This window comes from Artemia sp. Qi Xiang Cuo, unplaced genomic scaffold, assembly GCF_049724085.1.
Source record: "Artemia sp. Qi Xiang Cuo unplaced genomic scaffold, ASM4972408v1 HiC_scaffold_2954, whole genome shotgun sequence".
In the NCBI taxonomy this organism is placed as follows: Eukaryota; Metazoa; Arthropoda; class Branchiopoda; order Anostraca; family Artemiidae; genus Artemia; species Artemia sp. Qi Xiang Cuo.
This window is the reverse complement of record NW_028300808.1, coordinates 1670195-1742283: the sequence shown is the minus strand read 5'-3', so window position 1 is coordinate 1742283 and position 72089 is coordinate 1670195. Positions and strand designations below refer to the sequence as shown.

General features: G+C 33.8%; 1 protein-coding gene across 1 annotated transcript; it reads left to right on the top strand.

Annotated features, from left to right (window-relative positions):
• The first annotated feature begins 33165 nt into the window (after window positions 1–33165).
• Window positions 33166–69670, top strand: LOC148938365 (facilitated trehalose transporter Tret1-like). The gene is made up of 4 exons (XM_089107844.1): window positions 33166–33286; window positions 64534–64666; window positions 66567–66781; window positions 69419–69670. Exons 1-4 carry the CDS (start codon window positions 33239–33241, stop codon window positions 69668–69670), a joined length of 648 nt encoding a protein of 215 aa, XP_088963970.1. The 5' UTR covers window positions 33166–33238.
• Window positions 69671–72089: the final 2419 nt, after the last annotated feature.

Sequence of the window (72089 nt, the reverse complement as noted above, 5' to 3'; positions counted from 1 at the left end):
TCATAATTTTCTAAATGAGGTTAGCCTGCCAACATCTCGGTGTGTACATAATGATCATACAACTCACTTTTGCCCTCGTTTAAATAAAATATCTTTAAAACAATTGAAACCTTAATAGAGTCCCTACCCCCCCCCCCACAACTGAATCTTGTTTTCTAAGAGTGCACGAATTTTTTCTACATATACATGGACAATGTCTATAGGGTCAAATATAAAACTCCCCCCCCCCTATATGTGTATTAAATGGATCCCCAAAGGTTGCACTATAGACGACAATTGTATTTAATTTTGAATTTATTTGATAGAATTCTAGAAGTGCTATAATTTGTGAATTGTTACCCTCCCCCTCTTGTATTTTATCCCCCCTCCACCCCCACTCTGTTCAACAATAGGGTTGTGAGAATTTATCGAAGTCATTTCATTTGTTTGAACTGGAACTATGTTCATGTAATCAGAGGGGGAAGGATTCTCAGTTAATTCATTGACAAAATCACATAAAATTTGCAAAGTATTTGAACTTAGCAATGGTAAGTCCCCCTCTGAACTAGCTACATTACCTTGCAAAACTGTGCTAGGTTTTACATTGAAATAATTACTTAGAAAATCGTTAATATTAGAAGGTATTTCAATAGAGTTAAGAATACCATGCCATTCGTTAATAGGTGACGTTTTATTGTCCTGAAAGGCTAGAAACTCAATAGGTGTATCAATGGGTTCTTCTTCTTCTTCTTCAACTGATTAGGGGGAGACAAAGAATATGGAACTAATGTAATCTATATAAAAAAGAGCTTATTTTAAAGTATCTAAATCACCCAATTTTTAAAATTGGATTATTATTTACGTATTATTTGAAACACGCTTAGTAGTAGTAGTAGCAGTAGTAGTAGTAGTTGCTTTTCGTTAATTCACTGCTCTAACTACTCTATATATCCTGAAAGTTCCAATTTTCAACTTAATATAAGATATTTACAATCTAATACATGACAGTAGGTTTTGATTTTGTTCAAACACCCCCCCCCCCAATTTTTTTTTTAATATTAATACTCTTGATCTGTTTTGGAAAAAAAACCGGTGTCTTTACGTGGTTTGAAATGGATAGCATATCCATTTCAGGCCAAAACACATGGACTTGATACATAACTCATTCCGATAGAAACTTGTTTTTATGATATTTATAGAAGCAGGTACAAGCATTCGTTAATAAAGTAGTTTATATCGCAAAAGATTTTCCTACTTACCATGGGAAATTATTACCGGGATATAGTGCCTTTTTTGGCTTCGCTAACCTAATTCAAAGAGAATTTAGCAGGCTCAATGCGTGCAATAATTAAACAATTCAAAGGGAGAACTTTATATTTTATCAGGTTGAAAAAATAGCGAAAAATTTCTTTTAATGTCTCTGACTTGCTTTTACTGTGCTGAAAAAAGGCGAAAAGAAAGGCCTAAAAAAGTTGAAAGAAGTAGTTAGATATTTCTTTAACCAGGTAGAAACTAGAGGCAAAAAAGCTTACATCTCTAAATTCTGGCTGCAATTGAGTGCCAAACGGTCCGGGGAATGCATGTCGGAGAATGGACGTGGCGGTGACGTCACGCTCTTTTGCAACTGGGCAAGCAGTGTCAGTGGGATATGCAGATGCGTCAGTGATGTCACTGGCTTGCACAGATGAGCCAGCAGGGTTCACCATGGTGTGAGCAGCCAACAACTTTCTCTTTAATTTTCTACCAGGCTGCATTGGTGTCCGATCGGATTGGACTTGAGCAGGCAGCACTGGTCTGGAACGGAAACGGGTGGCTTTGGATAGGTCAGCCATCTCCAGCTGTTGCATGGGAATAGCGTCATTACGCCTCACCCTCTTTTCAGGAGGAGGAGGGAATTTCTCTTAATTGTCCTTAAAAAAAAGAAAATAATTAGTATAAAATAACGACTCCTTGTTTGAGAAGAAAATTAGTACCCCCTTCTACAGAATTTATTTTAAGGTATAATTTTGTCTAGAAAGCATATGCCATTGTCCTAAAGAAGCCCCTCCCCCTTTTTCAGCAAAGAAAAAAGTAAAATTTGCGAGAAATATACTGCGACAGTCAGTAGCTCCTATTTTTACCATTTAGATAAAAAATTAAATACACTCCGTGTTTGAAATAAATCCGAAAAGCATAGAAATCTTATTTTTACCATTTAGAAATAAACTAGCATTATTCCTCTAGGGTCAAAGGTTTATATAATTTAAAATGACCTGCGCTTCAATAAACCTTCTCATAGCAGGTATGTGTTTTTTTCTTAACCCCCCCCCCCATATAAACACTGAGAACTCAAAATGGAAAACAATTACTATATGAAAATATTTATTATAACTAACACCCATCCCCTCTTGCAATTCAAAGGATTTACTCTATAAACATATATCGCTAATTTGACTGGAAAAAAGTATCTTTTTCAGCGAAACCTTTGCTAAGCTACTATCCTAATTCATGAGAATTAGCATGTCGGATGTGCACTTGACGGGTGCCAATAATTACCCCTATTTAAATCATTACGGAAATGTTTGCGGCTTAATGCCCTAAGGGGATCAGTATATTAACGAATACTGCTCTCAGCAGTATAGAAACTATACTCTTAGAGTGGAAGAAATGCCATGTCATGTATATCTGACAAGGTCTTTGTGCTCGAGGATTGTGTAAAAGTACCCCCCCCCCCCCCACGGCCACTATCGAATTTCAGACCGGGTTGAATGTGTAGACTATCGCAACTAACTCGGTCTGGATAAATTAACCTAACCTAACCTGATAAATTAAATTAAATGCTCAAATAGTACAACCTAACCAAACCTAACCTGCAGCAGCAGTGGCTATTGTATAAAGTTTTTCCGCAGTGACCCCGGGGGTGGGGGGGTCCCACCCTGGGCCATCCTTCAGCCCACGGCTCCCGCCCGCAACCAACCTTCGGCCCGCAGTCCGGCCCGTGGCTCCGGAGGGTGGAGGGTCCTTAGGGGGGGTATCTTTTGAATGTTGTCAATTGTCAGATTTCTCATATTTTCTTAGTGTTCAGCTGTGCTATTGTTCGTGTTGTAAGTTTTTTTTTCGTCAATAAGTGAAAAATTTTGTTCTTCATGCTATTGTTGTACAAATAGTGTAGGCTACTGCTGTTCGTGCTGTATTTTAAGTTGTACAAAATGTGATGTCAATAAATGAAAAATGTTGTTGTTGATGTTGTTGAGCAAATAGTGTGTACTATTATTGTTCTTGCTGTAAAAAAAGTGTTTTTTTTTCAATAAATGAAATATGTTGTTGTTGTACAATAGTGCCGTTGTTTATAAATGAATGTACTATTGTTGTTCTTGCTGTACAAAAAAGTGTTTTTGTCAATTAATGAAAAATGCTATTGTTGTACAATAGTGCTGTTGTTAATAAATATTGTTGTTCTTGCGGTACAAAAATATATTTTTGTTAATAAATGAAAGAAATATAGTTGCTAATGTTCTTGTTGAAAAAATAGTGTGTACCATTGTTGCTGTACAGAAAAGTGTTGATGTTAATAAATGAAAGAAATATTGTTTTTGTTATTCTTGTACTAGATAGATCTATGGGAAAATTATTATTTATTCATTAGACAAGTGTGGTTTACTCTTAGTTGTAGTCCGACTGTTGTCAACAGAAATATGTATCCATTTAAAACACCATTCAGATCGTTTCTATGTGGTCCATCAATGTCTGGGGAAACGACGCTTTTAGCTAAAATAATTAAAAATTGTAATAAAATGTTTTTGGAAAAACCAAAGAAAATTTATTATTGCTATAGTATTTGGCAGGAATCCTACGATCAAATAAAAGCTATTGCCACATACATGCCAATACAATTCATACAGGGACTTGATGTTTTCAATAGTATTGAAACAAACTCATGGCTGATTATTGATGATTTGGCTGAATCAATTGCACAGTTCTCATAGGAAATGCTACAACTGCTTACCGTTCTTTCTCATCAGGAACACCTTTCCATTACCCTAGTTCAACACAATCTGTTTCATCAGAGAAAATGTATGAGAATTCTTGCTTTGAATTACACCATCTACATTACCTACCGAGTTGTTTGTGATTCTAGCTCGCTAATAACTCTCAATAAGCAAATATATCCAGGCACCCCCAAATTTCTGCTGTTAGCGTACAGCCATGCGACAAATAAGCCCTACGGGTACATTTTGCTAGATCATAATCAGAATACACCCGAGGATCTACGTGTAGTCAAAGATATTTTTGACAAAGAAATTACAGTATATCTTCCGGTGAACAGTAGAAAAAGCAATTAGTTGCCATCATGAAACTAAAGAAACTACACGAACAACGGCATTTATTTTCCGTTTTAGGCACTTCAAAACCTCCACTCAGGAAGGCCATACTCAAATATAGTGTTGACAATCATTTCATTAATCTAATATCTGAACTTTGTTTAAATTTAACTGAGGGCAATGTACACTTGCCAGATGGTGTTAGACAACAGACAAAGCAACATCGTTCCACTGTACTTGCCTTGGCTTGCAAAAACAAAGGAAAAATTTTTAAAAGTAAACGTCTCCTTAGATTGGGTGGTAACTTTTTCAAACTTTTACCACCAATAATTACAGGACTTGTAAACAGTTTTATCTGGATGGCTAAACCCTATAGATTCACGCCATTTGAAATTTTCCTCTCACCCATGGAACATTTTGAAGACAATCTAAGCAATTTCATTAATGACGAAAATATTGCCGAGGATAAAAAGCTAGTTTTACTTCAAGATGCATTGCGACGTGTGGACAAACAAAGACCATATCGTGAGAGACCCACCGTCGCCGTCACAGATCCCCTTAAACAGGAAAAATCTCCTGAAGATTCAGCAGTGCAATCAAAAGAGAAGGAATTGAATTCCATAGTGACATCAATTGGAAACCTATTGCCAGTGACCTATCGAGAACAGAGTAAAAGAGTATTAACATATCTCATGTTGGAAAGTGGTGGTGATCATGTTCAGGTCGATAGCACAGGAAAATGTATTATAATTCAGGGAAAAAGTTATAATCTAGTTGATTTAATTTACTATATAGTGACGAATCGTAAAGGACTTTTATCATTTGACAATAATCTATACACTTTTCTAAATGCATCAAACTTCCCCAAAAGTCTTTTTGGCAATAAGAAAATTCTAAAGAAACTAAGAGAATATAGTCCTCCAACAACACCAACACCATTTAAAAACGAAGAAGATTTTAATTCAATCTTGGAAAATACAAGCAGTAGCAGCAGCAATGACTTTATAACACCAACAACGGCAAGACAAAAGCAAAGACGTATCGATTCTAGCTCCAGTGTGAAAAAGGGGAGTGGACATTAAACTACGTGTTTGCGTTCAAAATTAATGAAGTTTTGAAACATGTCTATGAAAATATTGGTGATGCGGGAAGTCTAATTTCCCCCATAACACTTTCTAAAGTTGCCTCTGACATAGATGGTAGCACATTAAAAAAAAGCAAAAGAGTATCTAGAAAATGAACCGAGTTAAACGCTGCATCGGAATCGCAGGCTTCGTGGTAAACAATATCGACACACTAAAGCCTTTTTCCCCCTGCATATAATGCAAACTGATCTTTTAACTTTAGACGCGATTCAACGGCGTCACAATACACCCTACAAATACATTCTAGAGGCAATCAGTGTCTTTAGTCGCTATGCCTATTCCATTCCATTGCAATCAGAGAGAGAGGTGTTGAAGTTTCTCATGCTTTAGAAAGTATTCTTGAACAGTATTGCTATAGAAAAATTCAATCGGATCGCGGTAGCAAAATTGTTAATCCTCATGTGCAAAAGGTTCTATTGAAATATAATACAACGCTCTATCATCGTCAAAGCCCGATAAAGGCTGCCTTGACTGAACGATGGATAAGAGCGATTCGTCTATTAATTTCAAGATATTGTACACTGAAAAATACTGTTGCTTTTATTCATGATTTAGATAAAATCATGCAAATATATAACCAAAGACCACATCGATCCCTGTCCAATGTTAGCCCTCAGGAAGTTCATTACAGTGGAAATACATTTGATGCTTTTCTACAGCATTATTTCAGTGAAAAAAAAAATTGTGAAGATGAAATTCAATGTTGGTAATACTGTTCGAATTAATAGAACCACCAATATTTTTGAAAAAGGGAATTATTTATGGAGCACTGAACTTTTTAAAGTATCCAAAATCCTAGACACTACACCCACGACGTATGAACTGCGAGACAGCAAAGATTATGAGATTCTCGGCGTTTTTTATGAGTACGAACTACAAAAAGTTAGAAACACTAGTAAAGTTTATCAAATTGAAAAGATTTTAAAGAGTCGTACTCAGAGTGGCAAGAGACAGTTGCTTGTTCACTGGCTAGGATAAAACTCTGATTTTGATTCTTGGGATGCAGTTGAAGACATTAACAATGCCCAATGATTTCTATGTGAAATTCATGTCCAATGTTTCTGAACCTCTCTACGATGATTTGAATAGAACAAGTGATTTTTGGACGAAACTCTTTCCTATCATCAAATTCGACGATGAAAAGTATGAAGTGGCTCTTTTCGACTGTATTCTCAAAAATACATATGATATCCTTAAAAAAGATCGCCAATATGAAAATAAAATTTGACCCTATGGTTGTCCGCTACCCCAGGTGATCAAGAACAAATTAAAAGATCAATTGGATGAATTATCCATATATTGAATTATCCTGTGAAGAACTCACCTGTATAAATGATTTATGTCGTTCTATCAATAAAAGAATTTCCGCTCATAAAAAAGGAGCCTTTCATTTCAACTATTCAAAGGAAGAGGGCATGATCTACATTAGTTCACCTATTTTCGATGAAAAGATTATTCTCAATGATAATGTAAAAGATGTTTGTGGCTTTAAGCTCAATATAATCAAAGGTAAAAGTGCTGGAAACACTAATTTTATATTTGCTGACTACCCGCCTGCCTTCACCACGGACACATTTATATTTCCCTACGCTTCATTTGTTGAAACATCCCGGGTCGGCAATATCAATGTCCCCCTCCTACGAGTTCTTGAATGAAAAACCAATCAAGAACATATTCATCATTACAATATAAAGCATCTTCAGTATATCCCCGTAAACACTTCCTATTTAGAACTCTGTCAGTTAACACTAAGAAGTGAATTAGGTGATCCCCTAGCATTAACAAAAGGATTGGCTGTGATTAAATGCCATTTTCGACCCATCGTTGTCGGTGTTAAAAAAAACAACAACAAGATGTCTAATAGAAAAGTGGTATTCATTTGTCCTGATATTGACTGCTATGTTAATACTCTTGGCCCAAGACAACTGGGCAATGGAATTGACTATTACAAGGGCCGTTCGTCAATATCTGGCTATGGTCTTGGCAGTTGGTTTGCTAAGCTGTTTTGCTCTGCACTACCTTTGGCTAGAAAATATATTGTACTGGCTGCGACAGATTTTGCATCCTCTACACTATATGATTGTGGCTCTGGCAAGGATTTAAAAAAAGTGCTTCGGAAAATCTAGGGTCCAGTGCGCGAACCCTTGGCAAACAATTGAAATTTTATCAAAATGTAAAAGGTTAAAAAGGTCGAGAAACAGTGCACCACTCATCAGTCTCTTCAGGACAGAAACGAAAGACATCACCCCTGTTAAAGAAAACAACGAAAAAGACGACACATAAAGTAAACAGTAGAACAAGAAGCCTCAGGAAGAGAATTTTTATATCCAAAGTAGATTTCTTTTCCTAAGATGGCATATCTACCGCATAAGGATTCCCAACCTTCAATCGCTTCATCTTTAAATTCATTCAATGCAGAAAATGTTGATGTGAGTGTAAAACATGGATACTTTGAACAATTTTATCTACAACAACCCCTCTCCGATAATAACCGCTTTCAAATTTATTCCAATGAAGACTACTTTATGAACATGTCTTCAACATTTATAGATTTACGAATGAAAGTCCGGAAATCCAATAATACATTGTAAATTCTTGCTGATGGAATATCCTATGAAAATTCTATATTACATAATTTATTTCGTCAAATCAGTGTCTACATAAATGGCGCGCTGGTGAGCAGAAGCAACAATCTTTCGAATTAAACAAGCTATATGCAATTCATGCTGATGACACCCAAGTCATGCAAGGAATTGAGAGTCACCTCCAATGGATATGAATATATTACAGATACTAATAGAAGAGATGCACTTAAAAATGCTACAACTGGTGAATTACATCTAGTTGGAAAAATATATCATGATATATTTAATCTAACCCAATGGCTACCACCAAATATTAAAGTGGATATAAAATTGACACTTGCTCCATCCAATTCCATTTTACGAAACGAACTTGCTGCCAATCCTGATGTAACTCTCTCCCTCACCTCGGCAATACTACATGTACGCAAACAGCAGGTTATGAGCTCTGTTGCTTTGGCAGTGGAAAAACTGAGAGCAAGTGGAAAGAATATTAAACTACTTGTTCCTCATACAATCACCAATCAACGTAATATGGCCACAGGCTCACGCACCTTCACTGACTCATCCTTAATCAATGGCGAAATTCCATCAAAATTAGCATTGGGATTTGTAAAGAGCGCTAGTGCAATAGGATCGTGGACAGGATGCCCACATAAATTTGAAATGTTTGGGCTTTCATCTCTTGTCTGCAAAGTAAATGGAATCCCACTCTTCAATCTTTCTTTTGATAAATCCTATAGGACATTGTATAAGTTGACCATGCAAACCCTAGACCATGATTCACAACTATTTGAAAATGGTATAACCGATGACATGTTTTCTAAGACACATGGTATCATTGTATTGGATTTGGCTTGCAACTAGGATATGAGTATAGTACGAACAGGGAGTGTGCGTTTAGCGTGTAAATTTGCCGACCTGTTAGCTGAGAGTATTGCACTAATCTCACTAAATCAATTTGAAACCTATTGGGAAATCACTCCCGAAGGCAGTTTTCTACTAGACCTTGCACATTGAACACCAGTCAAATAATCAATGTTTTTAATATGGACCCCTACATGTCCAAATACAGATCCTATTGTCTGCCCTCAGACTTTCTTGGAAAAATTCAAAGCGCCAACAATACCCTAATCATTGTTAATAGCAGTCCGTCGACTGTGAATACTGGCCATTGGTTGTGTATCTTTCAAACAATGAAGACAATTACATTTTTTTATCCTCTCGGGCTACCCTATACATTTTAAACTCCACAAATCAGCAACTATACTGAGAGCAGTGGGAAAACTATTATTCAAAATCGGAAGAGAGTGCAGGATCTGACGACTAAAAGTTGTGGTTTCTATGCGCTACTATATTTTGTGTCCAGATGTCGTGGCTATACTTACAAGCAGTTTCTCAACATTTATGTAGACAATCCCCCTCTGAACGATGTTATTGTGGAAAATATCCTCTCAGACTTGTATAATATTGATTTTAGTGCACTACGAGTAAAGTGCTTAAAAAATGTACGTGAATTTGTTTATTCATAAAAGAAATGTATATATACAACAATGTCTTTAATCTTCATTTTAGATTTCTTCTTCTTCGGTGTATAGGCAACTTTCGTGAACCACTAATTCTGGTAGAACATTTGAATTGACTGTATATTGATCTTGATTGGCTGTAAAATCAGGGTCACATTTTCTACAGTATAATGTAACTTCACTCTTGTCGTATCTCTTTGTGTAGTCAATGGTGCTATTTGCATTCATACTGTGAAATTCACGTGTTTCAATCTGTCTATTTGAAGCAATATCACATACAGTGTTTTCAAATGGTGAATCACATTCGGTAACTGCCAAATAAAAATCACTAGGCTTATAGTCATAAAAGGCAGCGTCGTCACAACGATGACGTAGAAACCAAATTGTCTTGTTACCCCAATATTTGAATTGCAGACATGATTCTTCCTCCCAGAATAACTTAAAACCACGACGGTACCGGTCTTGTAGAGATAAACTAAAATTATGTTTGGGGTTCTTTCCAATCATACTTGGATAAGTATTCTCCCACGGATCACATTTGTCATAGTGGCAATTGGAACATAGATGTCCTCTAGGATGAGAGTCACAAATCTCTTCAAGACATGAATTACATCCTTTAATTTGTACTGCATATCCTCTATATGATTTACAAGAATTACATAATTTGCACTTTTCATTATAGTCATCAATAATTGTACAATTCTCACATGATGACCAATTGCCAAGAGTGTACATACATAATGGACATGTATAGAACATTTTTTTTAGTTTCCGATGTCAACTCTCTCACAGCTAAAAAGAAACTGATCCTCGTTTGATAAATTTCAGTGAGGAATGGGAGAGGAGTTACTCTATGACGTTACCTCTTTCGAAGGGGGAGCCATCTACATTGAATCTATGGCAATGTTTTCAAAAGTATATTCACAATATTATTCTGCTTTGTTCCAATTATCAATAAATTAAGTATAAGCATTTCAGTCACATCGTAAAAGCTTCATACAATAGTCCAATGGGGGGGAATCAGTTTTTATTATATTGTAAAGTGACTCCTGTGAGAATATCTTCCTTTGAAGGGATAACTCGAGACAAAAGTCATCCAGAATCAAATGTTTTTTCCATAATCACAAGATTCAATCTAATTCTCAAATTCATTCATTTTTCAATCCTATCACTCTCACTGCTGACTCTAGACTAACCATGATTCGTTCTACCTCAAGAATATTCTAACAATAGGGTGACATTTTCGATTTCGAAACAATTTATTGTATAATTGCAGCAATAATACATATTACACATGTACAATTAGCAATATAGCTTATTGTCTTCGATATGCTTCACTATTGCTTTTAAAGCACCTTGAAGTCTATTCACATGTGCTATATCAACTTTTGCAGCGAAGCATAATTGCTCCTCCATTTTAAATTTGCTCAAAGATAACACATTACTTGCATATACTTCATCCCATTCCAAACAAAGTCGTGATCCTCTCGTGATTTTCATCGCAATGTTTGGGGCTCTTGTATCATTGCTACCAACTCCACTATCAACTTTTAATAGTGTAAACATTCCACTCATTATTACAAATATATCCTAATGAGTAAAGTCAAACTGTTCTCACTCCTTGAATTCTATTCTCACACTAATAACAACTATAGCAAAAATCCTTCCTTATATTCTCTGCGATCTTGCCCTGTTAGTGGATCAATACTACTACTACTACTGCCACTACTACTACTACTACTACTACTACTACTACTGCTGCTACTACTGATACTACCACTACTACTACCACTGCAACCACTACAGCTTCTGTTTCTGTAGCGAGTACTATCGAGGCTGAGGATTTTGAAGTAAATTTTTTTGGAAATATTGTGGGGAAAGTTGAAAGGCCATTACAACAAATTTAATGTACTAGCTTACAATTTATTTCGTTTCAATTTATTTCGCTCCCTCCCCATCCCTGCTTTTGGTTCCGCCTGAGATTCCGCTTTTCAGCTATGGAGCAAAAAGATCGCTGAAGACTTTTCCATATATTCGGTTTTTCCCTTTTGACTGCTGTCCAAGGAGGAATTTTATCTTTAGATCCAAATTTTAGTTTCTACCAGTGCTTCATTATAGTGAGAAGTCCCGACACATTTATTTCAGATTTCTTCAACTAAAGCCTTTATAATTCAACATATAAGTTTTTTTTTAGCAATTCAGAGCTCTTATTTTGAATTTCAGAAACAAAAGCCGTTTCATTTTTTCAAATCTTCTCTTTTTCATATTTTAGTATTCTAAAATGTTTAGTTTCATATATCTGCAAATAAAACCTTTTAAATTCAACAAATTTCAAATTTTAACAATTTAGAAGTCTTATTTCTTAAATGTCGACAAGAAAAAAGATTCTTATTTTATTAATCTCAACTTTCTTAGAAATTTTGGGACTCCAAGACTTTTAATTTCTATTTCTGCAACTAAAGCATTTTTAATTCAGCAAGTTCCTATCTTAAGCGATTTAGAGTTCTTATTTTTACAAAACATTAGTACTTTAAGAGTTCACAATCTTTATAAATAATTCAACAGTTCTTAGGCCAGTTTTCGCAATTTTACAATTCAAATTCTTCAAATTTTAAATTTTTTTTACAGATTTACCATTTTACCATCTCTACAACTTTCAATTCATATATTTTTCGCAACTTACAAAATCTCCACTTTAAAAAAAAATCCCAAAATTGTTAGATCCAATTTACAAAATTTTTTTCATTAATCATAACCATTTTTACACTTCTAATATATTTATATTTTGACAACTCAGTGCCTTCGCAGTTTCAGGAATCTCAAGCTTTATCAAAATTTCAGAGCCCTTACACCTAATTTTTGTAATTTGGCTACTCATAGCCTTCAGTTTTCTAGAATCTCGACAAATTACATATTTAAAACTTGAAAGACTAATAATTATTATATTTGGATAGCGCACTGCCTTCACATTTTCAAGAAACTCAAGTGTTTTTTTAAAATTTCTACATTTCCAATATTAATTTTCACTATTTTACAGTCCAAATCCTTAAAATTTCCTGAATTTCAGTTTTTTCTAACCTTCTCAAATCATAAGCTTATATTTTACACCTTAGCAACTAAAAACCTTTATTTTACGAGAAATATTAGAAATTTCAGATTTTCACACATCTAACGCTTATAATTATTTTATTTTGATACCTTTATACTTTCAAGAATACCAATTTCTTCTATACTTCCACAGTTCTTAGACTTAAATTCAAAATCTAATTTTAATTAAAATTTAATTTATGCTCAAACCCTTCAAATTTAAAGAATCTTAATAGATTTCACATTCTCACACTTCAAATACTTTCAATTTTACATTTCGACAACACAATACTTTCACTTAATCTCAACAGTTTGGAACTCCTACAACTTTTAGATATATTTTTAAAGTTCGAAGTTTTCGAAGTTTCTATGACAACACTCTAAAGAATCTTAATAGATTTCACATTCTCACACTTCAAATACTTTCAATTTTACATTTCGACAACACAATACTTTCACTTAATCTCAACAGTTTGGAACTCCTACAACTTTTAGATATATTTTTAAATCTTGAAGTTTTCGAAATTTCTATGACAACACTCTCTATAAGAACCTTATATGCACCCAGGGCCTAACTTACAACCCTTGCCCCGAGGCGTGTGGGGGGGGGGTATCATCCTCAAAGACATAATATCCAGAACTTTCAACTACGTTGAAAAAAATTGATATCTAACAATTTTGATTGGATGTGTGCGGGGAAATGGTGGGCGTGAGAGGGGGGTTAGCTGCCCTCCAATCAGTTTCGACTAGCCTATTAAAAAGGGTACTAGCCCTTAAAACCATTACCTTGAAGGCTGTTAGGGGGGGGGGGACTTGGTTGTCATCCTCAAAAACCAAATTTCCAGAATTTTCATCTACGTTGAACAAAATGGCTGTCTCAAAATTTTGATTGGATGTGTTTGGGGATATGGTGGGCGTGAGAGGAAGGTTAGCTGCCCTTCAATTACTGTCTACTATTAAAAAGGGCACTAGCCCTTTCAATTTCCAATCGAAGAAGCCCTTTTTGAAGTTTCTATGACAGCGCTTTCTATATAAACTTTATATAACCCCTGGGCATAACTCACCTTGCCCTGAGGGGTTGGGGGGCGGGGGGGGTTGTCATCCTAAAGATCATAATTTCCAGAACTTTCAACTACGTTGCAGAAAATGCCTATCTCAAAATTTTAATTGGATGGGTTTGGGGAAATGGTTGGCGTGAGAGGGGGTTAGTTGCTCTCCAATCACTTTTCACTATTAAAAAGGGCACTAGCCATTTCAATTTCCAATAACACTTTCTATAAAACCTTATAAGTAGAAAGCTATCTTATAGTCCGAGGGGGACTCCTTATTTAGGCATAGAGTCCCTACGGAGAACACCTGTGATGTCAGTCCCATGCCCACACCAAATATGGGCATGGAATCCCCAGGGAGAATGATTGCATAATTGATTGGGAACTAAATTTCCAAGGTCAATTTATTTGTTGTTGTTGTTTGGCCAAGTGCACGCTAGGGTCGAATGTTAAGATCCAGGAATAGGAAACAGGATCACGTGTCTCCTTCTAAGCCAATCAGAGGGCTGGTTACATATTAGCGGGAGTTTCTTGGATGTCAACAAGAGTTCACATCAACAATTGCTGGATTATTGAGTCTAACGGGGACAGGGTCAATAACACCTCTTCCAAAGTCGATTTATTTGTTGTTGTTGTTTGTCCAAGTGCACGCTCGGGGCGAATGTTAAGATCCAGGAATAGGAAGCAGGATCACGTGTTTCCTTCTTAACCAATCAGAGACTCGCTTACATATTCTTCTAGACCAATCAGAGGCTCGCTTACATATTAGTGGCGGAGGATTGCAGAGAATATAAGGAAAGGGTTTTTGCTTTAGTATTTATTAGATTGTGAATAGAATACGAAGGAGTGAGAACAGTTTGACTTTACTCATTTGGATATATATTTGTGATGTCGATGAGTGGAATGTTTACCCTATTAGAAGTTAATAGTGGCGTTGATGGCAATAATACAAGAGCACCAAATATTGCGATGGAAATCACAAGAGGATCACGAGTTTGTCTGGAATGGGATGAAGTATATGCAAGATATATGATATCCTTGAGCAAATTCAATATGGAGGATCACTTATTTTTCACCGCTAAAGTTGATATAGCACATGTGAATAGACTTCAATGTGCTTTAAGTGCGTTAGTGAAACATATCGAAGACAATAAACTGTATCGCTAATTGTACATGCATAGTATTATAGTTGTTGTAATTATTCAATAAAATTGTTTCGAAATCGAAAATGTTCCCTTTATTTTTGTTAGAATGTTAGAGCTAACGAATCAGGGTCAGTCTAGAGTCAACAATCATAGTGAAAGGATTGAAAAATGAATAAATTTGAGAAAGAGAGAATTAGATCAAATCTAGTATTTATGGAAAAACATTTGATTTTGGACGACGATTTTCTCGAGTTATCTCTTCAACTCAGGATATTCTCTCGTCAGGGAACACTTGTGAATATAATGAGAACTGATTCTCCCCCATTGGACTATTGTATGAAACTATTAAAATCTGACTCAAATGCTTATAGTCAATTTATTGATATATTAATTGGAACAAAGCAAAATCATATCGTGGATATACTTTTGAAAACATTGCCAATGGATTCAATGTAGATGGCTCCACTATTCAAAAGAGGTGACATCACAGAGATACTCCTCTCCCCATTCCCCTCACTGAATTTATCGACGATAATCAGTTACGATAATAGGACGATCAGTTTCGTTTTAGTTGTGAGAGAGTTGACATCGGAAACCAAAAAAATGTTCTATACATGTCCATTGTGCATGTACACTCTTGGCAGTTGGACTCAATGTGAGAATTGTACAATTATTGTTAAATATAGTGAAAATTGTAAATTATGTAATCCTTGTAAATTACATAGAGGCTATGCAGTACAAATTAAAGTATGTAATTCATGTCTTGAAGATATTTGTGACTTTCACCCTAGAGGACATCTGTGCTCCAACTGTAACTATGATTAATGTGATCAGTGGGAGGATGCTTACCCCGCCATAATTGGAAAGAATTCCAAACGTGATTTTAGTTTATTTCTACGAGATTGGAATCGTCGTAGTTTTAAATTATTTTGGGAGGAAGAATCAGGTCTGCGTTTCAAATGTTGTGGTAACAAGACAATTTGGTTTCTACGTCATCGTTGTGACAACACTGCCTACTATGACTATAAACCAAGTGATTTTTATTTGGCAGTTACCGAGTGTGATTTACCACTTGAAAACACTGTATGTGATAATGCTTCAAATAGACAGATTGAAACTCGTGAATTTCAAAAAATGAATGTAAATAGTATCTTTGACTATACAAAGAGATATGACAAGAGTGAAGTTACATTGTATTGTAGAAAATGTGACCCTGACTTTGCAGTCAATCAAGATCAATATACAGTGAATCCAAATGATTTACCAACATTAGTGGTTCAAGACAGTTGCCTATACATTGAAGAAGAAACTAAAGTGAAGATTTAAAGACATTGTTGTATGTATATATATATACATTTTATTAATAAACAAATTCACAAACATTTCTTAAGCATTTTACTCTTAGGATACTGAAATCAATACTGTACAGGTCTGAGAGGATATTTTCCACTAGAAAGTCGTTCAGACGTGTATTGTCGCCATAAATATGGAGAAACTGCTTGTAAGTATAGCCGCGACATCGGAACACAAAATATAGTAGTGCATGGAAGCTACAGCTTTTAGTCGTTAGATCCTGCACCCTCTTCCGATTTTGAATAATAGTTTTCCCACTGCTCTCAATATAGTTACTGATGTGAGGTGTGTAAAATGTATAGGGTAGATCAAGAGGATCAAAAAATTCAATCGTCTTCATTGTTTGAAAGATGCACAGCCAATGACCCGTCAGCACAGTCGATGGACTGCTATTAACAATGATCAAAGTATTGTTCACACTTTGAATTTTTCCAAGAAAGTCCGAGGTTAGACAATAGGATTTGTACTGGGACATGTATGACATGTATGGATTCATATTAAATAAATTGATTATTTGAATGGTGTTCATGGGGCCAAGTCTAGTAGAACACTGCCTTCGGGAGTGATTTCCCAATAGGTTTCATATTGATTTAGTGAGATTAGTGCAATACTCTCAGCCAATGGGTCGGCAAATGTACACTCTAAACGCAAACTCCCCGTACGTACTATACTCATATCCTGTGTGCCAGACAAATCCAGAACAATGATACCATTTGTTTTAAAAAACATTTCTTCGGTTATACCATTTTCAAATAGTTGAGAGTCATGATCAAGGGTTTGCATTGTCAACTCATACAATTTTCTATAGGATTTATCAAAAGAAAGATTGTAGAGTGGGATGCCGTTTACTTTGCACACACGAGATGAAAGTCCAAACATCTCGAATTTATGTGAGCATCCAGTCCACGATCCTATTGCACTGGCGCTTTTTACAAATGCCAATGCGAGTTTTGACGGAATTTCGCCATTGACAAAGGATGAATCGGTGAAGGTGTGTGAGCCCACGGCAATATGACGTTGATTGGTGATTGTATGAGGAACAAGTAGTTTAATATTATTTCCATTGGCTCTCAGTTTTTCCACTGCCAAAGCAACAGAACTCATGACCTGTTGTTTGGGTACATGAAGTATTGCTGAGGTGAGGGAGAGACTTACAGCAGGATTGGCAGCAAATTCTTTTCTGAATATGAAATTGGATGGTGCAAGCGTCAGTTTTATATCCACTTTAACATTGGGCGGCAGCCATTGGGGTATATTAAATATTTCATGATATATTTTTCCAAGTAGATGTAATTCACTAGTTGTAGCATTTTTAAGTGCATCTGTACTATCAGTATTAGTAATATATTCATATCCATTGGAGGTGCCTCTCAATTCCTTGCATGAATTGGGTGTCAACAAAATGAATTTTATATAGATTGCATAATTTGAGAGATTATTGCTTGTACTCACCAGTATACCATTGATGTAGACAAAGATTTGACGAAATAAACTATGTAATATACACTTTTCATAGGATATTCCATCGGCTTAAATTTGCAGTGTATTATAGGATTTCCGGACTTTCATTTGTAAATCTATAAATTTTGAAGACATGTCCATAAAGTAGTCTTCATTGGAATAAATTTGAAAGTGTATAGTATCAGAGAGGGGTTGTTGAAGATGAAATTGTTCATAGAATCCATGCTTGACACTCACATCATCATTTTCAGTATTGAATAGATTCAATGAGGCGGTGATTGAAGGTCGAGAATCCTTATGCGGTAGGTAGGACATCTTAGGAAAAGAAATCTAGTTTTGATCTAACAATTCTCTTCCTGGAGCTTCTTCTTCTGTTTACACTACGTGTCGGCTTTTTCCTTCTTTTCTTTGAAAAGAGGGATGATGTCTTTCGTTTCCAACCTGAGTGGAGACTGATGAGTGATGCATTGTTTCTAGACCTTTTTAAACCTTTACCATTTTGTTTTAATCTCTCGCCAAGGGTTCACGCACTGGATCTTAGATTTTCCGTAGCTCTTTTTTTTCAATCCTTGCCAAAACCCCAATTGTATAGTGTAGAAGACGCAAAATATGTTACAGCTGATACAATATATTTTCTAGCCAGTGGTAGTGAAGAGCGAAAAAGCTTAGCAAACCAGCTGCCAAGACCAGAGCCAGACATTGTAGTACGAACCTTGTAGTAGTCCATTCAATTGCCCTGTTGTCTTGGGCCAAGAGTATTAACATAGCAGTCAATATCAGGACAAGTGAATACCACTTTTCTATTAGACATCTTGTTGTTGAACGATGGGACGAAAATTGCATGTAATCATAGCCAAACCTTTTGAAATTGCTATGGGATCACATAATTCAGTTCTTAGTGTTAACTGACAGAGTTCCAAATAGGAAGTGTTTACGGGAATATACTGCAGTTGCTTTATATTGTAGTGGTGAATATGTTCTCGATTGGTTTTTCGTTCAAGAACTCGTAGGAGGGGAACATTTGAGTTACCTACCCGAGATCTTTCCACAAATGAGGCGTAGACAAATATACAAGTGTCCGTGGAGAAGGCAGGCGGGTAGTCAGCAAAAATGAAATTAGTGTTTCCGGCACTTTTACCGTTGATTATATTGAGTTTAAAGCCAAGAACATCCTTTAGGTTATCATTTAGAATAACCTTTTCGCTGGCAATAGGTGAGCTACTGTAGATCTTACCCTCCTCCTTTGAATAGTTTAAATGAAAAGCTTCTTTTTTACGAGCAGAAATTCTTTTATTGTTAGAACGACATAAATCATTCATACAGGTGAACTCCTCGTAGGGTAATTCAATATATGGATAATTCTTTCAATTGATGTTTTGAATTTTTTCTTGATCACTTGAGGGTGGTCGTGGCCAATCATAGGGTCTAATTTTTATTTCATATTTACGATCTTTTCTCAGGATGTCATAGGTATTTTTGAGAATACAGTCGACAAGAGCCACTTCATACTTGCCGTCGAATTTGATGGTGGGGGAGAGTTTCGTCCAAAAATCACTTGTTCTATTCAAGTCATTGTAGAGAGGATCAGAAACATTGGACATGAAAGTCACATAGAAATCATTGGGCATTGCTGATGTCTTCAGCACTGACACAAGAATCAAAATTTGAGCTGTATCCTAGCCAGCGAACAAGCAACTGTCTCTTGCCCCTACGAGTGCGACTCTTTAATATCTTTTCAATTTGATAAATTTCACTAGTGTTTCTAACTTTATGCAATTCATATTCTTAAAAACCACCGAGAATCTCATCATCTTTGGTGTCTCGCAGTCGATATGTCGTGGGTTCGGTGTCCAGGATTTTGGACACTTTAAAAAGTTCGGTGCTCCATAAATAATCCTCCTTTTCAAAAATATTGTTGGTTCTATTGATTTGAACAGTATCACCAACATTGAATTTCTTCTTTACATTTTTTTTTCTTTTTCATCATTGGAGTATTGAATTAGGAAAGCATCAAATGTATTTTTGCTGCAATGAACTTCCCGGGGGCATGAGTTGGACAGAGATCGATGAGGTCAATCGTTATATATCCACATGATCTTATCTAAATCATGAATAAAAGCAGATGTGTTTTTCAATGTAGAACATCTTGAAATTAATAGACGAATCGTTCTTATTAATCGTTCAGCCAATGCAGCCTTTATCGGGCTGTGAGTATGATAAAGTGATGTATTATATTTCAATAGAACCTTTTGTACGTGGGGATTAACAAATACGCTACCAGAATCTAATTCAATTTTTCTATAGCAATCTTCTTCATGGATACTTATAATGGCCTGAGCAATTTCAACACATTTCTTAGTCCATAATAGATTAGCATAGGCATAACGACCAGAGACACTGATTGCCACCAGAATATATTTGTTGGGTGCATTGTGACGCCGTTGAATTGTGTCTAAAGTTAAAAGATCCGTTTGCATTATATGCAGAGGGAAAAAGGCTTTAGTTTGACGATATTGTTTAATGCGAAGCCTGTGATTTCGATGCAGTGTGTAACTCGATTCATTCTCTAGATACTCTTCTGCATTTTTCAATTTGGTGCCGGAGACACCTTTAGAAAGCGTTGTGGGGGAACTTAAACTTCCCGCTTCACCAATATTTGCAAATGCACCTTTCAGAACTGCATCCATTTTGAGCGCAAGCACGTAGTGTAATGTCCACTCCCCTTTTGCACACTGGAGGGTGAATCAATTCGTCTTCGCTTTTGACTAGCAGCCACAGGTGTTGTAAAATCAGTGGCGCTGCTAGTATTTTCAAATATTGAATCTTCTTCTTCTTTTTCAAATGGTGTTGGTGTTGGTATTGGAGGAGGACTATATTCTCTTAGTTTCTTTAGAATTTGCTTATTGCCAATAAGACTTTTTGGGAAGTTTGATACACTTAGAAAGGTGTATAGATTATTACCAAATGATAAAAGTCCTTTACGATTCGTTACCATATCACAAATTAAATCAACTAGATTATAAATTTTTCCCTGAATTATAATTCGTTTCCCTGTGCTGTCGACTTGAACTTAATCACCAGTTTCCAACATGAGATATGATAAAACTCTTTTACTCTGTTCTCGATAGGTCAGTGGCAATAGGTTTCCAATATTCGAAACAATTGACGTCTTTAAATATGGTTTCTGATTGAACTGCAGGACCCTATGTATTTTGATGATCTTGAAACAATTGCTCACCATCCAGTGCAAAAGCACATGGTGAACAACGATATTCTCCTTAGGGTCCAAATCAGCAATCAGTTTTTGTTTAGAGGGAGTCCAGTGCATCCCCATATCCTCGACCAGTGATCGATTGTAGGGGCTCAGTGAGTCCCTGCTCACAGGTCAATTGATACAGGGAAAACCAAAATCTCTGACTGAATCGTGAAGTGCCAGTGGAATGTGCCCGTCAATTTCAAAGAACCATCCTTGTGGCCCATTGTCCTTGACAATGGTGATGTCGAGGACCTAAGGAGGATTCTCAAGCCATTGATAGTTACCACACGGCAAAGAGTAGTGAGACATTGCCCAGGGGTACATTGAGTTTATGTCCAAGAACACTGCATTTGACTTAGCACTGGTGTTCTTTCGTCCACTCGGATCGGTCGACAAAACACGACGGCCATGAACAATATACCCTCCCCTTATTGAACGCTTTACAAAAATGTGCTGATCTACGTCGTTCATTAGGCCTATTTCCTCCCTACTAATTTTAAAAATCAAAATCCATCACCAAATGTGGCGTTGAAAAATAATATCATATATCTAACCCGAACTCTGAATAGATTTGGTCTGTGTTCTTGCAGACTATATCCAATAGAGTTAAAACGTCACTGGCCAAGTACAGTCTACAATAATCCCCCCCATTTTTACAATTCCCCTTAGCCCGCACCATCTTGGCAAACTCATACTCCTCGGCTGTGCATTCACTACTGGTCAGTGCATTGTAAAAAAGCTTCAATTGGAGGTAGTTTCACCTCGCTTAAGCGAGCACCAGAACACTAATAGTCGTATGCGTATATACCTTTGCAGGTCAATAAATCATACATTTCACTGTCTGAAAAGTGCTGTTTAAGCAAGGGAAAGCTATCAAAATTGTCGCTTTTCTACACTTGAATCAATTGACTCAATGCCTTGGGAAAAAAAACTAAAAGAATCTAAAAACCTGATTTTATTCCAACACGTATGCCCATTATCCACTGCCTGCCATTTCAGCTCGAGAAGCAACAACTTTTCGGCCGATTTGGGAATAATGTTATAGGTAAATGAATTATTTACCCATAGACTATCTACTCCCCCTCCCTCCCTGTGCATACGTGCCAGTAAAATAAATTTTAAGTCGTAATTTGCATTGTGGATAAAAACAGGGATAAAAAACTGCTGGCTAACATTTAGGTTACACGATTGATGCGCAACCCGTCTAAAATTACTACCCCCAGAGGATATTTCCTGCCACAAGTGATTATGATCTCTGACTTTCCCCCTCCTCCCTCTTTTCCCTTTAGTACCCTTATCCCCCTCTACAAACTCCCCCTTACAAACCCAGCATATTTTTTTATTTTTAATCGCGAGACGATCCTCTGCAGACAATTCCATTGGATTATGCGTATTTCTCAAATGAGAAATAGCGCCATTAGCGGTGCCAATTAGTTTAGTCAGTGCCTTGATCATGAAATCTTTCTCATCCAATGTTTCTACTATTTCTAACAACCGCATGGTGTTAGAACTGTCTCTTTGGGCATGGGCATAGGACACTGCAATAGCTAGGTGTTCTTTGATTCGGTTTGAAAATCAAGGATCGTTCGCCTCCACCAGCTTAGCTTCACAGTCCAAAGATATTTTGTTACTATGGAGGAGGGCATTTTGGAATTTTTTAAAACGTAAAATGGCCCTATCCCCTGAAACCGTTTTCACTGACTGATAGCCATGTCGTCTACAGTGCTTCATATGATTCCGTAGTTTTATATCGCTACGGAATAAAGAGAGGCATGTCGGACAGTAGAAACATTCCCCCCTTTTCTTACCCTCTGCCAGAACTCTACTAATGTCTGTGATTGGATTAAAATGGCCAATTGAATTGGCAAGGTCACTAGATGGTGGTGTGTACAACAACTAAACCCAGCGTTTGACTAATTCAATTGACGGGCCCCTTACAGGAAACACCACCCCCTTCTTTATAGAACGAACCCCATCTTCAAATTCAGTTTCATACTGAACCACAGTAACGCCGATATTTAAATGGGCATTAGCCATTTCAAAAACATCAATGGATATTAGTGTTACTGGGTATTTTCCCTCTAAACAAGAGAAATCTACAATTGGAAATTTAGACCCTTCCTTGCCATGTACAGCCCAGTTATCTAAATTCATCTTTGAGGCTTCATACTTCTGTGGTCGGAAAGCTGACAGGAGGAAAGCGTACTTGAAACATTTTTGACCTGTTTCAAAATGGATTCATTGGACACCTCGACAACCTACTAAATCTGGATTATATTTTAAAACTGCACCCTTATCCCTATGCTCCCCTCTTAAAATAAAATCTTTCTTAAATTTACAAATATTAACGCTTAAATTTTCAACATAAAGAACTACAGAGCCGCTTCGATTTTTGTTATAGTTCTCAAGATGTGCAATAATTTTACCTATCCACTCGCAAAAAACTCACTCAAAATTTTCTAAATTCGGATAGATAACGCGCATCTCGGAGTGTATATAATGGTGGTTAACTTCGCTTTTCCCCTCATTTACATAAAACACCTTTAAAACAATTGCATCCTTAATTGAATCCCTCCCCCTCCCCATAAATGAATTTGGTTCTCCAGCAGTGCACGAATTTTATCTACATATTCATGCAAAATTTCTACGGGGTCAAACACAAAATTTCCCCCCATAAGTGAATTAAACGGATCCCCAAAAGTCGCAGTGTAAACAACTATTGCATTCAAAATGGTATTAGATAATTGAAATTCAGGAAATGGTGTCAATTGGACATTACCCCCCTCCCCCTCGTGTATTTCATCAACACCCCCTCCACATTATTCAATATTTGGGGTATGGGAATCCACTTCAGTTGTTTGAAGTGGAAGTAGGTTATCATTGGGGGGAGGGTTCCCAGTTAATTCATTTGTAAAATCATTTAAAAGCTGTAGTGTGTTTGGACTCAAGTCCCCCTGTCCAACTGCGCTATTATCTACATTTAAAAGAAAATCATTTAAAAAATCTTCAATATTATCTGGAATTTCCAGTGAATTACCACACCATGGTGAATTGGTGATAGGTGTGTCTTCTTCTCCAACTTATAAGGACGGCGACATGGAATAAGGTACCAATGCAACCTATAAATGAAAAATAGCTTATTTTCAAAGTGTTCAAATCACCCCTACTGTTTTTAAATTGAATTATTATTATTTAAAATGCGCTTAGTAGCATTTAATTCCCTACTCAATCGATATTCTGAAAGTTACAACTTAATATAAGATATTTACAATACATAATAGGTTTTGATTTTGTTCAAACAACTCCCCCCCCCCAATTTCCACTATTTAATGCTCCCCCTCTGACCTGGCCCAGCGCTCCCCGCGGCACTTTCCTGGCCCGTGGCGCTTCCTGGGCCCACCGGCGCTTCCCGGGCTCCGCGGCGCTATATAGCCGTTTACATAATGTCCTAAAAAATATTGTTAGACCATAAGTCGTTTCTCTCTACTTCCTTACAGCATTTGTGAACTCATGAGCTTAATTATTGTTAATAGCAGTCTGTTTTGTTCCAAGATATTCAGGAAAAAACAATTCAAGGGCAACCGTTAACTCTTATTGAATGTCTCCCCAAAATCTTGGCAAGTTGTAGGGTTCAAAGTTATCAACAATATTATGCAAATTAGAATCCATATGTGTAAAAGATAAATGGTATAATCTCTGTCCATCAAATTGAGTGGGGGGAAAATATCTTTTAAAATCTATGACATAATTTTACAGTGTTGAAAAAAAGCGAAAAGAAATGTCCTAAAAGATGGAAGAAAAGGTAGAAACTAATAAGCTTTTGAAAAAAACCGTGGTCTTTACTTGATAGCCATTCCGATAGAGAATTGTGTTAAAATAAAAGCAGTTTATAACGTAAAGAATTTTCTATGAGGAAATTATATCCGGGATATAGTGTCCCTTTTCGGCTTCACTATGAGAATACAGATGGCTGAATGTATACGATAATTGATCTGATTTAAAATGGGGGAACAATGTCTTTTAACATCTCTGACATACTTTTACAGTGTTGAAATGAAAGTTTTACTTCTAGGCCCCTTAAAACTATAATATTTTAGCGAAAAATAGCATTTTGAGTTTTAAATGGTGAGATAGCAGTAAACTAGAAATTACCTAAAAATATTATTATGAGATAGCAAAGAGATAGCAACAGTGGGGACAGAGAAAATTGGAAAGATTAGAAAAAGAGAGTGGTTTCTTTGACATGCAAAAAAAATTACATTATATTTAGATATCTCTGAGGGAGGGGGGAGTAGAGAAATTTAAAACAATGGGTGTGGGGGGAGGGGGGTATTATAGCAAAAATAACATTTTAATGTCTTTGACAAGTTTATATTAGGTTGAAAAATAGTTTTGTGTTAGATATTTCTATAACCTGGTCCTGAATAATCAAAAAAGTGAAAAGACAAAAGTAAAAGGCTCTCTAACAGCTAAAAAATAGCTTATTTGATTGAAAAAAAATTTAATAACGTCTTCAAATTGATCAACCATGTGACAGGAAGCTGGTAGCTCAGATATTGCGTGAGAAGGAGCCGATGTTTGGCCTATGGCTTGTCTTGAAGGTCCAGCCATTGCAGATTGCAGATTGCAGACTGTGGCTTGAAGGGTGCGCATTTTTGTATTGTAATAGGACCACAGAAGGCACTGCAGCATAACAGGGGTTAAAGGGGGCAGCATCTTGTCCGTGTAGGGTGGGGATAGTCACATTCTCACATTGTTCATGGAGTGCAGATGGACCTGTATCCCTCCTGCTTTGCTTTGGGGTCGTGTAAGGGCCAATATACTTAATAATGGATGATTTCACGGGTGCTGCCTCGTCCTCTCTCGCTCTCTTCGCTGGAGGGGGCATAAATTCTTCACAATTTTCCTTAAAAAGAAGAGAAAAAAGTTAGTATGGAAAATAATTTCCCCCTTTTTTTTACAGAAGGAGCATTAGTACCCCCACGCCCATAACCATAATTTTGTTTATAAAGCATTTATCACTAAGAAGCCCCCTAAGCCAAAAGCAAAGCAAAAGGTAAAATTTGCGAGAAATGCCCCATATCTTTACCTTGCTGAGAATTTTTTTTAAATGTTCCCAGTCTATAGGCTTTTAAAATATAAAAAGATTGTTAGCCTAGCAGGTTATAGGCCTAAATTGCGTAGTCTTGCGCTTAATAATTGCAATTGTCTTAAAAAAACCGTTTTAATTTGATGGAGAAAAACAATCCCCCTCCCCCCCTTTTCAGCAATGTCATAAAAATATTGTTAGCAATTATTTTTGGAGAATAACTTGTTTCGCTCTTACATAGAATATAGAATTCCAATGTCCTAAATATCTATCGCTAATTTTGCAGACAAAATTAGTTCTCCGCTATTTTCAGACAAACACAGAATTACGTAAAAAAGCATTGAAAACCTAGATTGCCTAACCTAACCGCTAATGATAGAACAAAACAGGAAAAGGGGTGACAAAACTATTTATAAGCTTGCGCGGAGCTTTATGTCAAAAAAGAGAGACATAATGTCCAAGAATTGACAGAAGTCAGTGGTCGCTTTTAGATCACAATATAGAAAAGCAAGAATTTATCGAAAAGAGAAATATTTCATTTGCAAGAATTATCGGCGTAAAAACAGTGTGGGGGGTTTTGAGGGGGTTTATGTAGTAAAAAGAAATCGAAAAGAGAATTATTCCATTTGCAAGAATTATCGTTGTAAAAACAGTGTGGGGGGTTTTGTGGGGGTTTATGTAGTAAAAAGAAATCGAAAAGAGAATTATTCCATTTGCAAGAATTATTGTTGTAAAAACAGTGTGGGGGTTTTGAGGGGGTTTATGTGGTAAAAAGAATATGTTTTATGTTTTCTAGCGAGTATAAAGATAGCATTGTGTAGTTTTTGTATTGGAGTGGGAGGGGATTTACTTAGATATACTGGAGGGTGACCATGGAAAATAATTTTATTTTGAAAATAAACTATGAAAATGTACTCACATTGTTAATCATTGCAGATGAAGCTTCTTGGTCGATAATATTAAGTGTTTTATCCATTGTGTCACAATACTTTCTGAATGTTCAATCACAACGCATGTCCGTTATATATGAAATCCCAAGAGCGAATTGTTATGTAATGGGGAAAACCATATGTAAGTGAGCCTCTAATTGCTCGAGAAGGAGATGTAAGCAAGCCTCTGATTGACCTAGAAGGAAATACGTGACCCTGTTTCCTATTCCTGGATATTAACATTCGCCCCAAGCGTGCACTTGGCCAAACAACAACAACAAATAAATCGACCTGGGAAAAAAGAGGGCATTTACCCACTTCGATTACACAATAATTCTCCCTGGGGATTCCATGCCCATATTTGGTGTGGGCGTGGAACTGACAGCACAGGTGTTCTCCCTAGGGACTCTATGCCCAAATAAGGAGTCCCCCTTGTAGTCAATAAGGTCTTTCTACTCTTATATGCCCCCAGGGTATAACTTACAACCCTTGCCCTGAGGGCTCTGAGGGGGTTATCAGAACAAACGAAACAATACTAAAAAAGAGAAAAGCGAGGATTATACAAGCCAGTGAAAAATATGGACTAAAATGCAAATATTTCGGTCAGGACCTCCGCTTTACCGTCCTTAGTGCAAGATAATTACATAAAAATTACTAATAAAAATTCAAGGATACTATAAAAAAAATAAAAAATAATTCAAAACTTAAAACAAAGCACAACTAAAATTTGAAGACCCTTTCCATATAACGGTGAAAGGGTAACTGAATGAAAAAATACAGTACTGAATGGGAATTCAATTTTTTAATTTATACAGAGCATTTTTAAGAGCTAAATGCCTTCCAGGTAAAACATCATCACAGATTAGGTTAGGTTGCAAAATGTGATTTTTTTTTATTAAAGTAAAAACGATCAGAATTAATTTGTTCATTATAAATGGGGCTTAAATAGGTTTCTCCCGTGTCTCTATTGAGAGCAACCTTTTGGTGAATCTACTTTCTTTTTTTTATCTCAACTGCCTCCCTGAAAACTTGGATGAGACCTTTAACAAGGGTCAATGGAGGTGTTATCGAATAAAACGAAATGGTGTGGGTTGTCATACACATGTTGAGCCAAAGCGGAATCAAAAATCTCAGGCCTTAGGAATAGCTCCATAACTTTGTCGATTGAGGACTTGTGTTCCAACAATTTCTCCCCCAATTGCTGGTGGGTTCTTCCAACATAGAAACAGCCATAAGAACATGAAACCCTATAAACACCACTGCCCATAATAGGGCTCGTTTTATCTTTGCCGCTGTTAAAATAGTTCTGGATTTTATTAGAATTTTTGAAGATGACATTTAAGTTATACTTATATATTTTTTTTATAGTATCTTTAGATTTTTATTAGTAATTTTTATTTTATTATCTTGCACAGAGGACGGTCAAGCTAAGGTGTTGACCGAAATGTTTGCATTTTAGTCCATATTTTTCACTGGCTTGTATAGTCCTTGTTTTTGTCTTTTTTACTGTTTTTTAGTTTTATCATGATTAGCCAGTGTGGTCTCAGAAATTATTTAGGTTACCCGAATATTTAACTACGCTGATCAAAATGAATTTCTCAAAATTTTGATTACATGTGCTGAATGAAAAAATACAGTACTGAATGAGAATTCAATTTTTTAATTTATACAGAGCATTTTTAAAAGCTAAAAGCTTTCCAGGTAAAACATCATCACAGATTAGGTTAGGTTGCAAAATGTGATTTTTTTTCTATTTAAGTAAAAACGATCAGAATTAATTAGTTTATTATAAATGGGGCTTAAATAGGTTTCTCCCGTGTCTCTATTGAGAGCAACCTTTTGGTAAGTATACTTTTTTTTTTATCTCAACTGCCTCCCTGAAAACATGTATGAGACCTTTAACATGGGTCATTGGAGGTGTTATCGAATAAAACGAAATGGTGTGGGTTGTCATACACATGCTGAGCCAAGGCGGAATAAAAAATCTCAGGCCTTTGGCATAGCTCCATAGCTTTGTCGATTGAGGACCTGTGTTCCAACAATCTCTCCCCCAATTGCTGGTGGGTTCTTCCAACATAGAGACAGCCGTAAGAACATGAAACCCTATAAACACTACTGCCCATAATAGGGCTCGTTTTGTCTTTGCCGCTGTTAAAATAGTTCTGGATTTTATTAGAATTTTTGAAGGTGACATTTAAGTTATATTTAAATTTTTTTATAGTATCCTTGGATTTTTATTAGTAATTTTTATTTTATTATCTTGCACAGAGGACGGTCAAGCGGAGGTGTTGACCGAAATGTTTGCATTTTAGTCCACATTTTTCACTGGCTTGTATAGTCCTCGTTTTTCTCTTTTTTACTCTTTTTTCGTTTTATCATGATTAGCCAGTGTGGTCTCAGAAATTATTTAGGTTACCAGAACATTTAACTACGTTGAACAAAGTGAATATCCCGGAATTTTGATTGCATGTGCTCGGGGAAATGATGGGTGTCAGAGGGTGCTAGTTGCCCTCCAATTACTTTCAACTATTAAAAAGGGCACTAGCCCTTTCAAGTTGAAATCGAGTGAGCCCCTCTTGAAATTTTATGACAACGTTTTCTATAAGAACCTTATATGCCCCCAGGGCATAACTTACAAGCTTTGTCCTGAGGGCTGTAGGGGGAGTTTCATCCTCAAAGACATAATTCCTGGAACTTTCAACTATGTTGAACAAAATGTCTATCTCAAAATTTTGATTGGATGTGTTTGGGAAAATGGTGGGTGTTAGAGAGGTGTGAGTTCCCCTCCAATCACTTTGGACTATTAAAAAGGCCACTAGCCTTTTGAATTTCCAATCGAATGAGCCCTTTTTGAAGTTTTGATGAAAACACTTTCTATAAAATTCTTATATACCCCAAGGGCATAACTTAAAACGCTTGCCCTGAGGGGTTTGAAGGGGTTGTCATCCTCAAATACCTAATCTCCAGAACTTTCAACAACGTTGAACAAAATGGCTATCTCAAAATTTTGATTGTATGAGTTTGGGGAAATGGTGGGCCTGAGAGGGGGGTCAGCTGCCCTCCAACAACTTTTGACTATTATATAGGGCACTAGTCCTTTGAATTTCCAATCTAATGAGCCCTTTTTCAAGTTTCTACGGCAAAGCTTTCAATAAAAGCCTTATATTTCCCCAGGGTATAACTTATAATCCTTGCCCTGAAGACTGTGGGGGGAGTTTCCTGATCAAAGATCTAATGTCCAGAACTCTCAACTGTGGTGAATAAAATGGCTATCTCAAAACTTTGATTTGCTGTTTTTGGGGAAATGGTGGGCGTGAAAGGGGTGTTAGTTGCCTTCCAATCACTTTCGACTACTAAAAAGGGCAATTGCCATTTCAATTTCCAATCGAATGAGTCCTTTTTGAAGTTTCTACGACAACGTTTTCTATAAAAAACCTTATATGCCCCCAGGGCATAACTTACAACCCTTGCCCTGAGGTCTATGGTGGTGGGGGGGGGGGGGTATCAGTTCCTTTTTTAAATAAGGCTTCTCTTATCTTTAAGTCAGAGAGATAAATTAATTTTCTATCGAAACCATAATAGTGTAGCTAGGAACATCTTAGAGATGAAGAGATTAACGCGGGAAAGGGTTTCCTAGGAATGTCAAATGTGACAGCGCAGGGATGCCAAAACAAAAGGAACACGCAGAAATTACTTTTAGGGTATTATTTGGGCCAAAGTATAAGAAACTGTTAAAAGTGAAGAAGTATAAATTTCAAGAGGAGGAAGCAGAGAGAATGAAAAGGGAATTTAGGAATAGTAACAAGAATGAGTTTTCGAAAATAATAAAAAAATCAGTTACAAACGCTTCTGACAAGACGAGTATCCCGCCGGCGGAAAGTTGGCCAGAATTCATCGAAAGCAAGGTGACAGAAAGAGAGGAAACGGATAGCCTGAGTCGGTGGGTGGTCGGCGAAAACCTTGCGGAATTCCCTCTAAAGGAAGAAGATTACAAACTACTGCAGCCTTTCACAGGTGAGGAAATATGGAATTCGCTAAAGAAGATGAGAGGGACCTCAGCACCAGGAGTTGATGGCATCCCAACAAGGCTCTGGAAGTGGTCTAGGGTATATTTGTTGCCTTTGTTATCAACGTTATTTTCAAGTGTCCTTAGGAAGTTGGTTTGGCCTCAACAGTGGAATATTTCAATAGTTTTACTACTTTTTAAAAAGGGAGACCGAGCATTGCATAAGAATTATAGAGGGATTCATTTAGGAAATAGCCTTAGTAAATTATTTTATAAAGTGTTAGTGGCTAGATTAGATAGTTGGCTTAAAGAATCAAATAAGTTAATAGAAATTCAGGTAGGGTTTCGAGAGGATTAAAGTGGGGTAGATCAGATATTTATTTTGTATGGGCTTATTAGGAAGTATATGAAGAAAAGGGATGTTAGGCTATACGCAGCTTTTTTGGACCTGCGAGGTGCGTTCGATGAAGTTTCACGAGATTTGTTAGTAGAAGGACTTATAAAGTTAGGGCTGCCGAGACGTTTTGTAGGATTGGTTGTTAAAATGTATTTGGTTGTTAGAATGGTATTTAAGGTAGGAAAGTCTTAACTCTAGGGCAATTGTCAGTAGGTTAGGGGTTAAACAAGGTTGTACAATTTCACCTAGGTTGTTTTCCCTGTATCTTAATGATATAGAAGAATATATGGTAGGGCAGGGAGCCCCAACTCTAAATCTGTCTGCAATGCAGGTGTTCGCTCTGTTATTTGCAGATGATATAGTATTGGTGGCTAAAGATGGGCCTGACCTTCAAAAACTGCTAGGAATGGTGTCCTCATACCTAGATGAGAAGTGTTTGGTCCTAAATATCACAAAGTCAGTACTTATGGCATTTCGACAACATGGAAATATAGAAGAAAGGTTTAGTGTAGGAGAAGAAGTGCTTAAAGTAGTTGAAGATTTTGTTTATTTAGGATGCAAGTTTACTTCAAATGGTAGGTGGAAAGGGCAAATTGATTATGTAGCTAGTAAAGGTCTTAGGGCTATATTGCTAGTTTTAAAGAGTAGTGTTTTGAAAGTAGGTCTGACAGACCTTAGGCTTCAAAAAAGGATATTCCAGACTAAGCTAGCTTCCGTAATGTCTTTTGCACTAGAGGTGTGGGGTATGGAGAAGGCTGATAAGGTAGACAGGTTACAGTTGATGTATTTTAAGCGGTTAATGGGGGTTAGTGATAAGTTTAATCATGTAGTATTAAAAGGTGATTTAGGTTTGTTATCATTAAGGGTGGGAAGGTTAGTGTGGATAGTAAATTATTGAGAAAGGATTATAAATCTGCCTAGTAGGAGGCTAGTAAAGAATGCATATGAGGAGATGCTAGTAGATGGCAGGAAAAGTTCTAGGCCGAACCGAGTTAAAGAGACTATTGATAGATGTGGTTTTAGTGAGTATTGGAATGAGGGGAAGGGGCTAGGTGTGGAAGTGGGGCTAGTTGCAAAAAAGTAAAGGATAGACTAATAGAGCAGGAAATTCAAAGGTGGCAGAATCAGAAATCATCCTCGGCGTCCCTGGGGCTGTATGGGCTGGCAAAGGAGGTTTGGAGGGAGGAAGTTCACTTTAAAGCAGGGATGAGTAGTGATGATTTAAGATAGGTAAGTTCGGTTCGTGGTAATTTTTTGGGTATTGGAGAAAGGAGGATATATATTGGGAATTATAGGATTAAAAATGGTCCTTACCAGTGTCATATGTGTGGAGAGGAGGAAGATCTCATCCATTTTATGGGTATATGCCAGAAGTTAAGAAATTTGAGGAGGGAACTGTTTTCAACAGATTTTGGAGGGGTGGATTGGCTTGAAAAAATTTTAAAAAGTAGAAATTTTGATGATTTTAGAAGGTTGGGTAAATTTGTAAGAGTGGGTATGGCACATAGAGAAACTTTTTTGATGAATTGTGAGTAATTTAATGTTTGCTTTTTTTTGTTTTTTTTTGTGTATTTATTTTTGTTTTGTTATTTTGCCATGGCCCGAAAAGGCTTTTTGTTGCAATAAATATCTATCTATCTATCTATCTATCTATTGACAGCATGCAGTAAAATAAGTGCAATAAATTTACGATAACACAATCTTTTTAACAGAAAATTTTATTTTCTACCATAAAAAGTTACAAACATTAAATATTTCGATATCTACAATAAATCTTGCAATTGTACAAATATGATTATAATATTTATTTACAAAAAGTTATTAGGCTTGCCGTTGATATCAGTGAAAATTGAAATACAATTATAACGCCCTGCCGCGTTGCATAGTTTCTCATTTATTTCTTAGATGTGAAGACAGAATAAGGACTTAGAATATGTCTAAGTCCTCAAGTCCAATGGAATTTAAGAACGTGTTTTGGCAAGTAAGAATTTTTTCACTACTGTCTATTTATTACCATACATGGGAATGTTACTGTAGAAGCCCCAAAGACTGGGAAATCCCCATGCTTTTGCGAAACCCGATTATTAGTTTACTAACTTACCCGTACACGTTGTTTCCTCGTTCAGGTTACGGGGATTAATCTAGATCAATCCTGAAAGCTATCTGATCAAACAGTTTGTGGTAACGAACTGTAAGTAAGGAGCGACCCGGCTCAATAGTAAACGAAATTCTAAAAAACGGAAATATTGATAGCAATATATACATAAAAAGAATTAGATTTTAATGCTGATTTCAAATATATAAGTTTGATCAGGTTTAGTCCTGCCCATCAAAAGTTACGCGCCTGAGAAAATTTGCCTGATTTTCAAAAAAAGGGGGAAACACCCCCTAAAAGCTAAAGAATCTTAATGAAAATCCCTCCATCCGATTATGCGTATCAGAAAACCCTACTGTAGAGCCCTACCAAAAAAAAATGAGGGCAACTAGGCCCCTCCCACGCTCATTTTTTTCCAAAGTCACCCGATCAAAATTTTGAGATAGCCATTTTTGTTCAGCACGGTCGAAAAAATAATAACTATGGCTTTTAGGATGACTTAATCCTCCAAAGTTCCTGGGGAAAGGGCTGAAAGTTATGAACTTTACCCAATGTTTACATATAGTATTGGTTATTGGAAAGTATACAGACGTTTTCAGGGGGGATTTATTCTGGTAGTGGGGGCTGGGTCAGGGGTTATGTGGGAGGAACTTTCCATAGAGTAAGTTTCATGGGGGAAGGGATATTGCTATGAAGGGGGCGCCGTATTTCCCAGCATTATTTAAAAATCGATCAGAAATTAAATAATAATAAAAAAAAGTTTTTCAACTGAAAGTAAGAAGCGACATCAAAACTTAAAACAAACAGAACTTATTATTTCTGTTTAATTCATGTACGGTGAGCCAAAATCAAAACCTGCATTAATTCAAAAATTTAAAAAAATTAAATAGAAAAAACAAGGTTTTTTAACTGAAAGTAAGGAGCAACATCAAAACTTAAAACAAACAGAAATTATTACTTATATGATTGGGTTCGCCCCCTAGTCAATGCCTCGCTCTTTAGGCAAAAGATTTTTTAGTACTTTCATAACATCTATTTATTCTAATTAACGGATTTTGTTATTAAGTGGTCATTTTTAAAGAATTGGAACAAAATTCGAACTTCAGCGTAAAGAGCGAGGTATTGACTAGGGGGTAAACCCCCTAATACACGTATTAAAAATATATAAATATAGAAGTTCATTACGTAAGTTAATTCGTAAGTGACGTATATTTATTACTAATAAAACGTTCGTAAATAAAATAAAACAACTTTCGAGAAAGCCATTTAACCAAATAAAAGAAAAATTAATATGTACATTTTTTTTAATTATTCATGTACGGTCAGCCAAAATCAAAACCTGCATTAATTCAAAAATTTAAAAAAAATAAATAGAAAAAACAAGTTTTTTTATCTGAAAGTAGGGAGGAACATCAAAACTTAAAACAAACAGAAATTATTACTTATATGATTGGGTTCGCCCCCTAGTCAATACCTCGCACTTCAGGCCAAAGATTTTTTAGTACATTCATAACAGCTATTTATTCTAATTAACGGCCTTTGTGATTAAGAGGTCATTTTTAAAGAATTGGAACAAAATTTGAACTTCAGCGTAAAGAGCGAGGTATTGACTAGGGGGTAAACACGCTAATACACGTATTAAAAATATATAAATATAGAAGTTCATTACGTAAGCTAATTCGTAAGTTACGTTTATTTATTACTAATAAAACGTTCGTAAATAAAATAAAACAACTTTTGAGAAAGCCATTTAACCAAATAAAATAAAAATTAATATGCACATTTTTATTAATTATTCATGTACGGTGAGCCAAAATCAAAACCTGCATTAATTCAAAAATTTTAAAAAATTAAATAGAAAAAACAAGGTTTTTTAACTGAAAGTAAGGAGCAACATCAAAACTTAAAACAAACACAATTTATTACTTATATGATTGGGTTCGCCCCCTAGTCAATGCCTCGCTCTTTAGGCCAAAGATTTTTTAGTACTTTCATAACAGCTATTTATTCTAATTAACGGCTTTTGTGATTAAATGATCATTTTTAAAGAATTGGAACAAAATTCGAACTTCAGTGTAAAGAGCGAGGTATTGACTAGGGGGTAAACCCCCTAATACAAGTATTAAAAATATATAAATATAGAAGTTCATTACGTAAGTTAATTCGTAAGTTACGTATATTTATTACTAATAAAACGTTCGTAAATAAAATAAAACAACTTTCGAGAAAGCCATTTAACCAAATAAGAGAAAAATTAATATGCACATTTTTTTTAATTATTCATGTACGGTGAGCCAAAATCAAAACCTGCATTAATTCAAAAATTTAAAAAAATTAAATAGAAAAAACAAGTTTTTTTATCTGAAAGCAGGGAGGAACATCAAAATTTAAAACAAACAGAAATTATTACTTATATGATTGGGTTCGCCCCATAGTCAATACCTCGCTCTTCAGGCCAAAGATTATTTAGTACATTCATAACAGCTATTTATTCTAATTAACGGCCTTTGTGATTAAGATGTCATTTTTAAAGAATTGGTAAAAAATACGAATTTTAGCGTAAAGAGCTAGGTATTAACTAGGGGGTAAACCCCCTAATACCCGTATTAAAAATTTATAAATATAGAAGTTCATTACGTAAGTTAATTCGTAAGTTACGTATATTTATTACTAATAAAACGTTCGTAAATAAAATAAAACAACTTTCGAGAAAGCCATTTAACCAAATAAAAGAAAAATTAATATGCACATTTTTTTAATTATTTATGTACGGTGAGCCAAAATCAAAACCTGCATTATTTCAAAAATTTAAAAAAATTAAATAGAAAAAACAAGGTTTTTTAACTGAAAGTAAGGAGCAACATCAAAACTTAAAATAAACAGAATTTATTACTTATATGATTGGGTTCACCCTCTAGTCAATGCCTCGCTCTTTAGGCCAAAGATTTTTTAGTACTTTCATAACAGCTATTTATTCTAATTAACGGCTTTTGTGATTAAGTGGTCATTTTTAAAGAATTGGAACATAATTCGAACTTCCGCGTAAAGAGCGAGGTATTGACTAGGGGGTAAGCCCCCTAATACACGTATTAAAAATATATAAATATAGAAGATCATTACGTAAGTTAATTCGTAAGTTATATATATTTATTACTAATAAAACGTTCGTAAATTAAATAAAACAACTTTCGAGAAAGCCATTTAACCAAATAAAAGAAAAATTAATATGCACATTTTTTTTAATTGTTCATGGACGGTGAGCCAAAATCAAAACCTGCATTAATTCATAAATTTAAAAAAATTAAATAGAAAAAACAAGGTTTTTAAACTGAAAGTAAGGAGCAACATCAAAACTTAAAACAAACACAATTTATTACTTATATGATTGGGTTCGCCCCCTAGTCAATGCCTCGCTCTTCAGGCCAAAGATTTTTTAGTACTTTCATAACAGCTATTTATTCTAATTAACGGCCTTTGTGATTAAGAGGTCATTTTTAAAGAATTGGAAAAAAATTCGAACTTCAGCGTAAAGAGCGAGGTATTGACTAGGGGGTAAACCCCCTAATACACGTATTAAAAATATATAAATATAGAAGTTCATTTTTTAACTTTAAGTAATGAGCAACATCAAAACTTAAAACAAAAAGAAATTATTAATTATATGATTGGGTTCGCCCCATAGTCAATGCCTCGCTCTTCAGGCCAAAGATTTTTTAGTACTGTAATAACAGCTATTTATTCTAATTAACGGCCTTTGTGATTAAGAGGTCATTTTTAAAGAATTGGAAAAAAATTCGAACTTCAGCGTAAAGAGCGAGGTATTGAATAGGGGGTAAACCCCCTAATACACGTATTAAAAATATATAAATATAGAAGTTCATTACGTAAGTTAATTCGTAAGTTACGTATATTTATTACTAATAAAACGTTCGTAAATAAAATAAAACAACTTTCGAGAAAGCCATTTAACCAAATAAGAGAAAAATTAATATGCACATTTTTTTTAATTATTCATGTACGGTGAGCCAAAATCAAAACCTGCATTAATTCAAAAATTTAAAAAAATTAAATAGAAAAAACAAGGTTTTTCAACTGAAAGTAAGGAGCGACATCAAAAATTAAAACAAACAGAACTTATTACTTATATGATTGGGTTCGCCCCCTAGTCAATGCCTCGCTCTTCAGGCCAAAGATTTTTTAGTACTTTCATAAGAGCTATTTATTCTAATTAACGGCCTTTGTGATTAAGAGGTCATTTTTAAAGAATTGGAAAAAAATTCGAACTTCAGCGTAAAGAGCGAGTTATTGACTAGGGGGTAAACCCCCTAATACACGTATTAAAAATTTATAAATATAGAAGTTCATTACGTAAGTTAATTCGTAAGTTACGTATATTTATTACTAATAAAACGTTCGTAAATAAAACAAAACAACTTTCGAGAAAGCCATTTAACCAAATAATAGAAAAATTAATATGCACATTTTTTTTAATTATTCATGTAAGGTGAGCCAAAATCAAAACCTGCATTAATTCAAAAATTTAAAAAAATTAAATAGAAAAAACAAGGTTTTTTAACTGAAAGTAAGGAGCAATATCAAAACTTAAAACAAACAGAAATTATTACTTATATGATTGGGTTCGCCCCCTAGTCAATGCCTCGCTCTTTAGGCCAAAGATTATTTAGTACTTTCATAACAGCTATTTATTCTAATTAACGACTTTTGTAATTAAGTGGTAATTTTTAAAGAATTGGAACAAAATTCGAACTTCAGCGTAAACAGCGAGGTATTGACTAGGGGGTAAACCCCCTAATACACGTATTAAAAATATATAAATATAGAAGTTCATTGCGTAAGTTAATTCGTAAGTTACGTATATTTATTACTAATAAAACGTTCGTAAATAAAATAAAACAACTTTCGAGAAAGCCATTTAACCAAATAAGAGAAAAATTAATATGCACATTTTTTTTAATTATTCATGTACGGTGAGCCAAAATCAAAACCTGCATTAATTCAAAAATTTAAAAAAATTAAATAAAAAAAACAAGATTTTTTAACTTTAAGTAAGGAGCAACATCAAAACTTAAAACAAACAGAAATTATTACGTATATGATTGGGTCCGCCCCCTATTCAATACTTCGCTCTTCAGGCCAAAGATTTCTTAGTAGTTTCATAAGAGCTATTTATTTTAATTAACGGCCTTTGTAATTAAGGGGTAATTTTTAAAGAATTGGAACAAAATTCGAACTTTAGCGTAAAGCGCGAGGTATTGACTAGGGGGTAAACCCCCTAATATACCTATTAAAAATATATAAATATAGAAGTTCGTTACGTAAGTTAATTCGTAAGTTACGTATATTTATTACTAATAAAACGTTCGTAAATAAAATAAAACAACTTTCGAGAAAGCCATTTAACCAAATAAGAGAAAAATTAATATGCACATTTTTTTTAATTATTCATGTACGGTGAGCCAAAATCAAAACCTGCATTAATTCAAAAATTTAAAAAAATTAAATAGAAAAAACAAGGTTTTTTAACTGAAAGTAAGGAGCAACATCAAAACTTAAAACAAACAGAAATTATTACTTATATGATTGGGTTCGCCCCCTAGTCAATGCCTCGCTCTTTAGGCCAAAGATTTTTTAGTACTTTCATAACAGCTATTTATTCTAATTAACGGCTTTTGTGATTAAGTGGTCATTTTTAAAGAATTGGAACAAAATTCGAACTTCAGCGTAAAGAGCGAGTTATTGACTAGGGGTAAACCCCTAATACACGTATTAAAAATATATAAATATAGAAGTTCATTACGTAAGTTAATTCGTAAGTTACGTATATTTATTACTAATAAAACGTTCGTAAATAAAACAAAACAACTTTCGAGAAAGCCATTTAACCAAATAATAGAAAAATTAATATGCACATTTTTTTTAATTATTCATGTAAGGTGAGCCAAAATCAAAACCTGCATTAATTCAAAAATTAAAAAAATTAAATAGAAAAAACAAGGTTTTTTAACTGAAAGTAAGGAGCAACATCAAAACTTAAAACAAACAGAAATTATTACTTATATGATTGGGTTCGCCCCCTAGTCAATGCCTCGCTCTTTAGGCCAAAGATTATTTAGTACTTTCATAACAGCTATTTATTCTAATTAACGACTTTTGTGATTAAGTGGTCATTTTTAAAGAATTGGAACAAAATTCGAACTTCAGCGTAAACAGCGAGGTATTGACTAGGGGGTAAACCCCCTAATACACGTATTAAAAATATATAAATATAGAAGTTCATTGCGTAAGTTAATTCGTAAGTTACGTATATTTATTACTAATAAAACGTTCGTAAATAAAATAAAACAACTTTCGAGAAAGCCATTTAACCAAATAAAAGAAAAATTAATATGCACATTTTTTTTGATTATTCATGTACGGTGAGCCAAAATCAAAACCTGCATTAATTAAAAAATTTAAAAAAATTAAATAAAAAAAACAAGATTTTTTAACTTTAAGTAAGGAGCAACATCAAAACTTAAAACAAAAAGAAATTATTACTTATATGATTGGGTTCGCCCCATAGTCAATGCCTCGCTCTTTAGGCCAAAGATTTTTTAGTACTTTCATAACAGCTATTTATTCTAATTAACGGCTTTTGTGATTAAGTGGTCATTTTTAAAGAATTGGAACATAATTCGAACTTCCGCGTAAAGAGCGAGGTATTGACTAGGGGGTAAGCCCCCTAATACACGTATTAAAAATATATAAATATAGAAGATCATTACGTAAGTTAATTCGTAAGTTATATATATTTATTACTAATAAAACGTTCGTAAATTAAATAAAACAACTTTCGAGAAAGCCATTTAACCAAATAAAAGAAAAATTAATATGCACATTTTTTTTAATTGTTCATGGACGGTGAGCCAAAATCAAAACCTGCATTAATTCATAAATTTAAAAAAATTAAATAGAAAAAACAAGGTTTTTAAACTGAAAGTAAGGAGCAACATCAAAACTTAAAACAAACACAATTTATTACTTATATGATTGGGTTCGCCCCCTAGTCAATGCCTCGCTCTTTAGGCCAAAGATTTTTTAGTACTTTCATAACAGCTATTTATTCTAATTAACGGCTTTTGTGATTAAGTGGTCATTTTTAAAGAATTGGAACAAAATTTGAACTTCAGCGTAAAGAGCGAGTTATTGACTAGGGGGTAAACACCCTAATACACGTATTAAAAATATATAAATATAGAAGTTCATTTTTCAACTTTAAGTAAGGAGCAACATCAAAACTGAAAACAAAAAGAAATTATTACTTATATGATTGGGTTCGCCCCATAGTCAATGCCTCGCTCTTTAAGCCAAAGATTTTTTAGTACTTTCATAACAGCTATTTATTCTAATTAACGGCCTTTGTGATTAAGGGGTCATTTTTAAAGAATTGGAACAAAATTCGAACTTCAGCGTAAAGAGCGAGGTATTGAATAGGGGTAAACCCCCTAATACACGTATTAAAAATATATAAATATAGAAGTTCATTACGTAAGTTAATTCGTAAGTTACGTATATTTATTACTAATAAAACGTTCGTAAATAAAATAAAACAACTTTCGAGAAAGCCATTTAACCAAATAAGAGAAAAATTAATATGCACATTTTTTTTAATTATTCATGTACGGTGAGCCAAAAGCAAAACCTGCATTAATTCAAAAATTAACAAAAATTAAATAGAAAAAACAAGTTTTTTTATCTGAAAGTAGGGAGGAACATCAAAACTTAAAACAAACAGAAATTATTACTTATATGATTGGGTTCGCCCCCTAGTCAATGCCTCGCTCTTCAGGCCAAAGATTTTTTAGTACTTTCATAACAGCTATTTATTCTAATTAACGGCTTTTGTGATTAAGTGGTCATTTTTAAAGAATTGGAACAAAATTCGAACTTCAGCGTAAAGAGCGAGTTATTGACTAGGGGGTAAACCCCCTAATACACGTATTAAAAATTTATAAATATAGAAGTTCATTACGTAAGTTAATTCGTAAGTTACGTATATTTATTACTAATAAAACGTTCGTAAATAAAATAAAACAACTTTCGAGAAAGCCATTTGACCAAATAAAAGAAAAATTAATATGCACATTTTTTTTAATTATTCATGTACGGTGAGCCAAAATCAAAACCTGCATTAATTAAATAGACAAACTAGTTTTTTTTTAACTGAAAGTAAGGAGCGACATTAAAATTTAAAACGAACAGATATTATTCTTTATTTGAAAGGGGCTGACCCCTCCTCAACGCCTCGCCCTTTACGCTAAAGTTAGACTCTTTCTCACAACTCTATTTTTTTAAAGAATAAAAAAAATTCTGCACAGTATATTTCTGCACAAAGATGTACGCCAGTAACTCTGGCAGTGAAGCTGGGGGGATGAGAGCAGTTCCCTTTGGAGAAAAAGAAGACAAAAGAATGTATATAAATATGAAAATGAGAAATAACTCCATTTAAGTCTTGCTGAATGCAAAGCTCCTGGTAGCCCTTGTGCCCCCTCCCACTGGGAAATTCCCGGGCGACACTCATGATATCCCTTTCCCACCTTTCTATCTTTTCTTGGAATGAGCATGTGAATACAGTCTTTTATGTTACAAAGGAAAAAAAAATTCCACAGTAAGGGAGAGCTATCCCTTCTAGCAACTATGTTACAGGATTAGTCCAATTATATTCTCGGGAATGAAGATGGTAGAGATTAGCGAAATCAAATATTAATTTCCAACCACCGGGTGCGCCACCGGGTGGCATTAACGCCTCTGAAACTGAGAAGCTCAAAATATATTTTTATTTTCGATAATTTTAAGTCGATCGGCTATCTCAGAATTTTGACTCGATAGCTTTTTGGCTCTTGTCCAAAATTATTGTTTTGCACCGCGACAATTTTTTTGCTTCTGTAAAAGGGCACAAGAACTTTAAATATCCTTTCTAATGAGCCTTCTCCTGATGCTCTAGGACCATTGAGTCCATATGATCATCCCTGGGGAAGAAAAATAAAAACTAATTAACACAAAAAATTTCATAATTTTCTTTTTCTAGATAGGACTTACTATGCTGAATTTGATGGTGGAATTTTCATCAAGAAGTTTTCCCCTTTTTCAAAAAATAGAAAAATGTCCTTAGATTAGTAGCCTTTTGGGGATAACTTTAAACTTAAAGAATTTTTCATATTTGGAATCACTATACAAAAATGATTCTTTTGATGTGTATATTGTACTCAAAATTCCTTTTTTTAGAGTTTCGTTTAGTATTGCCACGAGTCAATCTTTACTTACAGCTCATTATTATGAACAATTTGATATGTTGCAGTAAGATTATTTAACCAATCATTTCATCAATTACCTCCATCATTTCTAAAATCCCAGTGGGTGACAAATAAATGTGACAATTCAATCAAAAATAGCCTTTTGACGATTCAATTTAAAATTAATAAATTTTATAAATTTGAATTCCAGTTTAGAATTTGATTCTGTTGATGCATGTCTGGTCAAGATAGTTTAGGTGTGACCAAATGGAGAATTTAGACCCATTCCTAAGAGTTTCATTCCCCCAGCTCAACAAATTTCCCAGATTCATTGGAGAAAACCTAAGCGTATGATCAAGTAACTGGTCTTGTCTCATTGTGACATATATATTGATTTCAGAAGTCCGTTATCTAGAGTTTTGGTTACTACAAGAAATCAGTTGACAAGGATTACAAATTCACAAGGGGAATAATATGTTTTCAGCGAAAGAGGTGCATTTTCAACAGTGATCCGAAGCAGCGATGAACTAAATATTACTAACATACAGACATGTTTTTCATCTGGTGACATAAAATCCAGCTGCCGACACGAAATTCAAATTCTGTCCGGAATTAGGTATAATGAGACTTAAAAGTTGCTTCTCTGTGCCAAAATGATTTTACTTCTTTTTTTTGTCTTAACAAAAGTTCTTTTCTCACATCAATCTCTTTTATTGTATGCTGTACAGTACGCTGTACGAAAATTGATGTTCTCTGCTTTTTAGGGCAACAATGAGCCCTAAAAAAAATTAAAGCTTTTAAATAGTTAAAATATTAATTTTTTTTTATTTTTTACAATATTAAAAGTTATATATAGCAAAACTTTGAAATATTAAAACATAGTTTTGATGCTTGAACAATGGAGAAAACGTTTTCGGAAAAGGTCAAACAGTTTGCAATTCTTGGTAATTGTGATGAAATTTAAGACTAATTAATACTAATTTGCAGAGATGATACTAATTTGATACTAATTACTGATACTAATTTGCAGAGATGCTGATCTTGTCTAGGCTGAATTTTTGGACCTAGAGCATCTATTTCTACTAAAATCTTTGTTACCACGGAGTAACGGCAAAAAAGGTTGTGATACTAAAAAAGAAACCCTTCAGATAATAAAATAAATATAATTATATGATCATATATAACAGTAAATAAGAAGTTAGATGGAGAAAGTGAGATATCATTCTGATAGTAGTATAGAATTTAATTATACTGTAATATAAAAAAGTAAAAAAAAAGGTTTGAAATGCCGAAAAAAAGAAAATTAATATGGAATAAGTAGAAATAACATGAAGAAACATACACCATTTTTGGACTGATACCCTTGACAGCCTATTTTATAACGCAAAGCGAGATCATGCTAGCTAACCTAATAATTATAACAATAGTATGACATTTTGGTTACCAGTTATAAGGCACCTGTCTATAACCGGAAATATAAAAAAGCCATATTTTGAATGTTTTCCAAAGACAAAAATTTTTTTATCTCCTCCATTTTTATGTTCTAATTATATTTATATTATATTTCCAAAGAGCTTTATTAGGGGCTGTAAATAAGTTGTGTAATCGGGCCGTTGCTATACTATGCACTGATAAAAGAGCAATGAAGAAGTTGCAACATCACATAACAAATATACTGTGCAGAAATATTTTATTTTTCTATTATAAAAGTTTAAAATATAAAATATTATAATTTCCATAGTAAAAGCTAAGATTGCTGAAAAACACTACAATTTTTTGTTTGTGTAACGTAATGAGGCAAGCCGTTAAAATCAGTGAAGTTTTTTTAATAATATACGGAATAATGCAAGTAGTATCTTAATATTTCAAACAATTATGACACGTCGATTTATTGTTTTCCTTCTCATTTACTTCTTACTCATTTAAATTCAAAACTCAAAGACCACATAAAAAATTATAAAAACTGGGAAAGAGCCTTAGCTTCATTTCCTCATAAAAGTTTTATGTTTTTGTATTAGTTTTTTTTTTAGTTTTTGAGAGAGTCTTATTTAAATTTGTTTCTGTATTTTGGCATTAGTATTGTAATTCTCCTAACACAAATTTTAGTCGTATACTCGAGATACTTACTTAGGATGTGTTTTGATCATTATCTTCGTAAAATTCCTCATTAGCATCTTATATTTTAAAAAAATCTCCCAAAAAATTACAAAAATTAGGCAAAAAAGGTAAAGTCAATCATGGTTGCGGTATCCACTGTAACCTACCAAAGAACAAACGGCAGCTCATAGTAATCAAAAATTTAAGAAAATGTTTTGAAGAAAATATGTCAAAAAAGGAAGAATTGTCACTTGAAGCTGATTCAGAAATTATTTTGCCGAATACTAATGGTAAAAATTTATTGCGAAGACAGATTTATGGAAATTTTAAAAAATAGCCTGATAGCTAACAAATTTTGCCTCGGGTCAAAACGAAACCTTCATTATTTGAATCAAAATAGCTGATAACCCTATTCAGAAGATTAACAGTCTCCTCTCAGAAGATTAACAGTAACGAGAAAAATCACTTTTCAAACAGAGGAGGGGACAGCCCCTTTCATATACAGAATAATTTCTGTTCGTTTTAAGTTTTAAAGTTGCTTCTTACTTTCAGTTAAAAAAAACTTGTTGTTTTTATTTAATTTTTGAACGTTTTTGAATTAATGCAGGTTTTGATTTTGGCTCACCGTACATAAATAGTTAAAACAAAATTTGCATAATAATTTTACTTTTATTCGGTTAAATGGCTTTCTCGAAAGTTCTTTAATTTTATTTACTAATGTTTTTGTTAGTAATAAATATACGTAACTTACGAATTAACTTACATAACGAACTTCTATTTTCATATATTTTTAATACGTAAATTAGGGGGTTCGCTCCCTAGTCAATACCTCACTCTTTACGCTAAAGTTCGAGTTTTGTTCCAATTCTTTAAAAATGACCCCTTAATCACAAAGGCCGTTAATTAGAATAAATAGCTCTTATGAAAGTTCTAAAAAATCTTTGGCTTAAAGAGCGAGGTATTGACTAGGGGGTGAACCCAATAATATACGTAATATTTTCTGTTCGTTTTAAGTTTTGATGTTGCTGCTTACTTTCAGTTGAAAAACTTGTTTTTTTTCTAATTTCTGATCGTTTTTTTAAATAATGCTGGGAAATCTGGCACCCCCTTCATAGCAAAGTCCCTTCCCCTATAAAAACTTCCTCCATGGAAAGGTCCCCCCACATAAGGCTACGACCCCCCCCCCCACTACCAGATAAAATCTCCCCTGAAAACGTATGTATACTTCCCAATAAACAATACTATATGTAAACATTGGGCAAAGCTCATAATTTTTAGCCCCCCCGGGGACTTTGGGTAATTAAGTCATCCTAAAAGACATATTTATTATATTTTCGACCATGCTGAACAAAATGGCTATCTCAAAATTTTGATCAGGTGACTATGGGAAAAAAAGACCATGGGAGGGGGCCTAGTTGCCCTCCATTTTTTTGGTCGCTTAAAAAGGGCACTAGGACTTTTAATTCAGGTTCGAATGAGCCCTTCTACGATATTCTAGGGCCACTGGCTCGACATGATCACCCCTGGGAAAAAAAAAACAACAAAATAAACCAACAAAAAAAACAAATAAACACGCATCCGTGATCTTTCTTCCGGCAAAAAATACAAAATTCCATATTTTTGCAGATAGTAGCTTGATACCACTACAGTAGGGTTCTCTGATATGCGGAATCTCACGGTGTGATTTTCATTAAGGTTTTATAGCTGTTAGAGGGTGTTTCCTCCGTTTTTCGAGAATCAGGCCAATTTTCTCAGGCGGGTAATTTTGATGTATAAGACTGAACTTGATGAAACTTTATATATTTCAAATAAGCATTAAAATATGATTCTTTTGATGTATCTGTTGGTATCAAAATTTCGGTTTTTAGAGTTTCGGTTACTATTTAGCCGGGTTGCTTCTTGCTTAAAGTTCGTTACCACGAAACTCAGGCAAATTTTATCAGGCGGGTAACTTTTTATGGATAAGACTGAACTTGATGAAACATATATATATTTCAAATCAGCATTAAAATCTGATTCTTTTGATGTGTCGATTGGTATCAAAATTAAGTATTGTAGAGTTTCGGTTAGCCTACTACTGAGCTGGGTCGCTTCGGTACCTACAGTTCGTTACCACGAACTGTTTGATACGACTTAGCCATGCTTTCCTTTATAACGGAGGCAGTGCATAGAGTGTTGAGCACTAGGCTACTTTAAACTAAATTTACGAATATTTTGGTATAATTCAACATCAGTAAATTTGCTATATTGCTAAGTAGCAGGCGCGTCGTGTTTTGGGGGGCGGCAAGGGTAAGGGGCAGTTGCACCCCCCCCTCTGATCCAGTTGGAAAAAAATATTACTCAGCTTATGCCCCTTGACTATCCGGATATGAAGCCCTCTTGCCCCCCAATAAAAATGCTGGATATTAAAAAAAGAGAAAAACAAAAAACACCTATGCAAACATGAAACATAGAGGATACACAAAACCATATATACATAAACATTGAAACCCAGTGCCGTAAACCTCTGTTAATTTTGTGCATAAAGCTGCATATTTGCACACAGTTTTATCATTTTCGTTAAAAACATTCTTGTATTAAGTGAATTTCAACTTATTATCATGATCGGCAAAGTTAATAATAACAAGAAATTTCCATTTTTTGTTTTTGCTACCAGTTACTATATATTCTTGTTTTAAATCTCAAATTTTTTGCAAGATTCAACAAAAAGGGGGAGCCAAGGCTAATAACCCTACCCGGCTTCTCGTTGGGCACTGGACCATCGGCCTTTGTGTCTCTTATATATTTAAATTCCATTGTTAACTAAATATTTTTATTATTATACACGGGGGGTTAAAGATCAATGACTGTCTTTTTTTGCTTTATCCTCCTTCATAATTGTAAATTTTTAGTAGGTGTTGAAGTTTGATACGTTGAGAATGATCATTGAACTATTCTCGCTTACTTAACTTTTTCCTGATGCCAATCCTCCTCACTACAAATCAATAATCCGGGATAGCATCATTGAAGTCAGTTTTCGTTTTGTCGTGATTTGGAGAGAACATGTTCTTATAAACTGTATTGCATGTTAGGAACTTTTCAACTTCACAGCAAAATAGACAGTATTAGAGGCCAGAACTGGTGTTAATGCATAAGGTCAACGGGTGCTTGCCCAAGGACCCCACAAGCATACAAGATCATGTTAATATGGTAGTTTAAGCAAAACTAAGTAATCTTCCACTAACTCAATGTACTGTTATTGTGAGGGCGCACCTACCAGAAATAACTGGCTTGGGATCGGTCACTTTTTTGGGAATATATATTTATCCAGTGTTAAGCGTCAGTTGTGCCAATTGATGAATATACGACGAGGGGTAGAGTAGGGGGTATAAATATTCTTCTTTTTATTACAGTACAGATATACAACAACAAAAAATAAACTTGAGCAAACATGCTTAGATTGAGGTTAGGGGCGACTTCACTGCTTGAAGAAGAGTGGGACATATGGAAGGCACGTACGCAGGAATTTTTTTCGGAGGGGGGCAAATCCTACAAATCTCTTATTCTGTGAGAAGCATCAGAAAACTATGGGAAAATAAAAAAAATCTTGAGATTTAATGGGGGAGCTGGCCCCCCCTGCCCCTGCGTACATGACAGAAAGGAAGGATTCAGAACAAGCTCGTCGAAAGTAACAGCACCATTTAATAGCTTTGAAAAACGAATCGCAAAGATTATCAATATAAAATAGGATAATAATCACAAAGATGATCATTTGTTCGAGTGAATAAATCTATCTATCTATCTATCTATAAGGCACCAAGAAGCATGGCTAAAATCCAAAAAAAAACAACTATTAAATGGAAATAACAAGGTATTTTTCGAAATCTAGGGGACGTAACCTCTGCCTGCAAAATAGTGCTACTGCAAGGCTTGGAAGGGGGATTATTTAATCTGATACCTGCTATCTCTTTAAATTGATAGATATTGACAATACTTCCTGCTCTTTAGGATTTCGAGGAGCTCATTCATATCTCCTCTTAATATCTGGCTTCCTTTAAAGTAAATTCTTATACATGAATCTCTACCTGCTCCCTGGAGCTGACATGAATTACAAACTTTTTTTATTCAGACCATATTACCGTAAGTACATTCTACAGTCATAAATAGGGAACGTGAAACAGACAGCAGGAAGAATTGCAAGGTTCTCACTAAAATTAGACTCTCGCTACCCAAGGTAGCGAGGTACTCCTTTGGATCTAAATTCGGACAGCAGCTTGCTAATTTCAATACCTAGAGGTATCTAAAATGAGAATAGTCACTTGCTACTGCCATTACCCTGTGAAAACCAACAAATAAAATAGATGACGTGACAGTATCTCCCAAATATACGATTGATACTTTTTGAATGTTTAATATCTTGTGACTTTATATTTTGCCTCTTTGTGGGGGATGGAAGTAATATGTCAGCGAATATTTGTCTTCCATTTTCGTCTAGATATACAACTGACTACTATTTTCTAGCATAATAATTTTAGCAACTGATTTTTTTGTCACTGGTACCCTGTATGCATGGATGCACTATCATGTTATCTGTGTCACTTTACTGGATTTCCTAAGCACAGAAATTAGCAATCGACGCCCCCGTTTCAATATACTTTTAAATTTCAAGCGTAAGGAAGTTAGCAAGGCAACGATGCTTCGGCTTTAGATTCAAGGAGACCCTATCAAAGGAGTTATTCAAGGGATGTATCAAAACATCGAATTTAGCTATAGCATAATAAAGATGTGAAGAATTTAACAACGTTCAGCTAATAAAACACAACAGATGAAACCTCAGAGATAAAAAAAGGTGAACAGAGGCCAAGATTCTCGATAGTTGGCCTCATTTATTCCATTCTCTCGTAATAAAAATTCCAGAGTAAACATATTTGTCTATTGGACAAATCTCCACGTTAATTTTGCAAAATCTAGCATCGATTTTTTTTTAAGTAAAAGAAGACATCCAGCAGTTTCAAATATGTCCATATTGGTGCAGTCTGGAGGACTATTCAAATGTTACGCTTTGACCTCATAATTTTTCCAAGAGGTATGTTTTGTCTTTGAAGACCGTACCTATTTGTACAAAGAGGCTTATTTGAAAAATCAGAAAAAGATAATTATAGGCTCGGAAAAGAAGGATTGGGCATAACATAACAAAAATATTTCGAACACATACGAAAACATTAGTACAAAGATAACATTGATGCTATTGAAGCGAATCTTTATTGGTTCTGGGGATGTTTACGATGGAGAATATGTTTGGTCAAACTTGTACATGATATACGTAAAAATTATAATTCTATCTTTGTATAAAACTTTTTATAAAACCACGGCAGTCCGATCAGCGTCCCAGGTCATTCCCTAATTAGAGGCAACGCTATAGCGTCGCCTATTGTAAAGGCTATACTGCTCCAGTGTTTTATCATTTATTTTATTTTTTTCCCAGAGGCACTTCATATGAAAGGAGTCGTCGTCAAAACTTCAAAGAGGGCTAATTTGATTGGAAATCGAGAGTTCTAGTGTTCTTCTTAAGGGTCAAAAGTGGTTGGAAGGCAACTAATACCCCTTCCACAGCCACCAGTTCCCCAAACACATCCAATCAAAATTTTAAGATTGTCATTTTGTTCAGCGTAGTTGATATCCTGATTAAAAGTATATTTTTGAGGAGAACCCTTCCCCACAGACCTCAGGGCAAGGGTTGTAAGTTATGCCACGGGAGCATAAAAGTAGTATCGTATTAATAGACGCTGATCCTACAAGCCTGAGGCATGGATATGTGTGCAGTTTCACGGGCATTTGGCTTACCACGGGCGGGCATCTATTACTACAGAAGGTACATGCCTTACCAGACAGATTTCTGAGGCAACACCCATTTTTATGGGCCAATCAGAGATGTTTCTACTAACGGTACTTCATATACGGCAACTTGATTAGTATAAAAGGTTTTTTTTTACTATAAAATAATGATTCTAATAGCGATACAGGCAAGTCGGACATCTTTCTGAGCCAAAACTTGACAAAGTGATTGATAACCTCTAGCTCAAAGGCATCTCATCAGGTTTGGTTAAGAATGCATCAGGGGTTATTAGAGAACGATGATTGATATGATAGAGTCATAATCGTTCCAACTTGAAGGTTATATCATTTTGTGCAAAAGCTAACTCAATTCGCGAAAAAGGTAATCCATTGGTTAAGAATGCATCATGGGTAATTACAGAACAATGAATGGTAGGGTATAGTCAAAATTGTTTCAACTTGAGAGTCATATCATTTGCTTAAAACCTAACTCAATTGGCGAAAAAAGGTATTCCATTGGCATAACTCTACTATGAATGATCTTAATTGGTGATTGAATAATAGGGGTGAAACAGAGCTCGATAACATTTTGAATTGGATTGTATAAAGGCGGTAAAAAAGGGTGAAACTGCTAACCAGTAGTATTGTCAATATAAAATATACTCTAACACTGTAGTATACTAAAAAGTTGATACTAATAGAGATGTAGATGCCAAGAAAAGAATTTAAATAAAGAAATTCAAAACAATCTTTAGAATTACTCAGAAATCAACTAGTGAGATGATTATAGGTTTGAAGCATCAAAAATCGCCACCATCAATGACCCTAACCACCAAGGACCTCAACCTCGAAAGGTCCCCTCTTTCCAACCGCCAAGGGGCCCCCTACTGCCATTTTTTGTGTTTTTTTTGTTTGTTTTTTTATTTTATTCTTTTTACTTTTTTTTATTATTTTTTGAACATTATATATTTTTTTCAACTTTTTTTATATGTCTTCGAATGAGATAAAAAACAACACATAAGAAATTCACATTTAATATTTTACAAATTCAAAATAAGAATGATATAGATATTTTAGTCATGACTTTTACTATTCGAAAAATAATGTTTTCAGTAGCACTTTTTTGGGACTAAATTTTTTTTTTGGGCTTCGAAATTATTCAACTCTTTTTTTTACGTATCTTAAAATGACATGAAATATGCTTGCGGCTCTATCAATCGTACTCCATGCTTGCTTATATATACAACGCGGCTTACCCAATGGTACTCTATGGCTGGTTACCGACACTACTTAGTTTATTGCATGTATTAAATCAGTTTTTTGACGCAGTGGAAGGATAAACACATAATGCATTTCTTTAAGAAAGTGAAGATGAAGCATTTAAAGAAAGTGTGTTAACATGATAGTGTTATTCTAGCATTGAATGCTGACATGGAGAAGTATTTGAACTATGAAACAAGTACAAGTGGAGATCTTATTGGGAATGTATGCGTGCATTGTCATGACAGTATGGAATTAAATTTCTTTGAAGTACCAAAACAATTCAACTTTTATGATGGTGGCTATGCGAGATTAAAATCTCCAGAGATAATTGCACTCAAAGAGAATGCCAACATAAGAATAATCTTCGATGATAGAGGAAAACTCCTTGCTACTATTGTTGGTAACAAATTACCTACTGATACATCCTATCGTCAGCTTTCGGGTAATAGCTTTCAACAGAAGATCAAAAGAACACAGGCGTACTCTTCTACTAATATCAAAAATCATACCTTGTCTACGTGCTAGAACTATTACCTGTGTAAAAATAATGTTGTATTAGACAGTGAAATTGCCGGAATAATAAAAAGGGCATTGGTAGAAAATATCACAAGGGAATATAAAGATGAATCGATGAAAAACAAAGTGCCAGCATACGTTACTACCATTGATCATATACACAATGAAAGTAATAATAGCAAAGATGAAATGCATATTAAACATGTCGGTGACAAGCCAGTAAAAATTGTGTATGACTCAAAATGGAATAATGATTATTCTACTAATTACGAAATAAGAGAAGACAATAGCTACAAAATCAAGAGAAAACATGGCGAACTATTTTATGGAACAGATTCAAAATGTCCAAAGTTATTCATTGATATTAATAATGAATAATAATATTTTTTTGTATTAATATCGTGCGTGACATTTTTTCATTAGAAATATATTATTCATTACACTGTTATATGCTCATTATTTTTAGAGTATCTTAACATATCAAACGTTTAGAATGTCTATTAAAACATCGGGGATGTAAGAAAAGGCATTTGCATAAATCATATGTTGGATAGATAGGTTAACATGGAGAAAATCTAACTATCAGAATGAATAAATTTTTTATCAACACCTTTTGTCGGATAGCTCAGTTTAAAATTGATAAAATATAAGTATCAGAATGAATAGATTCTTTATCAACATCCTGTACCGGATATGTTGGTTAACATTGACAAAATCTAAGTATCAGAGTGAATAAATTTTTCTATCATAATCATTGTCAGATACATCGGATAAAATTGACTAAATCTAAGTATCAGATTGAATAAATTCTATATAAACATCCTTTGTCGAAAATGTTGGATAACATTGTCAAAATCTATCTCTTAGAGTAAATAAATTCTTTATCAACTTTATTTGTCTTATACATCAGAAAACATTCACAAAATCTAAGTATCACAGTGAATAAATTCTTTTTCATCGTCCTTTGTCAGATATGCTTGATAAAATTGAGAAGTATAAGAGAGAATAAATTCTTTATCAATGTCTTTTGACGGGTATGTCTGATACTACTACCCAAATCTAAGTATCATAGTGAATAAATTCTTTATCAACTTATTTTGTCGGATACTTGAGACAAAATTCACGAAATCTATCAGAGTGATATATTTCGTCATATGTAGTGAATAAATTCTTTATCAACTTCTTTCGTCTGGTACATCAGATAATATTCCCGAAATCTAAGTATCAGAGTGAATAATTTCTTTTTACTTTTACTTTGTCAGATATCTCTGACAAAATTGAGAAAATCTAAGCATCAGAGTGAACAAATTTCTTATCAATGTCTTTTGACAGATACTTTTGGTAATACTGATAAAACTTAAGTATCAGAGTGAACAAATTCTTTATTGGCATTCTTTATCGATTTGATTGCTCTGATACGTCAGATAACATTGGCAAAATCTATGTATTAGAATGAATTTGTCGTATTAGAATGTATTAGAATGTATTAGAATGAAATTGAATAATTTGTCGGATGCGTCGGATAACATTGAAAAAATCTATGTATTAGAATAAATAAATTCTTTATCAACATTATTTTTCAGATACTTCGGATAAAATTTATAAAATCTAAGTATCAGCGTGAACAAGTTCTTTATCAATATCCTATGCTGGAAACGTCAGATATCATCATCCAAATCTAAGTATCAGAGTGATTAAATTCTATATTAACATCCTTTGTCGGATACATAGGATAACATTGATAAATTCTAAGTGTCAGATTGAATAAATTCTTTATCAGCAGCCTTTTTTGGGTACGTCGAATAACATCGACAAAATATAAGTATCAGAGTGGTTAAATTCTATATCAGCATTCTTTTCTTGGATACATAGGATAAAACTGACAAAACATAAGCGTCAGAGTAAATACTTTTTTTTATAACATCCTCTGTCAACTATATCGGATAAAATTGACAAAATCTAAGTATCAGAGTGAATAAATTCTTTATCATCGTCCTTCGTCAGATATAGCTGATAAAATTGAGAAAATGTAAGTATCAGAGTTAACAAATTCCTTACTGGTTTTCTTTATCGATATCATTTCTCGGATATATCGGATAACATTAACAAAATCTGTGTGTTGGAATGAGAAAATTCCTTATCATCGTCATTTGTCAGATATACCAGATTAAATTCAGAAAATCTAAGTATCAGAGTGAATAAATTCTTTATCAATGTCTTTTTACAGATACTTTTGGTAGTACTGTTAAAATCTAAGTATCAGAGTGAATAAATTTCTTATTAATATTCTTTATCGATATCATTTCTCGGATATGTCAGATAACATTGACAAAATCTATGTATTAGAATGAATAAATTCTTTATCAACATCTTTTGACGAATATGTCGGATAAAATTGACAAAATCTAATAATCAGAGCGAATAAATTCTTTATCATCATCATATGCCGGTAAATCGGTTATCCAGACAAAATTGACAAAATTTAAATATCAGATTGAATAAATTCTTTGTCAGTATCTTATGTCAGATATGTTGGATAACATGGTCAAAATCTATGTGTCAGAGTGAATAAATTCTTTATCATCTTTTTTTGTTGGATAAATCGGATAGCATTCACAAAATCTAAGTATCAGATTGAATAAATCCATTATAATCATCACCATTAGTCCGATGCGCTGGATAATATTGAGAAAATCCAAGTATCAGAGTTAATAAATTCGTTATAAATGTCTTTTGACAGATACGTTTAATAAAATTGACAAAATCTATTTATCAGAGTGAATAAATTATTTTATAAAAAAAATTTCGACATCAGTTTTCGGTTAAGTCAGATAAAATTGACAAAATCTATGTATTAGAATTAATAAATTCTTTATAAACATTATTTTTCAGATACTTCGGATAAAATTGACAAAATCTAAGTATCTGAGTGAACAAGTTCATTATCAATATCCTATACTGGAAACATAAGACATCATCATCCAAATCTAAGTATCAGAGTGATTAAATTATATAGCAACATCCTTTGTCCGATACATAGGATAACATTGGCGAACTCTAAGTGTCAGAGTGAATAAATTCATTATCAGTATGTTTTTCTGGATATGTCAGATAACAATATCAAAATCTAAGTATCAGAGTGATCATACTCTATATCAACATCCTTTTCTTGGATACATAGGATAAAATTGATTGGATAAAATAGGTTTTGATAATTTTAACTGAAATTTCCGGCAAAGGATGTCAATAAAGAATCTATTCACTCTGATACTTAGATTTCATCAATTTTATCCCGATCTATCCGTCAAAGGATGTTGATAAAGAATTTATTCATTCTAATACATATATATTGTCAATGTTATCCGACGCATCCGAGAAATGATATCGATAAAGAATGCCAATAAAGAATTTGTTCACTCTGATACTTAAATTTTATCAGTGTTACCAAAAGTATCTGTCAAAAGACATTGATAAAGAATTTATTCACTTTCATGCTTACATTTTGTTAATATTATCAAACGTATCCAGAAAAGGATACGTTGGATAACAATTTTCTTAATTTTATGAGAGATATGTGAAAAAGTACGATGATAAAGAATTTATTCACTCTGATGCTACGAATTCGTGACTGTTATCTGATGTACCCGACGAAAGAAGTTGATAAAGATTTTATTCAATCTGATACTTAGATTTCGTGAATGTTATATGATGTATCCGACAAAATAAGTTGATAAAGAATTTATTCTGTATGATTCTTAGATTTGGGTATTGTTATCAAACGTACTCGTCATAGGGCATTGATGAAGAATTTATTCACTTTGATACTTAGATTTTATTAATTTTATCAAGCATATCCGGCAAAAGACGATGAAAAAGAATTTATTCACTCTGATACTTAGACTTTGTGAATGTTATCTGATGTATCGGACAAAGGAAGTTGGTAAAGAATTTATTTTTTTTAGAGAGAGAGAGATTTATTCTAAACAAACAAACAATTTAACATAAGTTTAGCGGCCACCCCAAGAAGTAAAAATTCACTCTAATAGATAGATTTCGACATTGTTATCCCACATATTCGACAAAGGATGTTTATATAGAATTTATTAGATCTGATACTTAGATTTAGTTAATTTTATCCGATGTATCTGACAATGATTATGATAGAAAAAATCTATTCACTCTGATACTTAGATTTTGTCAATGTTAACCTAGATATCTGACAATAGATGTTGATACAGAATTTTATCACTCTGACACTTAGGTTTTGATAATGTTAACCGTCATATCCGGTAAAGAATGTTGATAAAGAATCTATTCGCTCTGATACTTAGATTTTATCAATTTTATCCAGACCTACCCGACAAAAGGTGTTGATAAAGAATTTTTTCATTCTGATACTTAGATCTTCTCCATGTTAACCTATCTAGTCAACATATGATGTGTGCAAATTCCTTTTATTTAATCCCCGATGTTTTAATAGACATTTTAAACATTTGATATACTAGCATACTCTAAAAATAATGAACATATAACAATGTAATGCAAAATATATTTTTAATGAAATAATGTCATGTGGGATATTAATACAAAAATATATTATTATACATTATTAATATCAATGAATAACATTGGACATTTTGAATCTGTTCCATAAAACAGTTCACTATTTTCTCTCTTGATATTGTAGCTATTGTCTTCTCTTAGTTGGTATTAAGGTCACTTTGTTTTTCATTGATTCATCTTTATATTCCCTAGTGATATTTTCTACCAGTGCCTCTTTTTATTTTTCCGGTAATTTCACTGGCAATTAAAACATTATTTTTACACAGGTAACAGTTTCGGCACGTAGACAAGACATGATTTATGATATTAGTAGAAGAGTACGCCTGTCTTCTTTTGATCTTCTTTTGAATGCTAATACCCGAAATCTGACGATACGATGTATCAGTAGGTAATGTGTTACCAGCAACAGTAGCAAGGAGTTGTCTTCTATCATCGACGATTATTTTTATGTCGGCATTCTCTTTGAGTGCAATCATCTCCGGAGATCTCAATCTTGCCTATCCACCATCATAAGAGTTAAATTGTTTTGGTACTCCAAAGAAATTTAATTTCTTATTGTCATGACAATGAACACATACATTTCCAATAAGATCTCTACTTGTACTTGTTTCATAGTTAAAATACTTCTCCATGTCAGCATTCAATGCTGCAATAACATTATCATGTGAACACACTTTCTAAAAAAGCTTCATCTGCACTTTTTTAAAGATATGAATTATGTGTTTATCCTTCAACTGCGTAAAAAAATACTGATTTAACACATGCAATAAACTAGGTAGTTTCAATAAACTGCAATAGAGTACCAGTGGGAAAGCCGCGTTGTGTCTATGAGCAAGCATAGAGTACGATTGGTTGAGCTGCAAGCATATTTCATGTCAATTTAAGATACTTGAAAAAAGTTGACAATGCACTCATACATTCCCATTAAGATCTCAACTTGTACTTGTTTCATAGTTCAAATACTTCTCCATGTCAGCATTCAATGCTACAATAACACTATCATGTTAACACACTTTCTTTAAATGCTTCATCTTCACTTTCTTAAAGAAATGAATTATGTGTTTATCCTTCCACTGCGTCAAAATACTGATTTATTACATGCAATAAACTAGTTAGTGTCAATAACCAGCCATAGAGTACCATTGGGTAAGGCGCGTTGTGTCTATGATCAAGCACGGGGTGCGATTGATAGAGCCGCAAGCATATTTCATATCATTTTAAGATACTTAAAAAAAGAGTTGGATAATTTCGAAGTCCAAAAAAAAATCAGTCCAAAAAAAAGTGTTGCTACAAGCAATATTTTTCTAATAGTAAAAGTCAAGAGTAAAATATATATATAATTCTCATTCTGAATTTGGAAAATATTTAATGTGAATTTCTTATGTTTTAAGTATGTTTTATCTCGTTCGAAGACATGTAAAACAAAGTTGAAAAAAATATATCGTTCAAAAAAATGGGAAAGGGGCCCTAACCGTTATGGGTAGGGGGTCCCTTGGAGTTTGGGGATAGGGAACCTTTGGTGGTTGAGGTGGTTGAGGGGATAGGGGACCTTTGGTTATTAAATTTCTTTTCTTTACATCTACATCTCTATTAGTATCAACTTTTTAGTATACTATAATGTTAGAGCATATTTTATATTGACAATACTGTTGAAATGGTAATTGTGTATTATACAGAACACATCCAAGAAGTAAAGCTAGGTCAAGTCACAAGGTCATCTTGTCATCGTTAACCATTTCCTTAGATTGATGCTAACGATGCTATTCCTAATTTATAATTAAGTGCCTATGAGTTAGAAACCCCTTCGGGGCTACCTTAACTGGTTAGCAGTTTAACCCTTTTTTACCACCTTCATATCAGGGTCTATTAATACGATACTACTCATATATGGTTTTCATAGAAAGCTTCGTCGTAAAAACTTCAAAAAGAACTCTTTCGATTGGAAATTCAAAGGGCTTGTGCCCTTTTTAATAGTCGAAAGAGATTGGAGGGAAACTAACCCCCATTCTCACACCCACCTTTTCCCCAAACACATCCAATCAAAATTTTGAGATAGACATTTTGTTCAACGTAGTTGAAAATTCAGAAAATTAGGTTTTTGAGGCAAACACCCCCCCCCCCCCCCACTGCCCTCAGGCCAAGGGTTGTAAGTTATGCCCTGGGGCATATAAGGATTTGTATAGAAAGCGTTGTCGTAGAAGCTTCAAAAAGGGCTCATTCGATTGGAAATTTATATGGCTAGTTCCCTTTTGAATAGTTGAAAGGGATTGGAAGGCAGCTAACACCCTGTCCTTGCCCAATATTGCCCCAAACACATCCAATCAAAATTTTGATATAGTCATTTTGTTCAACGTAGTTGAGAGTTCTGGAAATTATATGTTTGAGCAGGACATTCCCCCCCACAGTCCTCAGGGGCAAAAGTTCTAAGTTATGCCCTTGGGGCATATATGATTCTTATGGATGGAATGCTCGTATAAACTTCAGAGAGGGCTAATCTGATTGGGAATTGAAATTTCTAGTTCCCTTTTTAAGAGTCAAAAGAGATTGGAGGGTTCCAGGCCCCCCCCCCCCCTCTGACCTCTTATTTTCTAGAACCCATCCGATAAGAGCTTTGAGATAGCTTTTTTTAAATAGTTCAAAAACAACGGAGTCAACACAGCCCCTCAGGGCCCAAGGGCAGGGGTTGTAAGTTATTCCCGTAGAGACTATGGGTTTCTTATTGACGGAATGCTCGTAAAAACTTCAGAGATGGCTCAGTTGATTAGAAATTTAAAGTTTTAGTTCAGTTTTTTTTAGAGTCAAAAGAGATGGGAGGGCAACTAGCCCCCCCTCCCACGGCTCTTTTTCCCCAAATGTATCCAATAAAAGTTTCAAGATAGCCATTAAGTTAAAAATTGCTCAAAAGTCAGATAAAAAAAACTCAGGTGTCGTCAAAACCCCCCAGGGCCAGGGGGCAGGCGTTGTAAGTTATACCTTGGGGCATATATGGTTTTAATGAAAGGGATGCTCGTATAAACTTCAGAGAGGGCTCTTTTGATTGGAAATCAAAAGTTCGAGCTCACTTTTTAATAGTCAAAAGAGATCTGAGGGCAGCTATCCCCCCCCCCCATCCCCATGCCTTCTTTTTCAAAACCCATCTGTTGAAAATTTTGAGATAGATATTTTGTTAAAAATAGTTGAAAGGTCTGATAAAAAAATCCGGAGTCACTAAAACCCCCCAGGGCCCAGGGGAAGGCGTTCTAAGGTATGCCCTAAGGGCATGTATAGCTCTTATGAAAGTTGTGCTCGTATAAACTTCATAGAGGGCTCATTTGAATGGAAATTTAAAGTTCTAATTCACTTTTTAAGAGTCAAGAGCATTAAGGGCAACTATCCCCCACCCCACCCCCCACGCTCTTTTCTCCCCAAGCCCTTCTACTACAAATTTTTAGATAGCCAGTGTTTTGGAAATTGTTCAAAAATTTGATTAAAAAAAACTTTCTCTAGGGCCCGTGGGATAGGCGTTGTAAGTGTTTTTCTGGGGGCGTATTTGGTTCTTATGTAAGGGATGCTTGTATAAACTTCAGAGAGGGCTCATTTGATTGGAAACTGAAAGTTCAAGTTCAATTGTTAGGAGTCCAAATATATCCGAGGGCAACTAGCCCCCCCCCCACACAAACACCCTTTTTTCCCAAAGCCCATCCGATAAAATTGTTATAATAGCCATTTCTTTAAAAATAGTTCAAAGGACTGATTAGCAAAATTCCTGTGTCGACGTAACCCGCAAGGCCCCGGAGGAAGGCGTTATGAGTAATGCTCTAGGGGCATATATGAAACTTAAAACGAACAGAAATTAAATAAACAATCAATGCAAACAAACATACAATAGATATTAATTTAAATTATTAAATGAATCTTAAAACGAGTGAAACCTAAATTGAATATGCAAATCAAGCTTGAAACGAAAAAAAATCACTACAAACGAGTTCAAGAGTTCAAGTATGACCTCCTTCTCTCACTGTAAAAGTCTAAAGCCTACTGCGTCATTGGCACTTTACTGAAACCTATATGCGTCTTGAACAGTCTTGGAAAGTATAAACAACATCAAATTGATTATTTGATGTATAAGGATATTAATTGTTGAAAGATCCCTCAGGTCAAGAATTTATTTCACAGTAATTTTATTTTTATTTTCAATGCTGTAAGAACTAGAAAAGAAAATGTTTGTAATATAATTCGTTTTCAGGTAAGCGCCAATGACGCAGTAGGCTTTTGGTTTTTATTTACAGTTAAGAAAGGAAGCAGTATCCAAAGACTTGTTTGAAGTGAAACTGTATTCGTTTTGAACCACTTTAAAAAGAGCTCATAAATTAAACTGAATATTTGATGTATAATGATAGTAATTGCTGAAAGCTCTTCAGTACAAAATTTTACTATAATTTGAATGTTTATTTTCAATATTAAGTACAAAAGAGAATATTTGACATAAAATTGGTTTTCAGTAAAGCGCTAATGACGCAGTAGGTTTTAGACTTTTACAGTGAGAGAAGGAAGTCTTACATAAACTCTTGTTTGTAGTGATTTTTGTTTGTTTCAAGCTTGATTTGCATATTTAATTCAAGTTCCACTCGTTTTAAGATTTATTTATTAATATACATTAGTATCTATTGTATGTTTGTTTGCATGAACTGTTTATCTGATTTCTGTTCGTTTTAAGTTTAATTTATACTTCAATAGGAATTTTTTTTTTCGTTTTAATCTTGATTTTTATATTCAATCTAAGCATTACTCGCTTTAAGATCTATTTATTGATTTATATTATTACTTGCTATATGTTTTTGCTATGATTGTTTATTTAATTTCTGTTTGTTTTGGGTTTCATTTATTCTTAAATAGTAATTTTTTTTCGTTTTGAGTTCGAATTTCAAAAGGTACTTGTTTCTGCCGAGCTTAAGTTTTTCGGAAAGTTTTTCTTAATGATTCTTATACATGATCAAATGCCCCTTCTCTAATTTTGGTGGAAAAAAGAGGTTAAATTTTAAATTTAGCGTTTTTCATTGTTTAAATTTGAGAAAATCGTTTATACTGTTGCAGTTCCAAAAACTGCAAATCAGACAATTGTTCCTAACTAGCTTTGGCACAGAAAACACAGCCATAAGCCATGCAAACAAATTATTAATTTTTGACCGTTTATGAAATTATTATTGTACTATCTGCGAAATCAAGTTTATTTTAAGCAATACTATTCTAATATTTCTAGTTTTGAAAAAATCAAACAACATTTTAAAAAATTTATGGTTTAAGAATATAATCGTTTTTAACTAGCAGATTATAAAATTGGCAATAAAATTTTTTAAGTAATTTTTAATTGAAAACTTTAGTTGTTACTATCCGATGGTCAATGACAATAAAATTATGATTGTCAAACAGTTCATGGTAACGAATTGTAAGTAAGGAATGACTCGGCTCAATAGTACCCGAAAATTTCAAAAATGGAATTTTAAAATCAATAGATACATCAAAAGAATCAAATTATTATGCTAAATCACACTTAAATTATGCTAAATCACACTAAATCTGAATGAAAATCACACCATCATGTTCAGTGTACCAGATAACCCTACTGTAGAATCTTCAAGCACCTATCTGCAAAAATGTGGAATTTTGCGATTTTTGCCAGAAGACAAATCACGGATGCGTGTGTATTTGTTTTTTGTTGTTGTTTTAATCCTGAGGGGTGATCGTATTGAAACAATAGTCCTAAAAGATCGGAAGAGGGTGCATTCAAACGGAAATTAAAAGTTCCAGTGCTCTTCTAAGTGTCTAAAAAGATTGGAGGACAACTGGGCCCCCTCCCAGGTCCATTTTTCCCCAAAGTTATCTGATAAAAATTTTGAGATAGGCGTTTTGTTCAGTATATTTGAAAGATCAAATAACCATATCCTTAGGTACAAAATGACCCCCCACTATCCATGGGGAGATGCTTGTAAGTTATGAATTTTGCCATTGTTGGCGAATAGTATTTGTTATTGTGACGAAGCAAGACAATTTTTGGAGGGGGGTTGTGCGGGGGGTGGATTTCGATCGGTAGGGAAAGGTTAGGGGGAGGAGTTTGCCAGGTGACCTGTTCCGCGGGGGGAGGGGAGAGACAAAAGGACTGTGCAAAATTCTTTTTATTTGTCTTACATTCTTTTTTACAGATTTGTCTTGTGGAATGTGGAAATGTTCTGGGGGACTGATCCAGGTGCTATTTTCCGCGTGTTTGGTATCCGGGAAATAATTTCCACGGAATGGGGCATTTCTGGAGTGATCGAGAAACCGATTAGAGATTAAAGTTATATTCAAATGAAAGAATGGAAAGGGGAATTTTTGAGGCTGAATCGTCGAGGGAGGGGGGATTCTCAGCGAGGATGGAACAGTCTGGAGGGAATTTGGAATTTGACGGGGGGGATGTACTTTACGTTGGATGAGATGTCTATGGAAGAGTTTTTGTGACGGGGAGGGGTATATTTCATAAGGGGTGATCCAGATTTAACGGCATTATTTTAAAAATGAACAGAAATTATTCCATATAAGAAAGGTTGCCACCTCCGGAATACCTTGCTCTTTACGCTAAAGTTTGACAGTTGGTATCAATTTTTTAAGAGTGGCTATTTAAACACAGGGATTGTTTCATTAGTTTGGAATCTTTTTTTTTAAGTGCTAACAGATTTAGTGGAAAGAGGAAGATATTTTAGAGGGGGCAACCTTTCATATATGGAATAAATTAACAAAAATTAATATGCAATTTTTGTTTTCATTTTTAAACTGGAACCTGAATTAGTTAAAAAATGTTCAGAAATTAAAGGAAAAAAAAGTTGTTTTTAACTGAAAGTAAGGAGCTACATTAAAACTTCAAACGGACAGAAATTATTCCGTATATGAAAGGGGCTGTCCCATCCTCGACTCCTCCCTCTTTACGCCAAAGTTAGACTCTTTGTCACACCTCTACTTTTTAAAATAGTACAAACTTTAGCGTAAAGAGTGAGGCGTTGAGGATAGGACAGCTCTTTTCATATACAGAATACTTTCTGTACGTTTTAAGTTTTAATGTCGCTCCTTACTTTCAGTTAAAATAGCTTTTCATTTTATTTAATTGTTAGTCAAAGTTGACAACTTTGCTCTTGGAAATTGTTATCAGGTTGGACTGTTGGATGTCGGAATGCGTTTAAAATTCCAAATTTTACAAAACAAAAAGACGAAAAGAAATTTATCATAAAAGGCAAGTATCCTTCGATTATGTGTTTCTGGTTTTTGGGTTATTCGATATAACCTAACTCTACTGCCTTAATGGATTAACTACCCAAATAGTCTACGAGAAATTTGTTACATGGGGAAAAGTGAAATTCCCACTATAAAGATTATTTTTTCAACAATTGCTGCGTCAAAAACAAAATACATTTTCTCTTTGAGCGTTGAGCGTTCTCCGACTCTCAAATCCCCCGAAAAAAAACAGAGGTTTTCGATTTAGTTACTTCACCAGAAAACCCACTTTCTGACTGCCACGCACAGTGGCTGCAAAAGTTAGAATCATTCCATCCTTATTAACCGATTCTATTATAATTCCAGTTTTTCGTCGCTGCTTGTGCTTCAGTTGGCTCTTTTGCTCTGGGATATGACGACGGTTGGGGATCTCCAGCAGGTCCCAGTATTCGGGACGATTTAAGCGTAAATGCAACAGCAACTGATCTAGACTGGATAGGTAAGGCAGCATAAACTATGTCTAAATAGTAAATAAAGCTATATCTTCACACTCAAAACTAAATGAAATGTTCATAATTAAAAATGTTCTTTCAATTATAATAATAAATAATAAATAAAGCTATATCTTCGCGCTCAAAGCTAAATGAAATGTTAATAACTAAAAATGTTCTTAAATAAAAATTTTCATTGTTTTACAATAAAGTGAGAAAAAATTCTTTTTTATTCACACTAGAACTTTTTTCCTAATCATTAAAAAAAAAAAAAAACTCTGCCATAATCAATTGTAGATCATTTAAGATATAAGAAAATGAGGATGAGTAGAAAATACCACTTTAGTTATGGTTTTATAAATAACAAACATGATATTTTTGATAAGGACAACATTCAATGCTATCATATTCCTCCATTTCGTAGCATTTAGCAATGGACAATGTGGCTTCCATATCATCGTTTTTCCCACCTGCCACTTCGTATAGAAAGGGTGGAGGTGGAAACTTGGAAGGGAGCTCTTTCCATTGGAAAGTGAAAGTTCTAGTGCCTATTCTAAGATTTGAAAACTACTGGGTTAAAGTAAGATATAATTTTCACAAAATCCCATCCTTTTTGGTAACAGAGACATAATTCATAATGATACAAAATAGAATCCTAGTAAGGAGTAACACCTTCAAAACTCAGTTCACTCTAAATAATGGCGAAGGCTCCACTGCTTTCCCATCATAAAAATAAAAAGTATATGAAAAAATGGGGAATTTCTGAGACAGTAAAACTTACTCAAGCCCAAGTGGAATTTTGCCTCTTCTTTTTGAGAAAAAAAATCATAAATTCCAGTTTATTTATCTTCACGGCCAATGTGGCAACACGGCAAACTATCTTAAAAAATCAATCTAAGAAAAATCTTTGAAAATAATGGTTTTTAGGTATGAATAGATTTAAGAGGAGTCAAGAAAATGTTAGAATTAAATAAACAACAAATTATTTAACAAAAAATAATTATTTTGGTTCTATATCTAAGAGCCGTCCTCAGAAAAAATTTCATAGAAGCAAAACGACATTTACAATAATATGCGATATTTTAAACTCTAATTAGAATTAAAACATTCCCATAATGCTTACTTCAACGAATTTAAAGCAGTACTGATCTTCGAAAGTCCAGGTTGGCAATTTTTTCAGCCATTAATTTTTTGAAGGAAAAAAATAAAACGAGCTATGGAATTATTTTGCCAGTTCATTTGAAAAGATCGTATATTGATAATCCTGATTGTCAAGAAGTCAGTATTTTCTTATAGCCACATTTTATAGCCACATTTTATTGAATTTATGCTCAGCATGATAAGTAATTTTTCTGTATATTTCATTTTTTGATATTTTTTTTTTCAATTTATCAAGTTGTATCAGCAAGTTGGATCGACGTACTTTCAAAACAGTTTTCATTCAATTTTTCTACAGGGTAACTGCTAATAACTATGAAATATACTGTTTCTGGTTTTTAATTATTATATTATATTTCCCTGTAAACGAAGCAATTAAAACAAGTTCATTGCGGTATGGGTTGATGTTGTAGCGTCAATTTTTTAGATGTTTTTCTTATTTAATCAAAAGGTTGAAAAGATTAGTGAAATCTCTTCAACAAAAACTAGCTACAGTGAAAAATTTCTAGAATAAAATCTCACAGAAAAATAAATGTCAGCCTCTTTGAGCAATGAAGAAGTTAATTTCTCCTTTGAGTGTGACTCAATCATAATTTTAATATATTTTTCTGGAAAAACACATTTTGGGAAGACTTGATTTTCTTTTAAACAGGTTAAAATTACAAAATCAAACGAAGCTTATTGCGGTTAAATTGCGGATATTTGGTTCGAGATGATTAGTCTCAATTACTTATTTTTAAATGTTTTCAGTTAGTGGCATACCCATTGGATCAACAATTGGTGCAGTTTTGGCTTTCGTTTCAACGAATTATGTTGGACGACGAGGAACCATGCTTCTAATTTCTCCATTTTACATTTTGACTCACCTTTTAACAGTTCTAACAACCAATCCAACTCAAATATTCATTGGTAGAATTCTCACTGGTATGGTTGACATTTCAACTACAATGGCATCTCAAATTTACGTAGGTTACTAAAACTCCTTCGTTTTTTTTTAATACTGAGAAAAAGAATTTTTTGGCTCCTAAAAGTCTTTTTGATGCTCAAATGGGTCGAATGCAACTTTTTACTACGAATTTGAAAATGCGCTTAGTATGTTATTATAGCCTGAAATTTTTGTGGATTAATTTTTTTAAGTTAGTTCTTTATAGATTTTTGATATTTTTACATTTTATTTATTTTACTGTTAAATTTTTTTTTTGCTTAGTTCTAAATTGAAATTAGAGTTTATTAATACAAAAAGTTTTTTCGTCATTGTTTTTAAAATTTTAAGTTTGGAGTTTTATGTTTTAGTATAGATACAAGAGGGAGAAAACTATTATCATAATATTTTTTAATTTACTATTGAACTTTCATCTAAATTGTAAAATTTTGTTTCTTTAACCGATAAATGTTTAATTTGGTTTTGGAATAAATTAGTATGTCGTTTATAAAGTTTAAATTTTATAGAATTCAGCTATTTTGTAAAAGTTTTAAAACTAAGATTTGTAAAAATTTAAAAAATGTAATTAGTTTTTTTTTTGCTTCTTATCCTACAGACTCAATCTTGAGGAGTTAAAAAGATTAATTATAATAAAATTAAATGCATTTCTGAATAATAAATTAAAACACTTAGCCCTCTTTTTCTAGCACCATGTTTTTTCTATAATGATTTTTGATGTTGTTAAACTTCTCGGTCCTGGGGAAAACATTAAAAAAAAACATTAAAAAAAGGATGAGTGCTAACTAATTTGGCTGTTCTGCACAAAAAATTGTATTATGAAACCGTCTTAGACAATTAAAATTTATTTCCCTAAAACCGTATGGTTAACCAAATGGTTAACCAAATGGTTAAATACATTTTATAATGTATACTTTATAATACTTTTAACAAAATAGTTAAAATACATGAATTAAAAAAACAATACACAAAAAGCTTTTATGATAGAAAAATTACTAAGTACATCTTAGAATTTATCTGACAATTAAATACCTGTTTGTAAATAAACTTATATATACAAGAGTTTTATTTAAGTAGTGTGTTTTAAAGCACTTCAACTATGGATTCTTTGGTTGAATATATGTCGTACTAGGAGCCTAAATACTACTGACAGTATGCAAATTTTATTGAGAAAATTTATTCTTAAAATACTATAATAAAAAGAACACGTTTGAGAATGTTTTTGTGTTTTCAATAAACCTTAAGCAGATCCTTAGAGTATAAAAACGGGTTGATGGGACGGAATCTATCCTCCACCCTCGTCTGAAGAGTAATTTCTACTTTTTTGTAAATTTGCATATAATTATCTTATTCTATTCATTTAAGGATCAGTTCTTCCTTCATTCGTTCCACCGAATTCAAATCTGTACAACAGCTCATATGGCTCTTAATTTTTTTTTCAATTTTATTATTTCAACTCGATAGAAACTCATTTTTTTTTTATTTTGAATTCAATTTTCAATTTTTTTCAATGTTTCAGTTTTAATTTTAATTCATGGCTTTTAATTTTTTCAAAGAAAATAAGTAGATTACATACAAAGAGGCTTTTGTATGGCTTATGCCCTTTAAGATGGTGCAACTCAAAATAATATATATATATATATATATATATATATATATATATATATATATATATATATATATATATATATATATATATATATATATATATATATATATATATATATATATATATATATATATATATATATATATATATATATATATATATATATATATATATATATATATATATATATATATATATATATATATATATATATATATACATATATACGCTTTTGTTTTGCTTTTATTGTTATTTTATGAATTACTGGAAACAATGGTTAAATCAAAAACCATATTCACATTTGTTGTATCTTCTTAATGAAAAATGTATTAAATTGAGTAAAAAGAGTCACCTAGACTTGTATGAAAATTTAGCATCTAATTTGATTCATATTTCCATCGAGTATATAATTTTCTATTTTCCTTGGAATTGAACACTCATATTATAATACTCCTCAATTTAAGTAGATGTCTGTTGCAGCATCAACACGGGGAGCAGTTCCTTATTTTCAGATTCTTCTTTTTCAATTTTTCCTAATTAATATTATAAGTTTTTCTTTCATTTTCGTTTACTCCTCCTAATTAATTAATTAATTTATTTATAATCCACATATGTAGTCTTATAAGAGGGAGGGGAATAACAATAATAACAAAACACAAGAGAAAAATATAATCAACAATATACCAGACAAGACCATGGTTATGGGAATAAACGGTTTCCTTTGCCGTATCTGAAACTCCAAAATTACATCGGAACACCTAAAAAGCTCCAAATAGTCAATTTTGGCCAGAGCATGTCTCTTTCAATTTTCTCTATTTGCAAAATTCTTTCAATAGCCCATCTATATTTTTTTTTTTTTTTTTTTTTTTTTTTTTTACTTTATCCCACTCCTACTAGGAATTTTTTTCTTGTCAAACTACTGAAAAAATTACTAACAAATTAGTTGACTATTACTTTCAGCTTAAGCATGGGGGTCTTATTGTGCCACAAAAAAATAAAAAAATGTAGTAAAAAAGAAACCCAAATACAAGAAAAGACGTTTTCTTACCTTAGACCAGTGAAATTGCTACACCAGAACTCCGAGGAGCCGTTTCAAGCCTTCCTTCCGTCGCTCTTGCACTCGGAATACTTGTCTGCTACGTCATTGGGGCATTTGTGGATTGGAGGGTTCTAACACTTTGTGAGCTTGCATTTCCGATTGCATATTTGTCAATGTGGTTTCATCCTGAGTCTCCTGTTTGGCTTCTGAAGAAAGGAAGGGTGGATGATGCCCAAAAAGCCCTGAGAAGGCTCCGTGGACAGTAGGTTCTGAATTTTTTATATTTCTGTACTTTTTTGTGCTCTAAAGACTAAAATATTACCACCAAACAACATAAATTGCCAAAAATTACACGAGAAAGTTTGTTTATCTGGAATCTATGATAAAAACAATGATACTTATGATAAAACAAAAAGAATTACCAGTTTGATTTTAGCTCCGTATCTTTAGGCCAAATCTTGAGGAGTTAAAAAGATTAATCATAATAAAATTAAAGGTAATTCGGATTAAGAAATTAAAAAAATATCCCTCTTTTTCTAGCACCATGTTTTTATATAATGATTTTTTTTTACTGTTAAGCTTCTCGGTCCTGGGAAAAACATTAAAAAACAAAACAAGAAAAACAAAAAGAAACAAAAATAAAACGTACGATAAAAAGAACCTTCAACTACATTTGTCTGTCATCAAACTGTGAGAATGTGAATAGAGTGGGAGTGAAGGAGGGTTGTGCAGGTTTGCAAAATCAGATGAACAAAAAATAATTTCGTAGTTTGAAATTTATGATAATATAGATTTTTGAGAAAAAAATATGAATGTCTTCGATCGAGGTGGGAAGAAGTGATTAGAAAAGGTTTAAAATAGGTAAAACCGTAAGGGGAGTTAATATTGAGGCTTTGAATAGAATTTAGTGTTGGAGAAAAATGTGCATTAGTGTAGATACAGAGGGCTGAAACAAAGAGTTGGCCGAAAGACAAAGATGATAAAGACCATCAATTACATTGGTTTTTTCTCAAGTCATTATAAGAATAAAAATGGAGTTGATACCATGGTTGAACCTAACAAAATCTAATCGAGTCTTTTATTACTTTGTTTAATTTCTTAAATATTTTAATATATATGTTCAGTGGCGTAGTAATGTCTTGTGACACCCGGGGCGAAATTTCAACTCCCCCCCCCCCAAACAAAAAAATTTAACATTGTTGAGTCATATTTATTTATGGTGGAAACATACAATTAAAAAAGCTATTTGAAATGTTTAAATTAAGGAGTGAAAGGAAAAGTAAATTGCCTACTGTATAACATTGTAATACAAACATTTTAATGTAAATAACTTACAGAAATTTAAGCAAAATACAACATTTTTGTACATATTAACATTATTATTACAATTTCAAACAACACCCTTTTAATTCGTAGCTTAAATTAAGTAAGTCTAAAATGGGCCGGGTCTTTTATTATAAACGTTTTAAGAGAAAATACAAGAATAGCTCTAGATTTCGTAATTTACTATAGGCATATCCATGTTTTTTTGTACTTTGACTTCAAACACCCAGGTAATTGAATGATGTACATATTTTTTTTTATATGCACGATATTTAAAAAAATGTACTGTATTTAAAAGCCATGTTTTCATTAAGAACATTTTTTTCTAAATTTGTTTTATGCAAAATTAGAAAGAGCCTCATCTTTTTGCTACACTGTCTTCCATAGATAGCATGACTAAGCTCGATAGTTGAGCTTGGCTCATAGTAGATCTGAAATAACTTTTAATAAGCTTGAGTCTTAAAAACTCCTCTCGCAAGAAAAAAATGAGACACATAATGTCAGGTAAAACCTTTATGCTAAAGTTTGATTAGGAATAGAGTCTGGAAGCTCATATTATACTATAAACTGCAGTAGTCTCAGAGAACTCCACTTGAGAGCCACTTCTTCAGGAACGTTTGCTGCTTGTCAAAACATCCTTTGTTTTATCGTTTAGAAAAAAGAAAAGTACTTAATTTTTACATACCAAATAAAGCATAATTCAATATATTTTTACATGGTGGTATTTTTACATATCAATTCCTTTAATCGGTACTTATGTATTATACTGCCAACACTCAAGAAATGAAGTAAGGTTAATCATAATCAAAAATTCTAAAATATAATGAAAATATAATACTTTAGAAAACATTTGGACAATATTTTTTCACATTAGGGGTTGGTGGGTGTTAGTAACCTGACCTAAACCAACCCAACTCCCAGCCCTCCCCTAATTAACGTGCAAATATATAGCACAAATTATATATTTCCAATGTGTTCTATCACATAAATAGTGACGAAAATAATGATGCTAGGGCTGTTTTGAAAATTAAAAAATTCTTTTTTCATTTTTAATGATCAAATTTTAATATGAGTTTATTTATATTTTTTTTTTTTTAGTTTGTTTAGCTGAAGACGGCCCTTGGATATAGGGTTGAAATATTAATTTAAAGTTTCGTTCCACTTTCTTTTATAAAAATGTCCCTGCTGTTCCACTTATTGTTTGTGTTCTGTCACCTGCCACTTGTTTTCCACTGAGCGTAAAATAAATTGTTTCTTAATACAGACAGATAAAACTGGTTCGTTCTCGAGCTTTACACAGCGTCAACTTGAGTGTCGGCAGTACAATACATAAGTACCCTTTAATTATCACACATTCAATTA

Excerpts from the sequence above, each read along its gene's own strand:
- LOC148938365 (XM_089107844.1), top strand. The coding sequence starts at position 33,239 with ATGTCTAAGTCCTCAAGTCCAATGGAATTTAAGAACGTGTTTTGGCAA. Across the intron at positions 64,667-66,566 it reads AACTGATCTAGACTGGATAG|TTAGTGGCATACCCATTGGA; the intron begins GTAAGGCAGCAT and ends AAATGTTTTCAG. Across the intron at positions 66,782-69,418 it reads CAATGGCATCTCAAATTTAC|ACCAGTGAAATTGCTACACC; the intron begins GTAGGTTACTAA and ends TTCTTACCTTAG.